This window comes from Nicotiana tabacum, chromosome 18 (assembly GCF_000715075.1).
Source record: "Nicotiana tabacum cultivar K326 chromosome 18, ASM71507v2, whole genome shotgun sequence".
NCBI lineage: Eukaryota > Viridiplantae > Streptophyta > Magnoliopsida > Solanales > Solanaceae > Nicotiana > Nicotiana tabacum.
This window is the reverse complement of record NC_134097.1, coordinates 72,197,458-72,264,389: the sequence shown is the minus strand read 5'-3', so window position 1 is coordinate 72,264,389 and position 66,932 is coordinate 72,197,458. Positions and strand designations below refer to the sequence as shown.

At 39.0% G+C, this 66,932-nt stretch overlaps 1 long non-coding RNA gene across 3 annotated transcripts; it reads right to left on the bottom strand.

Moving 5' to 3' along the window:
* Nucleotides 1–16,615: 16,615 nt before the first annotated feature.
* On the bottom strand, nt 16,616–35,295 carry LOC107824648 (uncharacterized). Of its 3 annotated transcripts, none has more exons than XR_012702121.1 (3): nt 35,037–35,295; nt 28,611–28,842; nt 16,616–16,756 (listed from the first exon to the last, which is right to left on the bottom strand). It is a non-coding gene; the product is annotated as an uncharacterized LOC107824648 (long non-coding RNA). The 3 variants fall into 3 exon arrangements; XR_001656895.2 differs by lacking the exon at nt 16,616–16,756 and adding an exon at nt 26,216–27,142; XR_001656896.1 differs by lacking the exon at nt 16,616–16,756 and adding an exon at nt 27,149–27,849.
* Between the last annotated feature and the right edge of the window lie 31,637 nt (nt 35,296–66,932).

The window sequence follows — 66,932 nt, the reverse complement described above, 5'->3', positions numbered from 1 at the left end:
GTCATGAAAATACGAAGTTGATAAGTGAGGCCATCAACAAACCTCTTAATCCTCTCTCTCTCTGTCGGAACCAACCAAATAGCATGATGAGCTAACTCGGATAACCTCATCTTATACTACGTCACAGTCATCTCTCCCGGACGCAACCACCTGAACTGCCTGCGTAGATCCTCTCTACGAGACTGCGGCACATACTTCTCCAAAAAGAGAATGGAGAACTGCTGCCAGGTAAGGGGTGCTGCACCAACAGGCCTACGCCTATCAAAAGTCTCCCACCAAGTAAAAGCAGCTCCAAAAAACTGATAAGTAGTGAAAGCAACCCCGTTGGTCTATAGAATACCTGTTGTACAAAGCATCCTCTGACACTTATCTAAGAAACCCTGGGCATCCTCGCCCTCTGCACCACTTAAGGTCGGAGGCTGAAGTCTACCAAACCTCTCCAACCTATGTTGCTCGTCCTCTGGCATGGCAGGAACTACATAGTCCTGAGCAGCTGCAACCGGCTGGGCTGGATGTGCCCCCGGTGTCTGAAGTCCCTGCACGACCTGCTCAGGTGTGCGAGCAACGGGAGTCTGATTGCCTCCCCCGGCCTGAGAAGTAGCTACGGCTGTAGTGGCTGAAACTGCCTGAGCTAGGCCAGTGCATACTGATAGAATCTGATCCAGGGCCTCCTGAAGACTCGAAATCACAATGGGCATAGCTGGTGCTTGAGCTGGTGCTGTTGGAGCATCCATAACTGGGACCTGATCCTGAACTGGGGCGACTGGTGGATCTGCAAGTGCTGCCCTAGCTATTGTGCGGGCTACACCCCTGCCCCTACCTCGACCGCATCATCGGCCATGGCTGGTGGTACTAGTGGTCGTCCATCCTGACCGATAGCGCGTGTCCTCACCATCTGTGAGAGAATAGAATGACAGAATTTTAGTACTCGGATCAAAAAATTCGCACGACAAGAATCTCAAGAATAAGAAGTTTTTCCTAAAGGTTCTGCAGCTTCTCGAGGATAAATACAGACGTCTTCATACCGATCCACGAGATTCTACTAAACCTACTCATGACTTGTGAGACCTATATAACCTAGGCTCTGATACCAACTTGTCACGACCCTAAATCTAGACCTGGTTGTGATGACGCTTCTCGTGAAGACAAGGCCAGCCGACACTTTCCATTTCAATTTTTAGCAATTAAACCACAAGAAATAAGTCTAAAGCATAATAGATAGAATCTCAAAGTAGCAGATAATAGCATAATTTGCGGAATATAACCCCACACAACCCGATACCGGGGTGTCACTAGTCATGAGCTCTATCAATCCTAATACAAGTATGAAAAGTCTGTAAGCTATTACAAAGTGTTTGATAAAGAGATAGAAATGATAAAGGGGAAGAAATACGGGACTGCGGACGCCAAGCAACGACCTCATGGTCTCCGAAATCTGCCGGGAGCTCTTAACTCGCACTAGCAGGATCAGCAATGCCTAAATCTGCACACGCGGTGCAGAAAGTGAAGTAAGTACTCCAACTCAGTGAGTAATAATCATAAATAAAGACTGAAAACATGAAATCACGTAAGGCACATTATAGGCTATAATGAAGCAGTAAAACAGGTAAGAACAATGATTCAGTAAAGATATGTAAAATCATATAAGTTCAGTTTAAACTTCAAGAAATGCATATTCAACAATTAAACAGGTAAATGACAGACAAATAAGACAAATAAGCACATAAAGGATTGCCCCTCGAGCACAATGTCAACAATACCAGCCCCTCGGGGTATATCTCACATCACAATGGGTACCCACGCTCACTGGGGGTGTGCAGACTCCTGGAGGGGACCCTTACGACCCAAGCGCAATATCAAGCCATCTCGTGACATCATCACTAGGCTCTCGGCCTCATATCAAAAAGCCACCTCGTGGCGTACATATCTCAGGCCCTCGGCCTCATAATTATAGTCAATGTTTCCTCACAACATAGGCCCTCGACCTTACTCAGTCAAAATCCTCACAAGCCATCGGGCAACAGTAAAACATGATCCTCAGCCCAAAATATCATTTAAAGATCATTTAAGTGTTAAAAATAGAGAAAACATGGCTGAGTTACGAAAATAGTGGAATATAACAGGACTGAGTTTAAGTATAAAGTCAAAAAGTGAGGAAATATCAATAAAAATTCCCTAAGGGTTCAAATAGTTAGTACTAGGCCCAAATATGACATTCAGCCCAAAACATGATGTTCACAAATAAGTTTCAGTCAAATACATGGTAAAATAGTCATTCGGGACGGACTAAGTCACAATCCCCAACGGTGCACGACCCCACGCTCATTATCTAGCGTGTGCGTCACCTCAATATAGCATAACGATATGCAAATCTGGGGTTTCATACCCTCAGAACATCATTTACAATCATTACTCACCTCAATCCGGTCCAAATCTAGCCCATTATGCCTTTTCCCCTCGAATCGGCCTCCGCTCGCATCGAATCTAACCAAAATCAGAATCACGGCATCAAAATATGCTGAGGGAACGAAGCCCAAGCAAAAATAATCAATTTACAACATAAATACCGAAATTACCAAAACTCGACCCCTGGGCCCACGTCTCGAAATTTGATAATTTTTACATCAATAGATTGCATATCTCCCCAAGAGTTCATACATATCAAAAGTTCTGAAATCCGACCTCAAATAGTCCTTCAAATACTCTATCAAAGGTCTAATTTTCCAAGCCCTAGTTTCCCCAAACTTTGATCCTTAAATTCCATTAATTACAAGCCTAATCCGTGAAATAATACCATCGAAACGAGTTTTAGGTCCAAAATCCTTACCTCAGTGAAGTTCCCTTGAAATATTTCTTCAAAATCGTCCAAAAAACTCCAAAACCGACTTAAAAATGGTGGAATAGCTCAAAAATCGCGAAGGAAACAATTTATACTTTCTGGCCTAGGGATTTTGCACCTGCGACCCAATTCCTGCTTCTGCGGTACCGCATTTGCGATCAACGAACCACTTCTACGGTTCTTCACTTAACGAGCTAAAATCGCATCTACGATGAACATTCCGCACCTGCGCCTTCGCAGGTGCGGTCCCACAATCGCATCTGCGGTTCCTGCCCTTTCTAGCCATTTTCCGCTTCTGCAGTACCTTTCATCTCTTCTGTGGCATCGCACCTGTGGTCCCCAATCCGCAGGTGCGAAAATACCAGAAGCAGAAAAATCTGCAGCTCACCACAATTCCAAACTTCTCCGTCAACCATCCGAAATCACCCTGAGGCCCCCGGGACCTCAACCAAAAGTACAAACATATTCTAAAACCTTATTCAAACTTGTACCAATATTCAAAACCCTCAAACAACATCGAATCAACCAAAACATATCAGATTCAAGCCTAAGTTTTTAAAAATCTTCTGAATTCCGCTTTTGATCAAAAACCCAACCAAACCACGTCCGAATGACCTAAAATTTTGCACACACATCCCAAATGACACAACGAAACTACTACAACTCTCAAAATTCCATTTTGACCCCTATATCAAAATCTTCCTACCAACGAAAATCGCCAAAATCTTAACTTCGCCAATTCATGCCTAAATCTACTCCGAACCTCCAAAATACATTCCGATCACGCTCCTAAGTCCCAAATCACCTCCCAAAACTATCTGAACCATCGGAACTCATATCTGATCCCTGTAACACATAAGTCAATATCCGGTTGACTTTTCCAACTTAAACTTTCTCAGAAGAGACTAAGTGTCTCAAACCTTACCAAATCCTTTCCGAACCCGAGCCAACCAACCCGATCACATATAGAATCGGTAGACAAAGCAATAAGAAGCAGAAATGGGGGAAACGGAGCAGTAACTTATGAGATGACTGGCCGGGTCGTCACACTACTGTCACACCTCATTTTTCCGTACCCGCGAGGGTACAAGGGAGTTTTTTCCAATTAAAGGACAATCGAAATGGGATTGGTTTATTTATTTCAGAGTCGCCACTTGGGAGATTTAGGGTGTCCCAAGTCACCAATTTTAATCCCGAATCGAGGAAAAGGATGACTCCATATTACAGTCTGCGTACCAGAAATCCGGATAAGGAATTCTGTTAACCCGGGAGAAGGTGTTAGGCATTCCCGAGTTCCGTGGTTCTAGCACGGTCGCTCAACTGTTATATTCGGCTTGATTATCTGATTTTATACAAATATGAACTTATGTGCAAATTTTAACTTTTTACCGCTTTCATAATTATTATTATTATTTTTTACAAGGAATTGCAACGTTCCGAAAATGTATCTCGAACCGCGTTACAATCAATGTACCCATGGTCTTCGACACACTTTGACTCCGTTGAGATTTGGATTTGGGTCACATTAATGTGCACCCGAGTTTAAGAAAATTAAATTATTAAAGACGCGCCTAAAGCGACTAGCGTATCATCTACTTTGGGTAGGGCCGTGGAATTTTGCTAAACGGTCCATCCCGAAGTCTAAGCAATATAAAGCAAATATTTACTGAGGGCCCCGCAATTTTGTATTTTTATTTGGCGAGGCTCCTCTCATTCTTATTTTTAAAGATAAACCTATAGTGCCTACATTTCTTCTATTAAGTTTGTCTCTAAAAATAAAAGAAAATTTCTCAATTAATTACATGCTGAAAAAAAAATAACTTATTAGTTATTAGTTTACGGCTAATGTGAATGGAAAATTGCGATCGAGTTTGTACAAAGAAAAATTGCTTTCATTCTATATTCTATTATTCAATAATACTGGAACATGAGATTGACACACCATAATATCAAAAACAAATTAACTAGTATTTGATTAATTTAAACTAAAATTATTAGATGAAGAAGTTATACATATGCAAGCCCATTACTCATTAATTAATCGACTACATTTTTATACAAAGAAAGGAAAATTATATTCAAACACAAATCTAAACAGGAGGGATTCAACAGGAACAAAACCTGATTATTATTTCATTTCGCTTCAAGCGGAGAGTGTACAAATGTGTACCTGGAAATGACAGCACAAGAAGAAGAAGATCAATAAAGTAGTATGTAACACAGCAACATACAGCAGCAGAAAGCCCAACACAGTAGCTTCAACACCTCAGTCCAGAAATCCCAGCAACACGGAGAAAACTAGTAAAAATGGAGAAGACAAATAGTGTGGAAATCTCTCTTTATTTTTTCTTTCTAGATTTGAACTCTCTATGGTGTTCTTCCGCTCTCAATATTTCAGAAAATTTGTTTCTATCTTTTTTACTCTCTCCAAAATGAATTCTGTCCTCGTATATTCTGTGTATCCAGAGTTCCGCCCCCTCTTTTCTTCTTCTCTCTATCTAGTTTTTCCTCTTTTTTCCACCTTCTTCCTAAATTTCCTCTATTTATAGCAAAATTTTCGAAATTTTCAGATTTGTTTTTTATTATTTTATTATTTTTTTAATTAAAAGAAATCCCACTTACAAATTGCTTTTATTTTTTTAGAAAAAGAAATCTCACCTTTATTTACTTTTATTTTTAAAATTCCAACTTTAATTACTTTATCTTATTTAAAATCCCACTTTTTATTTTTTTAAAAGAGAATCTCACTTTATTTAACTTTTCTTTAAAAAACAAACCACTATCTTTTCTTTTTCTTTTAAAAATACTACTTTCAATTACTTTAAATTTTTTAAATTTTCAGATACCTTTATATTTATTTTTTAATTCCAACCTTCTTTTACTTTTAAATTTTTTAAAAATTTCCACAAAACTTTTTATTTTTTTAAATTTTCTACATTCTTTTACTTTTTTTTAAAAAAAAAAGAAGAGAATTTCAACTATTTTTACTTTTATATTTTTTTTTATTCAATACTTCCCTTTTTTCTTATTATTTTTAAATCATTCCCGAAATTATTATATATATATTTTTAAAAAATAAAAAATAAAAATAAAATAAAATAAAATATTTTCGGATTTTTTATATTTATAAAAAAACAAAAAATAAAACTATTAATAGTGATAATTCACCTTTTATTTTTTATTTTTTGGTTTTGTTTTGTGTTGGACAAAAATGAAGAAGGGGTGTTGGGTTAATGGAGCGGACCGGGTCGACCCGGTTTGAAGCGAACCGGGTCATGGGGAAAGTTGGGCAATTATTTGGGCCTGTGGTTTGAAATTGAAGAAGTGGCCCAATCCGATTTTTCTTTGTATTTTTGTTCTCTTTTCTTCTTTTATTTTTCTAAAACTAAATTATAAAAGTACTTAAATTATTATTAAGAACTAAATTAAGTTATAAAAGCGCAAATTAACTTCCAATAACAATTAACGCACAATTAAGTAATAATTAAGCATAAAATTGTTCATTTGGACATTAAATGCTAAAAATGCAAAAGATGCCTATTTTTGTATTTTTTATTAATTTAACAAATAAACATGCATAGACAAACATACAAATAGTTACACAAAATATCACAAAATATCACAAAAATTACACACCAAGAAAAATTATTTTATTTTTGAATTTTTTGGGAGTAATTCTCATATAGGGCAAAAATCACGTGCTTACAGCTGCCCCTCTTTGCCCGGAGACACGAAGGGTTTTCGTGCAAAGATAAAGCGAGCAATTTTTGCCCATCCGAGTACTCCGTGTGAAGCATTTTTTTTTTTGAAAAAGATTTGACCGAACCTTTGTTTCAAAGGTTTCCTACATATCCTGGGCTAAACAGGAATCAGGTCAATGTAGTTCGGGAAGTTTTTGGTAGCTGGGACTACCGTGGGACTGCGATGTTACTGTTGTTGCATGCTGTTATCACTGCTTATCGATCTCCTTGTTACACCGTGCTTAAAAGAAAACAAGAAGCTAGGCTAGACTAAAATTTGTTCTTGTTGCCTTACTTTCTTGTCGGCTTGTGTTTCCTTCGGTGCTTTTCTTCCTTGAATTTTGGAATGATACTGGCCCTTTGCTTTTCTGAATACCAGTTTTCATCATTTTGCTCGGTCCGCTGGGGACATGGCTTTCTTCATCAAGCTTTTCGGCGGTTCCTCTGGTGGGTACGGCTTTCTTCATCAAACTTGTTATGCTGGGCATGATTTAATGTTCACCAGCTGCTTCTTTCAAGACGCGTCCTTTCTTCCTTTTGACTCATGCGCCTGAATTTGTGCTGGGACATCTTGTTGCAACCTTCTGTTTCCCGGTGCTAGGGATTTTTATTGTTTCCTGCTGGGGATTCTTGTTGTAACCCTCTATTTTATTATTTTCTGACTTGATCTTGAAATGTATGCCTCTATTATATGGACGGGCTCCCAACTTCAATGCTTGTAATGAAAAAGACTGAATGTATTCCCGCATTATACTGGTGGGCGACCTAGAACATGAATGTATTCCCGCATTTTACTGGTGGGCGACCTAGAACAGAATGTATTCCCGCATTTTACTGGTGGGCGACCTAGAACAGAAAGTATTCCCGCATTTTACTGGTGGGCGACCTAGAACAGAATGAAAGGACAGAAATGTATGCCTTTGTTATATGGGCGGACTCCCAACTTCAATACTAACTTAGGAGGAAATGCATCTCCTATGGGTAAAACTAAACTTAGGAGGAAATGCATCTCCTATGGGTAAAATGAACTTAGGAAGTGCTTCTCCTATCGGTAAAACTAAACTTAGGAAGTTGCGTCTCCCATTAATGAAATCTTTAATTTAGGAAGTGCGTCTCCTCTGAGGTAAAAGTAACTTAGGAAGTGCGTCTCCTAAGGATAAAATAAAGTTAGGAGGAAATGCCTCTCCTATGGGTAAAACTTAGGAAATGCGTCTCCTATTGGCAAAACTAGACCTAGGAAGTGCGTCTCCTATTGGTAAAGGCGTGGAATGTATTCCCTTGTTATACAGGTGGGCGCCTAATATATGAAATGAACAGACAAAAAGTATTCCTCATGTTATTCAGGTGGGCGCCTGTCTTCAACAACAATTTAGAAAATAAAATCCTATTCGAGGGCGGATGAACCCAGAATATCCTATTCGAGGGCGGATGAACCCAGAATATCCTATTCGAGGGCGGATGAACCCAGAATATCCTATTCGAGGGCGGATGAACCCAGAATATCCTATTCGAGGGCGGATGAACCCAGAATATCCTATTCGAGGGCGGATGAACCCAGAATATCCTATTCGAGGGCGGATGAACCCAGAATATCCTATTCGAGGGCGGATGAACCCAGAATATCCTATTCGAGGGCGGATGAACCCAGAATATCCTATTCGAGGGCGGATGAACCCAGAATATCCTATTCGAGGGCGGATGAACCCAGAATATCCTATTCGAGGGCGGATGAACCCAGAATATCCTATTCGAGGGCGGATGAACCCAGAATATCCTATTCGAGGGCGGATGAACCCAGAATATCCTATTCGAGTTGTCTTGTTATCCTATTCAAAAACTTGGAATTGTCTTACCTCCGACTGTCTTTCTTAGAATCGTGTTGTCTTGCTATCTCTTAAAACTTGAATTGATTTCCTCGTTCCTTCGAGAAAATTTTCGACAAATGGTAGAAAATTTTCTGCCCCAGTGTTGGTGCTTTTCCTTGTGGCATGTTTTTTCGCCATTAACAAGATTTTCTTTTCCTGCTTCAAATCAAAGAAAATTTGTTAGTTTTAACACATGGTGAGTGGTCGTGCCACTCCTGATGGGGATGGTTTTTCCCTTTCCCTCTTCCCCGCTCTGTGCTTCATTAAGCTATCAAAACTTGTTGGGGATGAATTTTCCTTTTCTTCCTTCCCCACTCTGTGTTTGCGACCAACTTCTTTTCACTTTATCGCCTTATCTTTGGCCCATTGTATTCGCCTTTTGCTTTGCATCATTTTGGCAACTGGTAGTAAACTCTGAAAATCCTTTTCAAAAACAAACTGTTGGGGAGGTAAAATCTTTAAACCAAGAAATGAAAAAGTGAAGAATTGCAAAAATAGAAAAAGAAGAAGTCTTTCTGAACAAAATGTTGGGGAAAAGGAAAGAAAAGAACTTATCTGAATGATATAACTGATCCCAACGATCATGTCACGCATTCCGGATTAATCAACCCAGTCTATTTATATCAATCAACCCTTCAGACAGCCTCATGTTGCTGGGGATAAATAGGCACTCAACTCTTTGCCAAATTTGGATCCTTCCCGCCAATCTTGTCTTGTCGCCTCATAGTGCCCTTCGAGGGGTTTTCACTAATAAGACTCTCTTATTTCTCTCAACTCCCGTCGCCTTATGGTGCCTGTGAAGGTTTTCACCGATAAGACTCTCTCATTTTATTTTATTTTTCAGCTGGGGATTTCAGCTGGGGATTGGAGTGCTGCCGATATGACTCTCTTTGTTGGGGGATTCTTTCGGCTATCAATTCATTTCCAGCTTATGATCTTCTTCTTTGCTGGGGATCAGAGTGTTATTCCCGACTTCCATTTGCATTGACTTAGCACTTCTCAGTTACTGATCGGGAGGTCTTTTTGGACATCAATAGGGGTTTTTGTGTATGGCTGAAAGGAGAAAGGGTATCCAAAGTTCAAAAATAATTTTTAGGGGTAAGATAGTACAACTCTTGGAATCAAACTTTCTTGCCAAAATTACAAGCGCCAACTTCTGCCCCAGTTTTTCTTGCTTGGGGATTTTTATTTTGTCACACTATGTTATCTTATGCCTATGTTACACTATGACCGAGCCGTGAGGCGCCTACGTATCCTCTTCGAGGAATCAGGTCAAACGTAGTTCCCAATTCCTTTTTTTTTTGTGTGTGACTTTTCTTTTGTTCTTATTATCATTACTTTTTTTTCTTTCTTTCATTTTCATTACTGATTCCAAAAGAGGGGTATGAAAGAATAAATAAGGCTCAAAAGGGGAAGCAAAGGTTAAAGTGTTTGGATAGAAGAAAGAATTGTCTCCATCATTTCATTCTCTGATAAATGCTAAATACAAACAAACAACAATTACAATCATACATAATATCTCTTAACTGCGTCAGAATTGATAGCCATGTCGACGCATTTCCCTTAGATATTTGTTGATCACAAAGCGTCATTGGGCTTGCTCTGTTTAGATTGCAATAATCAACACACACCCGGATTTTCCATCTCCTATTTTTTTTTTACACTGGCACCACATTAGCCAACCAATCAGGATATCGAGCGACCCGAATAACCTTAGCGTTCAGCTTTTTGGTTACTTCTTCCTTAATCTTCACACTTACGTCGGTTTTGGACTTCCTCAATTTTGCTTGACGGGGTGAAATGCTGGGTCAGTGGGCAATTTTTGAACCACTAAATTGGTGCTTCAACCCGGCATGTCGTCGTATGACCATGCAAAATGTTTTGAATTCAGTAAGTGCTTTGATTAGTTCTTCCCTGATGTTTGGTTCCATATGGACGCTTATCTTAGCTTCCCTGATGTCATCCGCATCCCCTAGATTGACAGTTTCCGTGTCAGTTGGGCTCTTTTTCAAATTGGCTCAACTCTCTGTTAATTTCTTCGAAGGCTTCATCCTTATCGTATTCCGACTTATCATCACAATCTTGTACTATAAGTTCGAAATCAAATTGATTTTTTAGACTAGGTTGAAGATCCGTCGTGCATGCCATGTCATTAGAACCAGTATAAAGAGAACTGTTCAGAAGAGAAAAATAAGAAGAAAAATTAAAACAAAATAAGGAATGAGAAAAAAAAACTTTCACTTTATTAAAATACGGGATAGCAAGGTTTCACACTTTGGCGAGCACAAGAAAAATCTGGATTACAACCCTGGAATAATCCAGACAACAAAAAAGAAAATCAGAGCCCACTACCAAGACTCCCTTCGTATAGGAAGAGGAGTAGCCGTTCAATTGTTGATTTTTGCTTTCAACCCCACAAACTGCACATCTGCCTCGTTGGACCCTTTTCCAACACCATAACTGGCTTGTCATCCACCTTTTCCAACTATACCACCGTTTTTCCACTGGTTAACATTTCTTTTGAACCGACACGAATCATCATCACTGTTTGTGAGGGTTTCTTTAGCTCCCCTCCTTCGTGCACTAGCTCAATCATGTGGGTTTCAAGGTGTGCCGGCAACGGGTTCTGATTGATGTTGGGCGCCTCTGGTGTCTGAACCTCAATCTTGTTGGTGTCAATAAGATTTTGTACTACATGTTTCAACTTCCAACACTTCTCGGTATCATGTCCGGGAGCCCCCGAACAATACTCACAGCTTACCGAGTGGTCCATATTTTTGGGAAGGGGATTTGGCAATCTGGGCTCAACAGGACTCAACAAGCCTAACTGCCTTAATTTGTGGAACACGGCAGTATAGGTTTCTCCCAACTCAGTGAATGTTCTTTGTATTCTTTCATTTCTGAAAGCCTGATTTCCCCGGAAACCTGCCCCTTGAGGGTTCCTATAAGCTCTTGGCGGTGGATAGGTGTTTTGCGATGGTGTATGTGTGTTATGGGGAGCCGGCGCACGCCATTGCGGGTGAACCGGAGGCTGAGTGTATGTTTGGGCTTGGTACACGGAGAAGTGTGGTTCTTGAGGTGGATAGTAGTATTGTGGTGGGCTGTATGGGTAGTTTGGCCTGTGGGGTCTGGGTTGGTTGTAGTATGGTTTACCAGACCTGGACCAACTGCTTGCCTCAATCGTGGCAATTTCTTCTTTCTTCTTTCTTCCCAGCGCACCTCTCGTGCCGCTCTGAATAGCCTGGGTTGTTGCCTTGAGTGCTGAGTAATTCAGGATTTTGTCAGACCTCAGACCCTCCTCTATCATGCACCTATCTTTACTACTTCATTGAAGGATTTCCCAACCGTCGTCACCAAGTGACCAATGTAAGTTGGATCCAGTGTCTGCAAGAAGTAGTCCACCATTTCTCCCTCTCTCATGGGAGGATCAACTCTGGCTGCTTGCTCTCTCCAGCGGAACCCGAACTCGCGAAAACTTTCCCCGGGCTTCTTCCCGGTCCTCAACAACGTGAGACGGTCAGGGACTATCTCGAGATTGTATTGGAAATGACCTGCGAAAGCCTGCGCCAGATCATCCCAAGTGTACCATCTGCTGGAATCCTGCCTGGTATACCATTCGAGTGCCGATCCGCTCAGACTTTGGCCAAAATAGGCTATCAGCAGTTCATCTTTACCGCCTGCCCCTCTCATTTTGCTACAGAAACCCCGCAAATGTGCCATGGGGTCACCGTGCCCTTCATATAAATCAAACTTAGGCATCTTGAACCCAGCCGGGAGTTGGACGTCCGGGAAAGGGCATAGATCTTTGTAGGCCACACTGACCTGGTTGCCCAATCCGTGCAGGTTCCTGAAGGACTGCTCCAGGCTTTTGAACTTCCTCAATACCTCCTCTTCTTCTGGGACTTTAACCGGCTTTTCAATCTCTGCCGGTACCTCCAAGTGTGGATTGTAGGCATGTGGTTCGGGGGCATGGAATGTGGGCTCAGGGGGATAGTATTGCGTATCGTGAGCCTGAAACAATGGCTCGTTGGAGGATCTTTGCAACGTGGCTGGCGGAGGTGCCCCGACGACGGGGATGATTGGCGGAGGAGGGTTTTGTTTGGGTGGTGGAGCTTGGGGATTATAGGAAGTATCCCCTTGGTAGTATTGGGCAACGTGGAAGCTCGTTGAAGGGCCGGGTAAAGGGTATTTCGGTGTGTATCCCGGTGGGGAAGTAGGAGTGACGAGTGGTTCGGGCCCCTTTTGCGCCTTAGCCATGGCTAGCTGCATTTCATGCATTTCCGATCTCATTTTTTCTATATTGGCCATCGTCTCCTTCAGTATCTGATGTGCCGCCCCTTCCGACTCAACACTATTTTCTGAGCCAGTCATGCTTTCTGGTATAATCCCTTTTGATATTGTTTGATAATGGTATGGTGCCAGTACGCTTTAACAACTAACTGTTTGGATTTGGACAAACAACAAACTTGTTAGCGTTAAAGTTTTAACAGATATTGCAATTGCATGTTGGGGAACGCAATTTTCTTAGGCAGTTAACCATTTCTAACATGTTTTTTTTTCTACCGCGTGCATCCTCCCGCGTGAAACCCTTCATTCCACCCTTTTTTATTTATTCTTTGTGCCTTTTTTATTTATTCACTTTCTTTTTCTTTTTTTCTTTTTTTTTGTTGTGGTCGAATCTTATGGAGATTGCCTACGTATCATGCCCCCGCATGAATCAGACCTTGCGTAGTTCGGACCAATAATAGATAAACAATAATGAACATTTTTTTTCAATTTTCATATTAAAACAAACTGAGTTTCAAAGGTTTGAAGATGACCTACAAACTCAAAAATCAAACAACCCACATATTCTAATCAAAAGATTTACAAACTCAAAAACAAACGGCCAGCTTCCTTTCCCCGTTTGTCAAATGCAACCAAACAGCTATTTTTGCAAATGTTGCCCCTTCCAAATCTCACATGAATTTTGAGGTTGGGGAGGATTATTTTGACACTTTACAAACTTGTCCATTCTTTTACGAAAATAACCTTTCGACAACTGAAAGATACTCTAAGGCTATTTCGGCGAGAACGGTTTAAGACGCGGCCGAAGCTGGCTCGGCTTATTATGACAAAATTCAAACGGTACTCACCTGACCGCTGACTCTTTGTTTTTTTTTCTTTTCAAAATTACGAAAAAAACTGGTGTTGCAAACACGGCCCTTTAGCGCCTCGGAGACGAAGATTTCTAAGGCTGTGTGGGTCCACTGGACAAAAAATCCTAAACATGACCCAAAAGGTGGCTGTTTATGCAAAGTCAGCCTTTCGGCGTCCCTTTAGGGAACATTCGGCTATTTATGACAAAACAGCATCACCTGACTTATTTATGACTCTTTTTATCAATTTTCAAATTAGAAAACTCAATATTGCAAGCACGACCTTTCAACGTCTCGGGGACGAAGATTTTTAAGGCTGAGTGGGTCAACTGGATCAAAATCCTAAAATGACCCAAAGGTGGCTGTTTATGCAAAGTCAGCCTTCCGGCGTCCCTTTCGGGAACATTCGGCTATTTATGACAAAACAACATCACCTGACTTATTCATGACTCTTTTTATCGTTTTCCAAATTAGCAAACTCAATATTGCAAACACGGCCTTTCAACATCTCGGGGACGAAGATTTTTAAGGCTGAGTGGGTCAACTGGATCAAAATCCTAAAATGACCCAAAGGTGTCTGTTTATGCAAAGTCAGCCTTCCGGCGTCCCTTTCGGGAACATTCGGCTATTTATGACAAAACAACATCACCTGACTTCTTTATGACATATTATTTTTATTATTATTTATTTGTTTTTGGTTATTTTAGCAAAAATGGGGGTTGGAGCCGATGAGGGTTGCCTACGTATCTCACATCCGGTGAGAATCAAAACCGCGTAGTTCGGGCAATAAAGAATAAGTAGATGAACTAACCCTTTTTTTGTGTGAATTTGTGAAAGAACTACTTTACACGAAGAAAGGAACTATTTTTTTGGATTTTTGATTGATTTTCTTTTTAAAAGAAATACTTCTAAGATATATTTTTTGAATTTTCATTTGCTTTTTTATTCTAAAGAAAAAGAAAAAAATATTTTTCGTAATTTTACCTTTAATAAAAGAAATGCTTTAAAAAAATGTTTTTTGAATTTTGAATTTTCTTTTCAATTTTGAAAGAAGAATCAAAATATTTTTGGATTTATTTTCGTTTTTTTTATATTATTATTATCATTTTTTTTAAAACAATTAGAAAGACTTTCTAAAGAAGTCAATAATGGAAAATATTTTTGGATTTTTTTTTTTGTTTTGAAAATTGGGGTTCTAAAAACTTTTCTAGACTTTTGGCAAGACAAATGTTCTTGCAACAGATAAAGATATATATATCTTTTGGAAATAAAAAAAACCATTTTTAAAAACAAGACTCTTTTTCATTTTCATTTTCATGGCAAGACAAACTATATATTTTTCTATTTTTATTTTTGAAAAACAAAAACAGAACAACGACTTTTTTTTCTTTTCTTAGCTTTTAATAAAACAAACTAATTAGACATTTTTTTCATTTATTTTCTTAAAATTTCGGCAGAGTTTTGACAGTATTTGGGCTTTTGTTTTCTTTTCAAAAATAAACAATCAATTCCCTAACCGCTATTTCGTTTTTTTTTTCAATTTCAAAATATTATTCCTGATATTCACAAGTCAGTCAGCACACAAGTCCGAATCAAATAAATGCGCAAGTAGTAGCAAGTAAGATGCATCAGGATGGTCATTTTTATTTTTGGTGCACCTGTCCTAGACAGACCCAACCCCTGCGTTGAGCGTCCAAAGTCAGATGCACATGATGCAAACAAACGTTTCTACTAGGGATCCGGCATGTGGCTTTGTTATGCTAGGTTCAGAACCTTGGTATCCAAACCTCGTTCTAAATTGGGACTTGACGCTATACAGAAAAGAAGTCGTACGAAGTACACCCTTCTTCATGATTCAGAAGACTCAGAGAGAAGATGGGTTTCGGCACAGTTTATATACAGTTCAGATAATATCAAAGCGTTAAAAGCAGCATTTAGCACATTAGGCTCAAAACATGTAAAAATCAGATAAAGCCAAATATAACAATTTATCTAAGCTCGAATTTCTAACCCTGAACCAGTGGTTCTGGGTCTGTGTCCCCATCAGAGTCGCCAGAGCTGTCACACTTCCTTTTTCCGTACCCGCGAGGGTACAAGGAGTTTTTTCCAATTAAAGGACAATCGAAATGAGATTGGTTTATTTATTTCAGAGTCGCCACTTGGGAGATTTAGGGTGTCCCAAGTCACCAATTTTAATCCCGAATCGAGGAAAAGGATGACTCCATATTACAGTCTGCGTACCAGAAATCCGGATAAGGAATTCTGTTAACCCGGGAGAAAGTGTTAGGCATTCCCGAGTTCCGTGGTTCTAGCACGGTCGCTCAACTGTTATATTCGGCTTGATTATCTGATTTTATACAAATATGAACTTATGTGCAAATTTTAACTTTTTACCGCTTTCATAATAATTATTATTATTTTTTACAAGGAATTGCAACGTTGCGAAAATGTATCTCGAACCGCGTTACAATCAATGTACCCGTGGTCTTCGACACACTTTGACTCCGTTGAGATTTGGATTTGGGTTACATCAATGTGCACCCGAGTTTAAGAAAATTAAATTATTAAAGGCGCACCTAAAGCGACTAGCGTATCATCTACTTTGGGTAGGACCGTGGAATTTTGCTAAACGGTCCATCCCGAAGTCTAAGCAATATAAAGTAAATATTTACTGAGGGCCCCGCAATTTTGTATTTTTATTTGGCGAGGCTCCTCTCATTCTTATTTTTAAAGATAAACCTATAGTGACTACATTTCTTCTATTAAGTTTGTCTCTAAAAATAAAATAAAATTTCTCAATTAATTACATGCTGAAAAAAAATAACTTATTAGTTATTAGTTTACGACTAATGTGAATGGAAAATTGCGATCGAGTTTGTACAAAGAAAAATTGCTTTCATTCTATATTCTATTATTCAATAATACTGGAACATGAGATTGACACACCATAATATCAAAAACAAATTAACTAGTATTTGATTAATTTAAACTAAAATTATTAGATGAAGAAGTTATACATATGCAAGCCCATTACTCATTAATTAATCGACTACATTTTTATACAAAGAAAGGAAAATTATATTCAAACACAAATCTAAACAGGAGGGATTCAACAGGAACAAAACCTGATTATTATTTCATTTCGCTTCAAGCGGAGAGTGTACAAATGTGTACCTGGAAATGACAGTACAAGAAGAAGAAGATCAGTAAAGTAGTATGTAACACAGCAACATACAGCAGCAGAAAGCCCAACACAGTAGCTTCAACACCTCAGTCCAGAAATCCCAGCAACACGGAGAAAACTAGTAAAAATGGAGAAGACAAATAGTGTGGAAATTTCTCTTTATTTTTTCTTTCTAGATTTGAACTCTCTATGGTGTTCTTCCGCTCTAAATATTTCAGAAAATTTGTTTCTATCTTTTTTACTCTCTCCAAAATGATTCTGTCCTCGTATATTCTGTGTATCCAGAGTGTATATCGAGTGTATACTGCTCTCTCCGCCCCCTCTTTTCTTCTTCTCTCTATCTAGTTTTTCCTCTTTTTTCCACCTTCTTCCTAAATTTTCTCTTCTATTTATAGCAAAATTTTCGAATTTTTCAAATTTGTTTTTTATTATTTTATTATTTTTTTAATTAAAAGAAATCCCACTTACAAATTGCTTTTATTTTTTTAGAAAAAGAAATCTCACCTTTATTTACTTTTATTTTTAAAATTCCAACTTTAATTACTTTATCTTATTTAAAATCCCACTTTTTATTTTTTTAAAAGAGAATCTCACTTTATTTAACTTTTCTTTAAAAAAACAAACCACTATCTTTTCTTTTTCTTTTAAAAATGCTACTTTCAATTACTTTAAATTTTTTAAATTTTCAGATACATTTATATTTATTTTTTAATTTCAACCTTCTTTTACTTTTAAATTTTTTAAAAATTTCCACAAAACTTTTTATTTTTTAAATTTTCTACATTCTTTTACTTTTTTTTTTTAAAAAAGAAGAGAATTTCACCTATTTTTACTTTTATATTTCTTTTATTCAATATTTCCCTTTTTTCTTATTTTTTTTAAATCATTCCCGAAATTATTATATATATTTTTTTAAAAAAATAAAAATAAAAATAAAATAAAATAAAATATTTTCGGATGTTTTATATATATAAAAAAACAAAAAAAAACTATTAATAGTGATAATTCACCTTTTATTTTTTATTTTTTGGTTTTGTTTTGTGTTGGACAAAAATGAAGAAGGGGTGTTGGGTTAATGGAGCGGACCGGGTCGACCCGGTTTGAAGTGAACCGGGTCATGGGGAAAGTTGGGCAATTATTTGGGCCTGTGGTTTGAAATTGAAGAAGTGGGCCAATCCGATTTTTCTTTGTATTTTTGTTCTCTTTTCTTCTTTTATTTTTCTAAAACTAAATTATAAAAGTACTTAAATTATTATTAAGAACTAAATTAAGTTATAAAAGCGCAAATTAACTTTCAATAACAATTAACGCACAATTAAGTAATAATTAAGCATAAAATTGTTCATTTGGACATTAAATGCTAAAAATGCAAAAGATGCCTATTTTTGTATTTTTTATTAATTTAACAAATAAACATGCATAGACAAACATACAAATAGTTACACAAAATATCACAAAAATATCACAAAAATTGCACAACAAGAAAAATTGTTTTATTTTTGAATTTTTTGGGAGTAATTCTCATATAGGGCAAAAATCACGTGCTTACAACTACCGCCCATTATTCTCCGCTCTAACCACTTAAATTTCTCTTCTATTTTATTTTTTTGCTTATTCTGACTCTTTTAGTTTCTCATGCAGTACTGCAATTTGTTATTGCATTTCAGAGATCTGGCGTTGGTATTTAGCATTCATATTCCAAACATACTGCAAAATTGATTTGTAGTATTCCTGGTTAATGAGTTCATCATAACATTCCTTAAACATACAATGATTTCCATCATTGCCTCCAAACCTTTATAGACACATCCAGTATATGCACCCAACATTACCATCGGACCAACATACCTTCATAATCGCACGTTTGCCTCAATAGTGCCTTGGTGCATCATTGTGTCCATACATTTGTTAATGCAAGAAAAATGAAAAATTTATGGAAAGTTTTGCTATTTGTTTTGGTTAAGCGCAGAAAATAGTCATTTATAGGCAAGAAAAAAACACATAACATGGTATGCAACCGTACTATGCTTCGCGTGCTAATGATTTTTTACGGTACAATACAGCTTTTCTAGAAGACCGCTTTTTCATAACGACAGCTTTATCAGGTCGACAAGACAATACACTTATTGTGGTATGTAACCACGCTATGCTTCGCGTGCTAATGATTCTTTATGGTACAATAATGTTTTTCCAAAAGACAGCTTTTCCAGGATGACAGCTTTTTCAGGTCGACAAGACAATATACGTAACGTGGTATGTAACTGCGCCATGCTTCGTGTGATAATAATTATTTGAGGTATAAGAAAGCTTCTTAAACTGAACCAAGCCATATGTATTTCAATGACCTTTTGAATAAACATTCAACATCCATTAAAAAAATGCCATTATGTGTATTAAATAGGTTTATGTTAGATTGTTGTACTGAAGTATTAATGTTAAATATCAAAAAATTTAAGCAATGGAAACATAATTTTATTTCATACATTCTGCAAGATAAACAAGTACATATACTTATTACAACCACATTACGGAAATAAAACACTATGTGTATCCTTGATAGTTGGGCACATTAGATGAACTTTCATCAGGAGTTGGATTACCACCGCCACCCAAACCAGTTGAAGGACATTTACGACGGTCGAGTCCTGTTTGCGAGCATATGCCACATTTACAGACACATAAACGGTATCACCAACATCTTTTTGGTTCTGTATATGCATTCCGACGGCCAATAATGCTTAGCACCCACTGGCTACAGCTGCCCACTATATGTGTTTAAGTATGCAACAACACTATATTCCTTAGCAACGTACCGAGTTGCCTCAAAACCTGTATATTGAATGCACTTCATGGCATGCGAGCATGGCATGTGGTAGATGAACCATTTCCCATAAGAAAATAACCTGCTGGCTTCATTTACAGTGTGTGTATTATTCCCCCGATTTTGATGGATAGCGGTGCGAATTTCAAAAATATTTCGCTCGTTACAATACTTTAAAAATGAATGTCAATGTGCTTGCCTCCTATATTTCTCAAATCTTTTTATTGGTATTTGCATAAATTCAACACCCTCTCCATCAATTTCGATGCACCTCTATGCCTTTCATCAAACCTCTTCGCCATCTATTTGAATGATATCCGCACCATGGCAGTGACATGCAATTCACGTGCAGACTTCAATAATCCACTCTGACACATTTGTAGTCAGAGTTCCCCATCGTCTGCCACCATCCGCATGCAATGTCCACTTGTCAAGCTCATGTCACATCGACCAATGATAGGCTCTTTCGTCTTCCTGCCTGATCGATTCCATGCGCCTCCTGAATTGGCCCTCTTGGTGATCAGTTGCAGCCATCCACATTAAATCATGTAAGTCCTTATTGGGATGTGCCTTTTGTAAATTGGCCTTCAGGTGCCTCACACAGTAACGATGGTATGCATACGGTTCCTGCCATTCAGGCAAATGCTATACAGAACTTAAAATACCACCATTGCGGTTAGATATTTGACAAATACCACCAATGTATTTACCCACAACCCATATATTTGTTTTCTTTTTCCTCGCACGCAGCATCTAATTACAACCCGTAAACCATCTACGACAAACAGCCTTGTATACATCCGGAGATGACTCTCATACCATCATCTCACGACACTCTTTTACGCTATATATTTTCACCGCCTTGATTAGGCACGCCTTATCAGGAAAAAACATGTCCTTTGACAGCACTGTTGGTTTAGGTTCATCCCACATTGTTGCCCGAATTTCATCAATATCCCTTGTGAGGGCATCCATATCCGGCGTACTTGGCAAATTATCAAGGTAGGGAATATGCCTTGAATGAAACGGCACGTGGGACTCGTACACTTTTGGTCTAACGGGGTATGAAGCATGCTCCCTCGTCAAATCAGGTTCGACATTCTCTTCCTCCTTCTCATCACCCTCGTTAGGGAAGTGTGTGTCATCTCAATACTCATCGGCGTTGTTATCAAATCCCGAGTAAATACGTCGTCTTTAGGCAATTGAGTAAGGGCAGGACCATCAAGTTACTTGTTTTTACTGCACAACCAAAAAAATAATGAGTTACTGAAATTGGTCCAAACAATACATATAACTTTATATATTCACTTACAAATCATAATGTGTTGGTATCCCATGATGCACATTATCTTATTGATGCCGACTCCTGAATGGACCACCATGATCCAACACACCAAAACTAGGCATATTCCAACTTGCCTTTAGTTCATAACTTGTGAAATTCATATTTGGTCGGTACCCCTTGTGGAATATATGAGTGTTAATACAAATACAATACATAAAAGTATACATCGTAACACAAAGGAAAATTGAAGTTTACCACTCGACTTGTGGATTATGTATACTATGGGAGAAATTATTTCCTCGCTCCTCATTCGCCCGTGGAGATAAGTTTAGATCTGGCCAAACACTTTCAGCTAGAACATGTTCGGCTAAAACCGCTCCAAAATAACCACCCGATGATTGGGGATTTCCCTACTTTGCGCAACCTCATTATTGCGAACGTCTTTAGCCTTGACGTATATTTTCAACCGTTTTATCACAATAAATTCCTGGTATTCATCCGGAGTCCTCAAAAAATCTCTCAGAGTATCATCGTCTTTGATGTTAAACTCAACATAACAAGCAACCCCTTGCGGAGTCACAAAATACAGATATCTTTCGGTTATTTTACGATTCACCGAACATTTGCTCACACTCATTTTTTTACATAACAACGATACTAATGTATCGTACTCCATTGTAAGTGATAACTTAACATGAGACTGTGGAGATTAACTATAGCTTACTGAGTTATTCGCCACCACGACCTCACCCCCCAATATAATGAAACCCTAATTCTTCGCTCTTCAGACATTATGACAAAATGCAAAACAACTTAACAAAGAAAAATTTCAGAAGACTTGAAAATGTTTATGAATGGATTTTTACAAAATCCTTCACCTCTTTAAATAAGGCAAAAAACAGTCCGGGGGTTCAATTATTTAAGGTATAGTGTATTTTTAAAAAATGTTATACCATGTTAAATTATTGTTATGTCAGTTAAGCACAAAAGAATTATTTGTGGGCCCACATAATATGTATAGCGTCTTAGTAAAGAACGCTATATATAGCGTATTTTTAAAAGACGATATACTTAACTGGCCAATCGGTTGTTAAGGTATAGCATCTTTTAAAAAGACGCTATATATATTTTGGTCACTTTATTTTTTTTTATATATTTTTGTTCTTTGAGTCTAAAAGAACCACATTTTGGTTCTGGACTCTTGTGACATAGTAGGTAGTGTAAGCACGTGATTTTTGACCTCTATGAGAATTACTCCCAAAAAAATTCAAAAATAAAATAATTTTTCTTGGAGTGCAATTTTGTGATATTTTGAATAATTATTTGTATTTGTCTTTGCATGTTTATTTGCTAAATTAATAAAAAATACAAAAATATGTCGCATTTTTGCATGTAGGATTTAATTATACAATTGTTAGTAATTAAATTTGTTTTACAAAAATTAAAAATTACAAAAATAGGCATCGTTTGCATTTTTAACATTTAATGTCCAAATATACAATTTTATGCTTAATTATTGCTTAATTATGCGTTTATTGTTATTTGGAGTTAATTTGCGTTTTTATAACTTAATTTAGTTCTTAATAATAAGTTAAGTATTTTTATAATTTAGTTTTAGAGAAATAAAAGAAGAAAAGAGAGCAAAAATATAAAGAAAGTCGGAATTGGGCCTCTTCTTCGATTTCAAGCCTCAGGCCCAAAAAATGGCCCAATCTTCCCAAACGACCCAGTCCATTTCGAACTGGGTCGACCCAGTCCATTTCGAACTGGGTCGACCCAGTCCATAACCCAACATCCTATCATTTTTCATTTTTACAAAACAAAAAAAAAAGGCCAAAAACCCTAAAACTATACTAAGTCATCCGCCACCCCCCCTCATTTTCCTTCTTCTTCCTCAAGCTCCAAAACACCCCATCCATGGCTGCCCCCCCACAAACCCCAGCCTGCAACGTCGACCACCCTCCCCCACGAACACCCCCTCACGTCGTCACACTCACACACACATACACAACAAAACACACAAGCACACACGCAGCAGCCCGTCCATGGCTGCTGCTTCTCCTTCTTCCTCGACCTCACCATCGTGAACATCCACCATTGACGCAGCCAACAACTGCTCCAGCTCCTCCATGCTGCTGATGTTTCCTCGTCACAGCTGTTGCCCATAAATCGACCTTCTTCGAACGGACCCAACTGCTGCTGCGTCAAGCTCGCGCTGTTGCTCCGTTGTTTCTCATAGCTGCTGAACGCAGCAGCAAGTAGACGACCACTGTTTCTTTTACTCCATTGATGCTGCGTCGACCAGCTGTTTCTTCTTCGCTACATCCAGTCGTCGATGACGAACAGTCCATCATGTGGGTCTGTACTTCCCCGTCGTCGTGTTGCTGCTCGAGCAGCGTTTCTGCCGCGTCAACTACTGTTGCTGCTTCGGCGCGGCTTCATTTGTTCATGTTCGTCGTCGTTTGGTCGAGCTTTGGTCGAGGTCTGTCGAAACAGTCCGTACATATTTCGTTTCAATCCGGTTAGTAGTTTTTGAGTTTTATTTTGTCCGTATTTTGGTTTTGATATTTCTCGAATCTAAAATCGACAAATGTTTGTTTTGATCATGTCTATCGTTTGAAATAATTTTTTTAGTTTGTTCATGTGTTTTGTTGAATTAATTTTCAGATTTTAAATGGAAATTTAATTAGTGTTTTTTTCATGTTTATTTCATGTTTGTTTTATTGTTTAGGTAAACGTTGTTAGTTTAATGTTAGTTAGATACAAATTGAAGTTTAATTAATTGTTTCTTCAATTTGTTTCGTGTATTTTTTGTATTTTCCAGAAATTGTTAATATTGTTAAGTTCAAGTTTAAATTCATAATTGTTTCTTCTTAGGTTTTGTTTTGTTATTTGCCTAAAAGAATTTAGTTGTGTTAGGGAAATATGTTGGTTTAGTCATTTAATCCGTCATGTTTGTTGTTTTAAAAAAAATATAGATTCATTCATGTTCATACTTTGTTTGGTTGATCTTGAATCCGAAATTTGTATAGTTTGATTTCTTGTTTATCATTTATGATTATTTCTTGAATTTGTCTCATAATCTTGTCTAAGTTTAATATAGGAATTGTTGGTTGTAATGTTGTTAGAGTTAATTTTAAGTTCAATATGATTGAATTTAGAAATCTAAATATACTTGTTTGTTGTTGTTGTTGAATCCGAAAATAGGATTGTTTGTTGCTAAAATATTGTTCAATCAATTTTTAGTTGTTCTTTGTTGTTCAATTTGTGTTCATGTGATTTGTTGTTGAAATATTGAAGAAATCATGTTCATGTGATTTGTTGTTTAAACATTGCTAGAAATTGATCATATTGTCTATATTTTGGTTAAGTTTGATTAATTGATTGTTATAGCTGATGGGGTAGTTTGGTAATTTGTAATACGTTCGGGGGTAAAATAGTAATTTGCAATAAGGTCGGAAGGGTAGTTTAGGAATTGTACATTTTGTAATTTTTTATATGAAGCATGGGGGACAAAATGTAATGGAGTGAGTTATGATATAGTTATTTAATATAAAGGGGGGACAAGACAAAATTTAGTGGGGAGGAATCTTGTATTTGTTTAATGAAGCATGTGGGACAAAATATAATGGGGTAGTGATGATATATTTATTTAATGTAATGTGGATGAGTGGGAAGATAATGAGTTTGGTAGAGAAAATGAGTTGATTTTAATTGATTAAAAGATTTATGGGATGAGATATAAGTAGAAGTCTTGAAATCAGATTTTAAACGGGACAAACAGATAGAGAAAAAAGAGAGGAAAAAATCTGACAGAAAGAGAATAAGAGAGAGAAAAAAAGGCTGAACATTTAAGAGAGAGAAAATTCCGAAAAATTATTTAAACTTTCAAATAAAAAAAAAACTAAAAAATATTCTGCTTTCTTTCATTGTTTGAAATTAACATTAATTGTTGTTGTATCATCAAAGCTTGAAGTTTTTGTTTTGGGATTAATACTCCACCGGTTTGCAAACGCTGTTCCTGGGTTGTTACTGTTGCTGGATTGTTGCTGCTGTGCTGTATTGTTATTACTGCTGCTGATTCTCATCTTTCATTTTCTTTTGCTTCCAAATCAGGTACACAACTGACGCGCTGGTTATTGTAATCCGAAATATGAAGTATGAATACGAAAAATGAAGAGTTGAAATTCTGAATTATATTTAATTATATTCTGAATTTTATTTGTATGTATAAATTATTTAGCTTGCAAAAAATCAGAATCATGTAGATATTTAATACATATAGTGAAACATCGGATGATAGCTTAACAGACGAACTACCTATATATTGCCTAAAAATAAATAAATGGTGTAGTAACTTCGTCTAGTTAATTCGCTATTGTTGGATGATTATCATGTCTCAAAAAACACGTTAGTTTATCAAAATAGACCATTTTGGAACTTGGAAGAATGTTGTTTAATTAAATATTATTGGTCAATTTCAGCCTGTAAATAAATTAAGACGTTTTTATTTTATTTTATTTTGTAGAGACAAATTTAATAGAGAATAATGTAGGCATTTTAGGATTGTCTTTTAAAAATAAATGAGACGAGCCTCGCCGAATAAAAAATACAAAATTGTGGGGCCCTCAATAAATATTTAATTGAGTATTTAGAATTCGGGATGGACTGTTTAGTGAATTTCACAGTCTTACCCATAAATAATAATACGCTAATCGCTTTAGGCGACCGTGCTAGAACCACGGAACTCGGGAATGCCTAACACCTTCTCCCGGGTTAACAGAATTCCTTATCCGGATTTCTGGTGCGCAGACTGTTAAACAGAGTCATTCTTTTCCTCGATTCGGGATTAAAATTGGTGACTTGGGACACCCTAAATCTCCCAAGTGGCGACTCTGAAATAAATAAATAAATAAATCTCGTTTCGATTGTCCTTTAATTGGAAAAAACTCCCTACGTACCCCCTCAGGTATGTGAAAAGGAGGTGTGACAAGTAGCAAAAAAAAAATTATCTGTTAACGTATAGTAGCTACTAAAAAATCTACTTTTGCTGAAGAGAAGAAAATTAAATTAAATGTGCGTAAAGGCCAAAGGGAGGCATGTGTAAAGAAAATTACTCATTGGTTAATAACTCGTGAACCTCAAAAGACAAAATTTTTTATTTTGTGCCTCACACAACTGATATTAATGATGTGAGACCTCTTTTTTATCTCACAACTGTGTAGGTTGTAGAATTTTGTGGACCCTAATGTGTCACTTTTTATCTCACAAATACGTGAGATAAAAAAGGCCTCACTCCTCCGAAGACCAAAAAGGAAAACATATAACAGTGTAGATGCATAGTAAGAGACATAAGAGTACTTTCCGTTACAAATTACAAACTGCACAGTTGTAAATAAACAGAACAATAACAGCTTTAAAGCAATAAACAGAACAATAACAGCTTTAAAGCAACCCCTGCAAATTATTACTATCAAATAAATATCAATAAAAGTTATGTCAGTTTTCCTTTTCTTCAACAAATACAAGCTTATCCACTGTTTAACTCACTATCACCCTACTACCAATTTCTAACTCTACACTGTATATAATCAAAAAATAAAAAAGAGCTTAATTTCCTCTTCTAATCATTTAAATCAAGGGAGGAAGATCTTTCAGCTTATGAATCGAAATTTCCTCCGTAGTCAAATTAAAACTCTTTCTAAGTGTTCATGTGATCATGACGGGACGGGTTTTTATTGGTACCCTATTTTCTTAACAAATTTCTTACTAGGTCTTAGAAATTTAGATGCGATATATGTGTTTGTAGGAGTGTAGAATATGATTTAGGGAAAAATCATGGGATGACTAACATTCCTTAATTCTTTCCATTTTGAGCCTGGTGAAAAAAGAAGCATTAGGGAGAGCTTTACCCTCTTATTTGACAAGGAGAATCTAAATTAATCGGGTCAATGAATTTTATATACAAAATGATTATAGTATGAAAACATTAATTCAGGAAAAATTGAAACTAGGATATATTGCGAAAAAAGAAAAGCAAAGGTAATTAGAAGGACGTTGAGTTGGATGTTGGAAATTTATGTAGACATGAAACCAGAGGTCCTTTAATTTGTCTTGATAGAAATTTTGTTTGCTGGGATTGACCGTCGAGTATTGATAGACTCCTCCATGCAGATTACAGAAGATACACTTTTATCCTATTATTGCAGTAGGACTGTAGGAAGACAGCAACAACAGTTGTCGTTTACTAAAACCCCCATAGTAAATTTCCTGGATGCAAATTCATATTAGTGAATTCAGGACGTTGAATGAAAACTAAAGAAATACTATTATGCTTAATGTTGTTTAATAGGGACGAGTGAGCATGTTAAATAATGTTTAACATATTACATAACGTACAGGTGTGATTAATCTATTTATTTTTGGTTCGAGGTATGATTTACCATAAATAAATATGTAAATATACCGAATCGAAGCACTAGTCCTATTATACTATCTGGTGTCTAGAGCGTAGGGTCTAGAGTAGAACCAAATTAGGGATCAAAGTTGAATTTCGATCTCGTGAATTTTGTCGCTGGTGAACGTGATAGATTTGGGATGCATGGAATTTATGAATGGATTTGTAGCACAGACTCATACGACGCGACCCAATATTTCCAAATCCCACTATTTGTCCATTCATATGAGCAGGTACATGACACATCACTATAGTAAAATAAAAATGGGGTGAAAGAGAATCTAGTTAACCGACAAATTTGATTAACAGCACGTTCCAAATGAATAAATAATTTAAGTATTGTAACATTTTCGATATTTTGAGGTTCCTATCACAAGAGTTCATCTAAACTTGTAATCGAAATCTGTCTCGGAATATTTAGGGCAAGCGGGAGGAAAGAGTCAACCAAGGTCGATCAAGAACTAGAGAGATTCGTGGTCAAGACGTCAACAACGACCGAGGACAAGTACCACATAGAAAACTGTAACAGGTAGCTTTTAGAATATGATATTAAAGAGAATATACCATTGAATATTCTTTGCAATTGTACTATTAGAATTTGTTGGGGATTATGTATCATATAAATAGGAAAAAAGATAATGAATAAGGGCATGTGACATTCATTTGATAAGAACAGATCTCTGATAAAGATTCTCTCTAATAAAGATACAAACACTATATTTTTATCAAGATTCTTATTCATATTATTCCACACATTTCCATCAGATCCGAGAATATATCGAATGCTCTTAGATTTATCTATCACTCATCATGCTCAGGAGCAACAATCATCTAGTTCATCATTTATTGGGTGAACTACTTTCTCATATTTATTTAAATATCATTTATTATTATTTATTGCTAGTTATCTCTCCATTATTGCTCACACCTTGTGAAATATTTAATAAATATTTTTGCCAACTTCACACTAGATCTATCTAACATTAGTCATTTTTTCGAAACCCTCATCTAGAAATTTTATCATTAACTAGGTTTAATCCATCATTATATAAGTATAATCATTTTAACCGAAAGTTAACACCTTTTGGTCAAACAATTTGGCGCCGTCTATGAGAATTTTCTAGTTAAATTTTTAGTTTTCTCTAGACTTATAACTAACACAGACCACTAACATAAAAAAAAAAAAGCAAAAATAAGATCTCATTTCTTTGTATGCATAGATCTAACATGACAGGTAACAGAGAAGAAATAACGAGAATAATGGGTGACATCCCAACCAACCTCATGAATACAATCAATGAGAGATCTGAAGCAGTGCACGAGGACACAACGCCCAATGCCTCCCCCAGGCAAGCTGGGTCACCCCCTCCTCACTGTAGTATCACAAAATCTCTAGGTAAAGGAGCCTCCGCATCCGTGGTGGATAAGACGCCACTAGCAGTAAAAAAGCTCCTTGAGACTTGGCTAACTGACACGCTAACTAGCATCCTCCATAAGCCCGCTCGGGACACGACTACAGAAAATTCAAGACTTGTGTTATACCACCAGCAGACGAGCAACATGACCAGTTTCCTCCTCCAATGACATGTATTACTCACAATGAATAGTATGATTTAAGTATTGTAACATTTGATTAACACGTTCCAAATGAATAGTATGATTTAAGTATGGTAACATTATGGATATTTTGAGTTTCCCATCACAAGAGTTAATCTAAACTCAAAATTAATTAAAGAGTTTTCAATCATAATAACTGAACCTCAAAATTAATTGGGTGCTCAAAAAGTTGGAAAATGTTACAATACTTAAATCAATACATTCTAAGAAAGAGTATTAAAATATAAACTAAATTTATGATTATCGTACCCTCTTTTGTTCTTTAACTAATTTGTCGTTTTAGGTTTTGGCACGCTCAATTAAGAATATAAACAAGTTCAGCATATAATTATGTGGCAACTAATAGCATGTCTATCACCTCTATAATTGTTTGACCAAAAAGTACTGAACCTTATGATTAAATCAATTAATGATGAGAAGAGGGGTAAAATCTAGATAATAAAATCTAGATCATATAATAAATGATGTAGGCAAGATGAAAGACGTTAGCTAATATGTTGAGCCGAATAGGTGCTCATGAATGCTACAATATCAATGTGCAATGGATATAGATAATTATGGCTAAGGTAATATAAGGAAGTTATTACTCAATTATTGTGATCTTTTGGGAAGCCTCTTCCCCTGAAAATATGGTAGAAAAGAAGGAGATATCAGATGGTTGAGGATTTTTCGGATCTTGTTAGTATAGAACAATAATGTACGCTTTGAGTTGTACAATCAATGAATCAGGCCACTCTTGTACATTCTTTCACAAAGTGTTCTTTTGTCTCTTTTCCTGGATCCCCCTTTTCTTTACTAACTCTTCCTATTTATAGGGACAATCTTCCAAGAAACCCTAAAAAGTACAACATAAAGAATATTCGAAAAGTATATTCTTACTGTCTTCTACTAAGTTTACACTACCGTTGACATCTTGTCTCGACTGACAGCTCTTGGTTGTCGTCCTTTCGTCATGATAACCTCGTTCCTCATCCTATTCGGTAACTATCATAGTTGCCACATTTGGACCCATACAGTTAGTCCCTCAGCTTGTTGAGGTCGTGGCCATATACGTCCTCGATAACCGGACATCGCCTATACCCGCGGAGAAATTTGGCTATTGAATTACACTGGTTTGATCAGGAAAGAATGAGTGGTGGGTTCCACGGTATCCTGGATGGTGTAGCTTATCGGGAAACGACGTCACTCCCACGTGCGCCATCATTATGCGTCTTCCCAAGGTAGAAACTGATTGCTTGTCGCTTTGGTTTTAGTGCCATTGGCAGCCCTCCGCTTCGATTCTAGTGCCACCCAACCCTATAAATAAGTGAAGGTTTTATTTTTTCAAGAACTTTAGCAATTTCCTTTCTTGTGTATGTATTGTCTTCTTTGGTCATCTCTTCTTGGGTCTTCAGCTCTGTTTTTGTAATTCTTCTTCTCATCTTTTCCGTTCATCATTCTTTGTTTTGCGTTTTACCGTCATACCTTCTGCCATCAAGATGCCCAGAACGCATCGGTCACACGAAGAAATTTCTAATGCTACCCCATTATCCATGGTACCTCCTTCTGGTGGTGAGGATATGGCGGTGGAGGAGGGGATAACTTTCCCACCGTGGAGGAGATACGCCCGGGAAACCCAATGTCCCAGAATGATTTTCACAAAGAACCTGTCTCTTCCCCCGTTCTGGTGGTTTCTGAGACTAAGCAGGCTTATATAGATGACCTTCGATCTGCGTACAACATTCCTCCCCATATTGAGATGGTTCCGGCTAGGAAGGACCTCGTGGAGGTCCATAGACCGGAATATTGTGCTTTTTACGTATATCCCTTTGTAATCAGCCAAACCCTCCCTCTTGTTCCATTGGTGAAGGAATTTTGTCGGTTTTACGAGGTCTGCACAGCGTAGCTATCTTCGTATATGTATAAGATTTTTCCAGAATTGACGAAGTATGCAGAGTTGGCAGGGTGTGAAGTTGGCCTTCATCACCTTTTACATTTGTTTTCCCCGAGTTTTCACAGGGGCACTATGATACACTTGAGGCATCGTGGGACCAGGGGGATGGTGGTCGAAACGGACGACTGGGCAAGCCGTAAATTTTGGCACAATTACTTCTTCATTAGAACCGAGCACCTAGTGTCGGACCCAGCTGGATTCCCAGAGCGGTGGGATTGTAACCGTAAGTGTTGGTACTCGTTTACTTTTGTTCTTTCCAATTTTGTACTTATTTGTAACTTTCCCATGTAGCTATGAGGCGTACACCCCGTCCCATTGTCGGTATCGAAGACTAGGTAGCTCGCGTACTTGATTATGTGGCGGGGACTCGAGATTGGCCTACTTTCCTTAAACACTTTGGGCCGAAAATTCCATCCGGTATGTGTTCCTTTTGCTTTAACCTTTGGTTGTTTGTTGTCGTTTATTGATATGACCTCTTTGTGATAATATGTCGTAAGGCTTCCAAGAAGAAGGCTCCAGTCCAGGCATTTCGCCAGGCCATCGCGTCAGCAGTGATGTAGTTTTCCCTGGCCGAGTCTGTCCGAGGAGGTCGTGCTCAATATGTACCGACTAGAGACTCTTCTCGTGACGTCGTTGTACGGGAATAGATCTCCTCCCAACCCATCTATCACCTTATGGATGAGCCATCTAACGGGGATGAATCACAGTCGAGGAAGAGGATGAGGTTAGAGCTTGGGAAGGACGTCGCCTCCGATACTAGAAAGAACAGAACTGATGCTTCGGGGGCGGCATCTTTGCTAGGTCAGGCACATGTGTAGTTCTTATGGCGGACGCTATTTTGGCAAGGAGTTCCCCCATGACCGAAGGAATATATCAAGGGTGGCACGTTGGTTGCTGTCGGAGAAGGCGGGATTGAGCATGTCGAGGACGACGGTTCAGGTTCGAATATCAAACCAGAAGATGTGCAAGCTTATTTGGAGCGGCATACTCACGTATAGGTGAGGACGGAAGGTCCTTAAGTGGACTATGATTTATTGGCAAATTGCAAACAGGCAGCACGCGTTTGCCCCTTTATGTGATGCTTCCCAGAGCGCGGTGCTTAAGGCAATAACCGATGTAGACCTGTCGCAGAGCATTTCTGGTATGGCTCTACGGGTAAACGCTTATCTCTTCTCTTTGTTTATGGGTTTGTTTTCTATACTTTACCCTTTCCTTGTTTTGTATTTGCTTTGCATACTAGACCCTTATCATAGAGGCTGAGCACGATTGGAGGGATAGACGGAGTACGGCCGTTTTTGGGAGAGTGGCCTCCAAATATAAGGAATACCGTACCAAACCTCATGCATTGGCCGACCTCTCCACTCGGGACATCGATTTTCAGTTGTTCCGTGATGGACTCAAGCAGAAGGAGAAATAGTTGGCGCAGAAAATCGAAGAGTTGAAGGAGCGGGATGAAGACCTGATGAAGGCCATTGCCCGATGTAGTAAACTTAAGGCGACTCTTAAGGCCAAAGAAGATAAACTCGAGATGAGTAAGGGGGTGATGCTTGAGAATGCCGACCTTGAGGTGCAGAATGCCGTCTTAACGGCTAAGCTTGACAAGAGGGAGGCGGAGGTTGTCGACCTTAGGGGTGAGCTGAGCGTTAAGGCTTATGGATTGACCCATGCTGAAAGGGATAGGGTGGCTGCCATCTCAGAGGTAGTGGCTTTACAAGACGCCCTTCGTGTTTGTATATCAGTGCGGGACAAGGAGGCGGAGGCATCTGCGTTTGAGACAACGAGGTTTGAGGGATGTATCCGATATCTGGAGGCGGAGTTGTCTGTGTTAAATAATTAATTTGTCGCTTTGAAAGCAGAGGATGTGTGATGGCAGTTACAACCCTTTACCTCTCATGCTTCAGCCGACCATGTCGTGCCACGAGATTAATATGAGATGTGGGTTTATGCCGAAGCTCAACTTGATGTGTATAAGTCTCTTTGTGCCGATGAGAAAGTGTCTGAGGTAGAACTTTGAGAGGTGCGTATTAAAGCACGTGCCACTCGTGAGGCATGTGGTTACGACCCCGGCACGCCTGACAGAAACGATTTTGACTATGATGATGCGTGTCACACCTCTTTTTTTACTATACCCCCCAGAAGGGTATATAAGGGAGTTTTTTTTCAATTTAAAGTGACAATCGAAATGAAATTATTTTATTTTAAAAAAATCAGAGTCGCCACTTGGGATAAGTTATGGTGTCCCAAGTCACCGGTTTAGAATCCCGAATCGAGGAAAAGATTGACTTTGTATTACAGTCCGCGAATCAGAAATCTAGGTAAGGAATCATGTTAACCCGGGAGAAGGTGTTAGGCATTCCCGAATTCCGTGGTTCTAGCATGGTCGCCCAACTGTTATAAATGACCCATTATCTAATTTTAATACATGTTTAAACCTATGTGCATTTTAACTTATTAACCGCTTTTAATTAATTTTAGGAAGATTCAACGCTATCTAAAACATGTCTTTGAACCACACCACATGAAATGCACCCGCGGTCCGCGACACATTTTATTTAACGTTGTTGAGATTTGGATTTGGGTCACATGAAATGCACACCCGAGTTTAGGAAGGTAATATTATTAAAATAACGCGCCTAAAGCAACTACACGTTTTTAACTTTACGAGGGCCATGAAAATTCGCTAAATGGCACGCCTCAATTTCTGAGGATAAACAAGACTAATTAAACGAGGGCCATGCATTTGTCATTTTTGTTTGGTACAACGCACCTCAATTCTAATTTAAAGAAAAAGAATTCAAGTTATATTTGGAGGGCCATGAACTATTTATGTTATCTAGTATGGCTCACCCCCCACTAATTAAAGAAGCTCAATTACCCTACTAAGCTAGAAATATTTGGATAACTTACCATGGCAATTTATAATAAATAACAGCTTCATTTCAATCAAACGATCAAATAGCAAATCGCTAATGGCAGCGAACTTGGTAGCAAATTATGCTTCAACTTCTGTGTCATATAGACCAAATTCCAATACATAACTAAATCCCAAAGTCTCACGTTCTCAAGGGAAAATGGAGAACTCATTCCTGAGGTTAGTCTCATGACTACTTGTAACCATTTTTAGGATCATTTTTGGCTTTAACACTCTTTTGATTAACAGTACATGTCAAACAATTGATGCTTTTCTAAATAGCTTAACTTCCTGGGAACATGATGATCAAGGAAAACAATTCCTATCAATGCTCAAAACATTCAGAAAGCAAAAGCGGAAATTAACGTCCCTTTCACAAAGAACCTTACTACATGCAACTTGCTTAGTTTTGTCATTTACACATCAGCTGATTCAAATCCAATTGTCAAATGCACCTTTTAAGCAAAAAAAAAAAAAAAAAACCAACATCAAGGAATAAGTCTGAATGGATATGAATAAAATAATCTATGCTATCATTGAGGCATTGAATAGAAGAATCGATATTATAACTCATCCCTCTGTTTTAAAAGCCCTTACAAAAACAAAATGGCTACATGTGCAGCATCTTCATTTTAATTTCTTCCTATTATTCTTTAGCATCACTTTAACGATTGCAAATGGAAATGAATCTGGAGATGTCGTACAACTTATATTAGCTCTATAAATGCTACTGATTTGCCTAGTGGGAGATACAAATGCACTTGAATAACCACTAGTCGGATCACACAATTTACATTAGCTAGAAACAGAAACAACCGAAGATGTAAGGAATTAATTTCTTGTTGTATGACACACTATTTCAGCAAATCCAAACCCAGACATCATAAGTTCAATAGTTGAAACAATTGGCTTTTCAAACACCCATGTGACAGTAAATACCAAAGCGAAAATCAGTAAACAAATTTAACAGCTAAACATGATGGCTCCGTGAATTCAAAACAAATCTGTAACACGAATAAATCCAGATTTTTATCTATGAATTCAACAAAGGGGTCATAGATGAGTATAGCGAACCTTAAACGAAAAATCGACAAAAAGAAATGACCAAATAAGGTCTACACTTTAAAGCTGGAGCTCAACTACTAAACGCAGAATCAACAGCGAAATCAACAACAATCAACAAATGAACAGCAATCCAGTTTCTAGATTTTTTTTGAAGAACAGAACCTCGGACAGAATCTCTTACCGGTGATCAGATCTGGCGGAACCAAACGGAGTTCATGAAGGCTGCCGGAATTCTAAGGGGTTCTGGTTTAAGATGGAAGTGGTTCCATTTAGGTTCTTGTGTATGCGCTTTAGGTGATGACGGGATGAGGAGGAGGGTCGTTTCTTGTTGAAGATAGAGAGGGGTCAGAGAGAGCAGTGAGATTGAAGGAGAATAAGAAGAAGGGTCCTCCTTTGAGATCCGCCGTTTCTCTATATTTTCTGAAGGTAAGGGATCCTTTGATTCGATGTTCTCTCTGTCTTTTAATGGGGAAGGGATTGGGCCGGTTCGGCTTTGGGCTGAGTGGTTTGGGTAGTTTTTAGGTTGGGATTTTGGGCTTAATTGGGTATAACATCAACCCAATTGAAAGACCCCTCTTTTTATTCAATTTTTTCTTTTTTTTTCTTTAATTTAAAAATTCCAAAGTTAAAATCCTAGATTATCTAAAAATGTGAAATTAAACTAGTTAGCTAATTATAAAAATAATAAACAATACTTAATTCTAAATTAAAAGAGAAAAGTGAATAAGCTAAAAATTAAAAGACAAAAAATGTAAACTTGAGCTATTTTTGTGATTTTCGAATTTCTATAAAACAAATAATTACTGATTAATTTTAAAATTTTAAGAACAAATTCTAAATGCAATGCATGATATTTTGGTATTTTTTTCATGATTTAAATAAAACTTAAACATGCATAAAATGCAATTATTTTTTGTAATTTTTATTTTCTTGTAATAAAATAAAATAAAAGAGTCAAAATTAATTAAAATAGCTATATTAGACCTAAATTAAATATTTACGTGCTAAAATATGAAAAATCTTGGGGAGGGTCAAAAATCACATGTCTACAATGCGGACAAGCTCGCCTCCAATTCTTGGTACACTGAAGAGTATGCCACGGGGGATGATATGGCGTAGGACTTGGTTGTATTTATTTTTGTTTTGCTCTTTTGTGGGGGCGTCCTTAAGCCCTTTATAAAGAACTTTTGTAATATATCACTTGTAATGGAGTAGTTACTTTTTTTGGTGTACCACTGAACTGTTTTCTCGTTGTGTGTTTTTTTGTTGCGAGGGGTCCTGGGCTGCCCAGCCTTGTGAGATATTTTATCGTAATTCGGGCGACGCCGGATGTCAAGTAATCTATATGACGTTGACTATTAAATGATTTGAGCAAGGTCGAGCTCTTTATTTGGCTACGGGCTTTGCCGTAAATGTGTTATTTCGAGTTAATGTCGAAATATTAACCTGTTGCGTTTCGAGCAAGGTCGAACTCTTGCCTTTGGCGATGGCCTTTGCCGTAAGGGTGTGATTTTGAGTAAATGTCGAAATGTTAACCCGTTGCATTTCGAGCAAGGCCGAATTCTTTTCTTTGGCGATGGCCTTAGCCGTAGGGGTGTTATTTCGAGCTAATGCGAAATGTTAACCCGTTGCGGTTCGAGCGATGTAAAACTCTCTTCTTTGGCGACGGCTTTAGCCGTAGGGGTGTTATTTCGAGCTAATGTCGAAATGTTAACTCGTCGCGGTTCAAGCGAGGTCGAACTCTTTTCTTTGGCGATAGCCTTATCCATAAGGGTGTTATTTCGAGCTGGTCAAAATGTTAACCCCTTGTGGTTCGAACGAGGTCGAACTCTTCTTTTTGGCGATGGCCCTTGGCTGTAGGGGTATTATTTCGAGCTGGTTAAAATGCTAACCCATTGTGGTTCGAACGAGGTCGAGCTCTTCTTTTTGGCGATGTCCCTTGGCCGTAGGGGTGTTATTTCGAGCTGGTCAAAATGTTAACCCGTTGTGGTTCGAACGAGGTCGAACTTTTCTTTTTGGCGATGACCCTTTGCCATAGGGGTGTTATTTTGAGCTGGTCGAAATGTTAACCCGTTGTGGTTTGAACGAGGTCGAACTCTTCTTTTTGGGGATGGCCCTTGGCCATAAGGGTGTTATTTTGAGCTGGTCGAAATGTTAACCCATTGTGGTTCGAACGAGGTCGAACTCTTCTTTTTAGCGATGGCCCTTGGCCATAAAGGGTGTTATTTTGAGCTGGCCGAAATGTTAACCCATTGTGGTTCGAACGAGGTCGAACTCTTCTTTTTGGCGATGGCCTTTGGCCATAAGGGTGTTATTTCGAGCTGGTCGAAATGCTAACCCGTTGTGGTTCGAACGAGGTCGAACTCTTTTTTTTAAACAAAGATCAAGGAAAGTGAAATGTTGAGTAAAATGTTGCTTTATTTCATTTATTGGAGTATTGTACATGTCAGTTTCATAAACATTGGAGAAGTTTCCTTGTATCTAGTCCCTTCATCATTCGGCCTGGAGACATCATCGGCAGGCGGGGCAATGAATTATACTTTAAACTCCGAGACATCCCCCTCGTCGCCTCATTAAAAACCTCTCCGGGAAAACCTAATTGGGACAAAATTCGGGTGAGGGAAAAAGAGTACGACTCGTGCAACGTCCTTTTTCAAAAGTGGAAGTATTTGAGGTTGACGACATTCCAGTTATTCTATAGCAGTTTTCCCTCCATTGTTTCTAGTGGGAATGCCCCTTTGCTTGCCGCCGCTGTAATTTTATATGGCCCGTCCCAGTTGGTTCCCAATTTTCCTTCTTTTGGGTCTTTAGTCGCTTGTATTTTGGCCTTGAGGACGTAGTCTCCCACTTTGAGCGGACGTATTTTGGCTTTCTTGTTTTAGTACCTTTCCGCTTGTTGTTTTTGGGCTACCATCCTTACATAATCCATATCTCTCCGTTCCTCTACATCGTCGAGGTCCTGTATTCTGTTTTCGTCGTTATTTGGTCCACTTTCATTGGAGTATCTTAGGCTAGGTTCTCCGACTTCAACGGGTATAACGGCGTTAGTTCTATAGACTAATGAATATGGCGTTTCGCCTGTGCTAGTCTTTGGCGTGGTGTGGTAGGCCCATAATACCTCCGGTAGCGATTCCGGCCACAACCCTTTGGCATCCTCGAGCTTCTTCTTTAGTATATTCAGTATTGTTTTGTTGGAGGATTCTGCCTGCTCCTTGCTAGCTGGATGATATGGCATGGAGAGTATTTGCTTGATGTGCCATTTGTCAAAGAACTTGGTCGTTTTTTTTTCAACAAACTGAGGTATAGTGTCGCAACTGATTTCTTTGGGGATGCCGAAACGGCATATGATATTTTTCTATATGAAGGTGATGACTTCCTGTTCGCGTATTTAGGCGAATGCACCTGCTTCCACCCATTTGGAAAAGTAGTCAGTTAAAACTAAAAGGAAGTGTATCTTACCTCGACCCGTATGGAGGGGTCTGACGATGTCCATTCCCCATTTGATGAACGACCATGGCGAAGTAACGGAGTGCAGGAGTTCGCCCACTTGGTGTATCATCGGTGCGTACTTTTGGCATTGCTCACATTTTTTGACGTAATCCGCTGCTTCTTTTTTCATAGTGGGCCAGTAGTATCCTGCCCAAATGAGGCATCTGACGAGGGCCCGGTTGCTTGTATGAGCACCGCAGTGACCTTTGTGTATTTCTTCGAGCACACACCTTGTTTGATTTGGTCCTAGGCATTTAGCCAAAGGGTCGCCGAGTATCCTTTGTAAAGATAGTTGTTTATGAGTCTGTACCTGGCTGCATGTATTCGAAGCTTTTTAGCTTCCTTTTTGTCTTGCGGGAGTGTTACTTCCTACAAATATGTCATGATATTGTTGTGCCAAACCCAAGTTAAATTTATATAATGTACCTCTACTTGGTCTATTGACGAGTGGAGGAGGGTGACCATGTTCTCCTTGGTGATATTTTTGGTTGCTGTTGCTAGTATGGCGAGGCCATCTACTGCGATGTTTTGCAACTGCGGTATCTGATCAGTCGACACTCATCGAATTCTGGCAGTAGCTTATCGATTTCTGCACGGTATTTCTGTAGCATTTGTTCCTTGATTTGGAAAGTCCCAGTAACTTGATTGATAACGAGTTGTGAGTCGCACCTGAGGACGACTCGTCGTGCACCATATTTGAGGGCCAGTTTCAATCCTGTGATTACGGCCTCATACTCGTCCTCATTGTTAGTCATATCGGGGCACCGTATGGACTGACGAATTACTTCGCCTTTAGGGACTTCAAGTATGAGTCCCAGTCCAGATCCTGACGCATTAGATGAGTCGTCGGTGTAGAGGACCCAGAGGTCGGGTTGCCTAGGGGAGGTGTAAAGCGCTTCCTACTCGACCTCGGACAATATTCCGGCACTAAATTCGGTGACGAAGTCAGCAAGTACCTGCGATTTTATCGTTGTTCGCAACTTATTAGTGATATCATGTTCGCTTAATTCTATGGCCCATTTGGCCAATCTTCCCGATAGCTCGGGCTTATGTAAGATGTTTCTAAGGGGAAAAGTCATCACCACCGATATGGGGTGACATTGAAAATATGGTCTAAGCTTTCGTGAAGCTATGACCAATGCTAGAGCCAGTTTCTCGAGGTGAGGATGCCTCATTTCAGCGTCAATCAAGGTTTTGCTAATATAATAAATCGTGGATTGTGTACCTTTGTTTTTGCGGACCAAAACTGCACTCACTGCAACCTATAAGATGGCCAGGTAGATCAGAAGGCATTCACCGGGGTCCGCTTTAGCGAGTAATGGCGGTGAGGATAAGTACGCTTTTAGTTTTCACAGGGCCTCGATGCAATCAGAATTTTACTGGAGCTCATTGTCTTTCCTCAGCACGTTAAAAAATTTATGGCATTTGTCGAATGACAGTGAGATAAACCTTGACAGGGCGGCTATCCAGCCCGTCAATTTTTGCACCTGTTTTTTGCTGGTCATTATTTCGTGTATTCCTTCGATGGCTTTGATTTGGTCTGTATTGACCTCGATGCCTCTCTGTGATACAAAAAAACCGAGGAATTCACCTAAGGTTACTTCGAAGGCGTGGTAAATCTTAGTTAAAGATAATAAAATCAAGATCATTTAATAAATGATGTAGGCAAGATGAAAGACATTAGCTAATATGTTGAGCCGATTAGGTGCTCATGAATGCTACAATATCAATGTGCAATGGATATAGATAAATATGGATAATGTAATATAAGGAAGTTATTACTCAATTATTGTGATCTTTTGGGAAGCCTCTTCCCCTGACAATAGGGTAGAAAAGAAGGAGATATCAGATGGTTGATGATTTCTCGGATCTTGTCAGTATAGAACAATAATGTACACTTTGAGTTATGCAATCAATGAATCAGGCCACTCTTATAAGTTCTTTCACAAAGTGTTCTTTTGTCTCTTTTCCCGGATCCCCCTTTTCTTTACTAACTCTTCCTATTTATAAAAGTCAATCTTCCAAGAAACCCTAAAAAGTACTACATAAAGAATATTCGAAAAGTATATTCTTACTGTTTTCTACTAAGTTTACACTACCGTTGACATCTTGTCTCGACTGATCGCTTTTGGTTGTCGTCTTTAATAACTGCAACCATCAGACATTGCATCATGATAACCTCGTTCCTCATCCTATTCGGTAACTATCATAGTTGCCAAATTTGGACCCATATAGTTAGTCCCTCCACTTGTTGAGGTCGTGGCCATATACGTCCTCGATAAGCGGACATCGCCTATACTCGCGGAGAAATTTGGCTATTGAATTACACCGGTTTGACCAAGAAAGAATGAGTGGTGCGTTCCACAGTATCCTGGATGGTGTAGCATATTGGGAAATTACATCACTCCCACGTGCGCCATCATTATGCATCTTCCCAAGGTAGAGACTGATTGCTTGTCGCTTTGGTTTTGGTGCCATTGGCAGCCCTCCGCTTCGATTCTAGCACCACCCAACCCTATAAATAGGTAAAGGTTTTGTTTTTTCAAGAACTTTTAGCAATTTCCTTTCTTGTATATGTATTGTCTTCTTTGGTCATCTCTTCTTGGGTCTTCAATTCTGTTTTTGTAATTCTTCTTCTCATCTTTTCCGTTCATCATTCTTTGTTTTGCGTTTTACCGTCATACCTTCTGCCATCAAGATGCCTAGAACGCGTCGGTCACAAGAAGAAATTTCTGATTCCACCCTATTATCCATGGTATCTCCTTCTGGTGGTGAGGATATGGCGGTGGAGGAGGGGATAACTTTCCCACCGTGGAGGAGATACTCCCGGGAAATCCTATGTCCCAGAATGATTTTCACAAAGAACCTGCCTCTTCCCCCGTCCCGGTGGTTTCTAAGGCTAAGCAGGCTCATATAGATGACCTTCGGTCTACGTACAACATTTCTCCCCATGTTGAGATGGTTCCGTCTAGGAGGGACCTTATGGAGGTCCATAGACCGGAATATTATGCTTTTTACGTATATCCCTTTGTAATCGGCCAAAACCCCCTCTTGTTCCGTTGGCGAAGGAATTATGTTGGTTTTACGAGGTCTGCACAGCGCAGCTATCTCCGTATATGTATAAGATTTTTCCAATATTGACGAAGTATGCAGAGTTGGCGGGGTGTGAAGTTGGCCTTCATCACCTTTTACCTTTGTTTTCCCCGAGTTTTCACAGGGGCAATATGATACACTTGAGGCATCGTGGGACCAGGGGGCTGGTGGTCGGAATGGACGACTGGGCAAGCCGCAAATTTTGGCACAAATACTTCTTCATTATAACCGAGCACTTGGTGTCAGACCCAGCTGGATTCCCAGAGCGGTGGAATTGTAACCGTAGGTGTTAGTACTCGTTGTTTACTTTTGTTCTTTCCAATTTTGTACTTATTTGTAACTTTCCCATGTAGCTATGAGGCGTACACCCCATCCCATTGCCGGTATCGAAGACTAGGTAGCTCGCGTACTTGATTATGTGGCGGGGACTCGAGATTGGCCTACTTTCCTTAAACGCTTTGGGCCGAAAATTCCATCCGGTATGTGTTCCTTTTTCTTTAACCTTTGGATGTTTGTTGTCGTTTATTGATACGACCTCTTCGTGATGATATGTTGTAAGGCTTCCAAGAAGAAGGCTCTACTCCCAGCATTTCTCCAGGCCATCGCGTCAGCAAGGATGCAGTTTTCCCTGGCCGAGTCTGTTCGAGGAGGCCGTGCTCAATCTGTACCAGCTAGAGACTCTTTCCATGACATCGTTGTACGGGAAGAGATCTCCTCTAAACCCATCTATCACCTCATGGATGATCCATCTAACGGGGATGAATCACAGTCGAGGAAGACGAGGAGGTTAGAGTTTGGGAAGGTCGTCGCCTCCGATACTGGAAAGAACAGAACTGATGTTGCGGGGGCGGCATCTTTGCCTAGGTCAGGCACTTGTGTAGTTCTTATGGCGGACGCTATTTTGGCAAGGAGTTCCCCCATGACCGAAGGAATATATCAAGGGGGGATCTGTATGATCTGTCGAGGGTGGCATATCGTCTGTCGTCGGAGGAGGCGGGATTGAGCATGTCGAGGACGACAGTTTAGGTTCAGATATCGAACCAGAATATGTGCGAGCTTATTTGGAGCGGCATACTCACGTAGAGGTGAGGATGGAAGGTCCTTAAGTGGACTATGATTTATTGGCAAATTGCGAATAGGAAGCATCGGCGTTTGCCCCTTTATGTGCTGCTTCCCAGAGCGCGGTGCTTAAGGCAATGATCGATGTAGATCTGTCGCGGAGCATTTTTGGTATGACTCTGCGGGTAAGCGCTTATCTCTTCTCTTTGTTTATGGGTTTGTTTTTCTATACTTAACCCCTTCTTTGTTTTGTATTTGCTTTGCATACTAGACCCTTATCAAGGAGGCTGAGCACGATCGGAAGGATAGGCAGAGTACGGCAATTTTTGGGAGAGTGGCCTCCAAATATAAGGAATACCATACCAAACATCATGCATTGGTCGACCTTTTCAGTCAGGACATCTATTTTCAGTTGTTCCGTGATGGACTCAAGCAGAAGGAGAAATAGTTGGCACAGAAAATCGAAGAGTTGAAGGAGTGGGACGAAGACTTAGTGAAGGCCATTGCCCGATGCAGTGAACTTAAGGCGGCTTTTAAGGCCAAAGAAGATAAACTCGATATGAGTAAGGGGGTGATGGCTGAGAACGCCGACCTTCAAATGTAGAATGTCGTCTTAATGGCTGAGCTTGACAAGAGGGAGGCGGAGGTTATCGACCTTAGGGGTGAGCTGAGCTTTAAGGCTTATGGATTGACCCATACTGAAAGGGATAGGGCGGCTGCCATCTCATAGGTAGTGGCTTTGCAAGATGCCCTTCGTGTTTGTATATCAGAGCGGGACAAGGAGGCAGAGGTGGAGGCGTTTGAGACAACGAGCTTTGAGGGATGTATCCGAGATCTGGAAGCGGAGTTGTCTGTGTTAAATAAAAAAGTTGTCGCTTTAAAAGCGGAGGTTATGTGACGGCAGTTGCAACCCTTTACGTCTCATGCTTCAGCCGACCATGTCGTGCCACGGGATTAATATGAGTTGTGGGTTTATGCCGAAGCTCAACTTGACGTGTATAAGTCTCTTTGTGCCGATGAGAAAGTGTCTGAGGTAGAACCTTGAGAGGTGCATATTAAAGCACGTGCCGCTCGTGAGGCGTGTGGTTACAACCCCGACACGCCTGGCAAAGACAATGTTGACTATGACGATGCGGACAAGCTCGCCTCCAATTCTTGGTTCATTGAGGAGTATGCCACGAGGGATGATATGGAGTAGGACTTGGTTGTATTTATTTTTGGTTTGCTATTTTGTGGGGGTGTCCTTGAGCCCTTTGTAAAAAACTTTTGTAATATATCAGTTGTAATGGAGCAATTACTTTTTGTGGCATACCTCTGAACTGTTTTCTCGTTGTGTGTTTTTTTGTTGCAAGGGGGCCCTGGACTGCCCAGCCTTGTGAGATATTTTATCGTAATCCGGGCGACGTCGGATGTCAAGTAATCTATGTGACATCGACTATTAAATGATTTGAGCAAGGTCCAGCTCTTTATTTGGCTACAGCCTTTACCGCAAAGGTGTTATTTCGAGTTAATGTCAAAACATTAACCAATTGCGTTTCGAGCAAGGTCAAACTCTTGCCTTTGGCGATGGCCTTTGCCGTAAGGGTGTGATTTCGAGTAAATGTTAAAATGTTAACCCGTTGCATTTCTAGCAAGGTCGAATTCTTTTCTTTGGCGATGACCTTATCCTTAGGGGTGTTATTTTGAGCTAATGCAAAATGTTAACCCGTCGCGGTTCGAGCGAGGTCAAACTCTCTTCTTTGGTGATGGCCTTAGCCGTAGGGGTGTTATTTCGAGCTAATATCGAAATGTTAACCCGTCGCAGTTCGAGCGAGGTTGAACTCTTTTCTTTTGCGATAGCCTTATCCATAGGGGTATTATTTCGAGATGGTCAAAATGTTAACCCGTTGTGGTTCGAACGAGGTTGAACTCTTTTTTTTGGCGATGGCCCTTGGCTGTAGGGGTGTTATTTTGAGCTGGTTGAAATGTTAACCCGTTGTGGTTCGAACGAGGTCGAGCTCTTCTTTTTGGCGATGGCCCTCGGTCATAGGTGTGTTATTTCGAGCTGGTCGAAATGTTAACCCTTTGTGGTTCGAACGAGGTCGAAATCTTCTTTTTGCGATAGCCCTTGGCCATAGGGGTGTTATTTCGAGCTGGTCAACATGTTAACCCGTTGTGGTTCGAACGAGGTCGAACTTTTCTTTTTGGCGTGGCCCTTGGTCGTCAGGGTGTTATTTTGAGCTGGTCGAGATGTTAACCAGTCGTGGTTCGAACGAGGTCAAACTCTTTTTTTTGGCGATGGCCCTTTGCCATAAGGGTGTTATTTCGAGCTGGTCGAAATGCTAACCCGTTGTGGTTCAAACGAAGTCGAACTCTTTTTTTTAAACGGAGATCGAGGAGAGTGAAATGTTGAGTAAAATGTTGCTTTATTTCATTTATTGGAGTATTGTACATGTCAGTTTCATACACATTGGAGAAGTTTCCTTGTATCTAGTCCCTTCATCATTCGGCCTGGAGACATCATCGACAGGCGGGGCAATGAATTATACTTTAAACTCCGAGACATCCCCCTCGTCGCCTCAATAAAAACCTCTCCGGGAAAACCTAATTGGGACAAAATTCGGGTGAGGGAAAAAGAGTACGACTCGTGCAGCGTCCTTTTTTAGAAGTGGAAGTATTTAAGGTTGACAACATTCTAGTTATTCTATAGCAGTTTTCCCTCCATTGTTTCTAGTTGTAATGCCCCTTTGCTTGCCGCCGCTGTAATTTTATATGGTCCGTCCCAATTGGTTCCCAATTTTCCTTCTTTTGGGTCTTTAGTCGCTTGTATTTTGGCCTTGAGGATGTAGTCTCCCACTTTGAGCGGACGTATTTTTGCTTTCTTGTTTTAGTACCTTTCCGCTTGTTGTTTTTGGGCTACCATCCTTACATGATCCATATCTCTCCGTTCCTCTACTTCGTCGAGGTCCTATATTCTGTTTTCGTCATTATTTGGTCCACTTTCATTGGAGTATCTTAGGCTAGGTTCTCCGACTTCAACGGGTATAACGACGTTAGTCCCGTAGACTAATGAATATGGCGTTTCGCCTGTGCTGGTCTTTGGCATGGTGTGGTAGGCCCATAATACCTCCGGTAGCAATTCCGGCCACAGCCCTTTGGCATGCTCGAGCTTTTTCTTTAGTATATTTAGTATTGTTTTGTTGGAGGATTCTGCCTGACCGTTGCTAGTTGGATGATATGGCGTGGAGAGTATTTGCTTGATGCGCTATTTGTCAAATAACTTGGTCGTTTTTTTTTTCAACAAACTGAGGTATAGTGTCGCAGCTGATTTCTTTGGGGATGCCGAAACGACATATGATATTTTTCCATATGAAGGTGATGACTTCCTGTTCGCGTATTTAGGCGAATTCACCTGCTTCCACCCATTTGGAAAAGTAGTCAGTTAAAACTAAAAGGAAGTGTATCTTACCTCGACCCATATGGAGGGGTCTGACGATGTCCATTCCCCATTTGATGAACGACCATGGCGAAGTAACGGAGTGCAGGAGTTCGCCCACTTGGTGTATCATCGGTGCGTACTTTTGGTATTGCTCATATTTTTTGACGTAATCCGTTGCTTACTTTTTCATAGTGGGCCAGTAGTATCCTGTCCAAATGAGGCATCTGACGAGGGCCCGGTTGCTTGTATGGGCACCGCAGTGACCTTCGTGTATTTCTTCGAGCACACACCTTGTTTGATTTGGTCCTAGGCATTTAGCCAAAGGGCCGCCGAATGTCCTTTTGTAAAGATAGTTGTTTATTGTAAGCACGTGATTTTTGCCCTATATGAGAAATACTCTCAAAAAATGCAAAATAAAATGATTTTCCTTGGTGTGCAATTTTGAGTACTTTTGTGATATTTTTGGATTATTATTTGTATTTGTCTGTGTTTGTTTATTTGCAAAATTAACAAAAAATACAAAAATATGTCGCATTTGCATGTAGGATTTAATTCTATAATTGTTAGTAATTACATTAGTTTTACAAAAATTAAAAATTACAAAAATAGGCATCTTTTGCATTTTTAGCATTTAATGTCCAAATGAACAATTTTATGCTTAATTATTACTAAATTATGCGTTAATTGTTATTGGTAGTTAATTTGCGCTTTTATAACTTAATTTAGTTCTTATTAATAATTTAAGTATTTTTATAATTTAGTTTTAGAAAATAAAAGAAGAAAAGATAACAAAAATACAAATAAAAATCGGATTGGGCCACTTCTTCAATTTTCAACCCCAGGCCCAAACAATTGTCCACGACCCAGTCCACTTCACACGGGTCGACCCGGTCCACCCCATTGACCCATTGACCCAACACCCCTCTTCATTCAAAACACAAAAAAGGAAAAAATAAAAGAAAAAAAAACCTAAAAAACCCTAAAAGATGGTCCGCCCCCACACCCATTTTTGGCTCCTTCTTCTCCAAAATCTCAAAGACCCCGTCCATGGCTGCCCTCGTTACTTCCCTTCCACCCCACGACCAGCTTCTTCTCCTTCACACCATTGCTGCTCTTTCTGCTTCACCATCCATCGCGACTTCATCTTCGTCGTTCGACGTCAAGCTCGAGTTCGAGCTCGACGTCCATGGCTGCCCTCACCCTCGTCGTCAACCACCATCCATGCCATAACAGTCGACGACCAGTGATGGCCCAGACAGTCCGCCATGGACGCTGTCACTACCCCGACGTCGTCACTGCTCAAACGACCCTCCACAGTTGCTCCGGCAAACACCATTGTTTCAGCAGCTGCTGCTTCGTCTTCCCGTTCCAAACGTGTTGCGGGCTGCTGCTGTGGAGTTCTTCGCCGTTGGTTGCTGCCACGCTGCTGCTTGCACTTCATCTTCTTCAAAGCTCGAGCTCGCCATGGCCGAGCTATTCCTTAGCTGTCTCTTCTGCTTTCAGCTGCAAGCGAACCCAACGCACCCCCCAGCTGCTTTCGTTTCAGCACTTCTGCCGCATCAGTTGTGGCTGTGGCTTCGGCGTCAACTTCTTAGGTTCGGGTTCGTCGTCGTTTGGTTGAGCTTTGGTCGAGGGTCGCCGAAACAGTTCGTACGTATGATTGTTCGATTCGGTTAGTAGATTTTTGAGTTTTATTTTGTCCGTATTTTGTTTTGATATTTTCGAATCTAAAATCGGCAAATGTTTGTTTTGTTTATCGTTTGAATTAATTTTTAGTTCATGTTCATGTGTTGTTTGTTAAATTAATTTTTCAGATTCAAAATGAAAGATTAATTAATTGTTTTTCATGTTTATTTCATGTTCGTATCGTTGTTTAAGTGAATCTTTGTTGTTGTTTAAGTGAATATTTGTTAGTTTAATGCTTGTTAGATTCAAAGTGAAATTTAATTAATTATTTCTTCAATTTGTTTCATGTTGTTATGAATTTTCCAGAAAATGTTAATGTTGTTTGAATCGTTAGAAATCCGTCATGTTTGTTGCTTAAAAAACAGATTTAATTCATGTTCATCTTTGTTTGAAGTTCATGTTTAAATCCAGTGATTTAATGTGAGTTTATGTTTGTTTGTGATTTGTTGATTTAATTGAATCATGCATATTGTTGTTGGTATTGTTGTATCTTTGTTCATCCATTGATGATCTAAATTAACCAGGATTGGTTCCCGATATGGTTGATTTATTTCCATTAATTTGGAGTTTGTGTTGTTCATCATGTTCATATGATTTGTTGTTGAAGATTGTTGAGAAATTGGTCATCTTGACTATATTTTGGTTGAGTTATGATTAATTGATTGTTTAGAGCAGAGGGGTAATTTGGTAAATTGCATTGCATTCGGGGGTAGATTTGTAATTGCAATAAGGTCGGAGGGGTAGTTTGGTAATTGAACATTATTTTGATTCTTTATGTTAAGCATGGGAGACAAATATAATGGGGTGGGGTTTTTGATGTACTTGTTTAATGTAATGGGGGACAAGACAAAACATAATGGGAAGGAATCTTGTACTTTTTTTAATATAGGCATGGGGGACAAATTATAATGGGGAGGAATCTTGTACTTTTTTAATATAGGCATGGGGGACAAATTGTAATGGGTTGGGAATGTGTTAGTTATTTAATGTAGGCATGGGGGACAAAGTTTAAAATAAAGAAAACATTAATTAGTGGGACAAAACATGTCATTGGGGGAATAATTTTGGGGTTGGGAATTCAAGACAAGGTCTTGCTATATATATATGGTCATTTGACACATTAAAGAGGGACTAGAACTTGAAGATTGAGAGAAAAAGGGTGGAGAGTTGACAGATTTTTTTTACACTTGAGAGTTGACATACTTTTATACTTGAGAGAGTTTGTGATCGTAAAAGAGAAAGACAATTTGAACTTTCACTCGAACAATTCTGTTTGCTTTTCTTCGAGTGTTATTCAAAAGTCAGAAACTACTGCATCTCGTATCTTTTCTCTCTTCTGCTTTGACTGCGATTGTACTTTTGCACTGCTGAGTTTTCAATCTATTACTGGGTCATTCTACTGGTTGTTACTGGTTTTGCGGTGTTGCTGAACCTGCTGTTGCCGCGTTATTACTGTTGCTGACTCCTACTTCTTTTGTTCTTGTACTGCTGTTTCCAGGTACACATTTGTACACTCTTGGCTTGAAGCGAAAAATGAAATATTAATCAGGCTCTTGTTCCTGTTGAATTCTTTTGTTTGGATCTGTGTTTGAATATTAATTTTCCTCTCTTTGTATAAAAATGTAGTCGATTAATTAATGAGTAATGAGGCTGCATATGTATGATTTCTTCATCTAATAATGCTAGTTTAAATTATTTGAAGAATAGTTAATCTGCTTTGATATTATTGTGTATCCCTCTCATGTTCTAGCATTAGTAAATAATAGAATATAAAAATGAAAGCAGTTTTTCTTTGTACAAACTCGATCGCAATTTTTACATTGCATTAGCCATAAACTAGTAACTAATAAGTTACGTTTTCAGCATGTAAATAATTAAGAGATTTTCTTTTATTTTAGAGACGAACTTAATAGAAAATATAGTCACTATAGGTTTATCCTTTAAAATAAAAATGAGACGAGCCTCGCCAAATAAATCACAAACCGCCGGGGCCCTCAATAAAATACATAACCATTGACTAGACTTTGGATTTGGCCGTTTAATGAACCTTCACGGCCTCTTCCTAAAATAAACAATACGTTAGACTCTTTAGGACGCGCCTTAATAAATCTTACTTTCTTAAACTTGGGTGCACATTTATGTGACCCAAATCCAATTCTCAACGGAGTCGAAATGTGTTTCTAATCACGGGTACATTGATTGTGACGTGGTTCGAGATGCGTGTCCATGACGTTGCAAATTCATTTTAAAAAATAAGAATGAGATGAGCCTCGCCAAATAAAATACAAATTGCGGGGCCCTCAGTAAATATTTGCTTTAAAAATTGTTTAGACTTCGGGATGGACCGTTTTAGTAAAATTCCACGGTCCTACCCAAAATAAATACGCTAGTCGCTTTAGGCGCGCCTTTAATAATTTAATTTCCTTAAACTCAGGTGCAAATTGATGTGACCCAAATCCAAATCTCAACGGAGTCAAAGTGTGTCGACGACCACGGGTACATTGATTGTAACGTGGTTCGAGATACATTTTTATAACGTTGCAATTCTTGATAAAAATAACAGTAAATGATAAAAGCGGTTAAAAGATAAAATTGGCACATAAGTTCACATTTGTATAAAATCAGATAATCAAGCCAAATATAACAGTTGAGCGACCGTGCTAGAACCACGGAACTCGGGAATGCCTAACACCTTCTCCCGGGTTAACAGAATTCCTTATCCGGATTTCTGGTACGCAGACTGTAGTATGGAGTTATTCTTTTCCTCGATTCGGGATTAAAATTGGTGACTTGGGACACCCTAAATCTCCCAAGTGGCGACTCTGAAATAAATAAACCAATCCCGTTTCGATTGTCCTTTAATTGGAAAAACTCCCTTGTACCCTCTCGGGTACGGAAAAAGGAGGTGTGACAGCTCTAGCGACTCCGCTGGGGACATGTAACCCAGAACCACTGGTTCAGGGTTCAAGAATTCGAGCTTAAAATAATTGTTATAGTTGGCTTTATTTATTATCTGATTTTTACATGATATATGCCTAATGTGCTAAATGATGCTTTTACCGCTTTAATATTATCTGAATTGTGTACATACAACTGCTACGAAACCCTTCTTCTTTCTGAGTCTTCTGAACTTATGGTGTACACGTGCGCGTGACCCACCTTTCTGTTAGAAGTCATACCAAATAAGACGAAGTTGGGACAAGTAACTAGGCCGGGCAGACTTTCGTGCTCCCGGTACGTTGCCCCCATTTCGGCTCAAGCTGTCCACTTGGGTAAGCCAGGGCTAGAACAATATGCCTCAGGTTTTTCACTTAGAAAAACTCAGCTACATGCCGGATCCCTAGTAGGAACGTTTGTTTGCATCACGTGCATTTGACTTTGGAGGCCCAACACAGGGGTTGGGTCTGTCTAGGACAGGTGTACCAAAAATGAAAATGACCATCCTGATGCATCTTACTTGCTACTACTTGCGCATTTATTTGATTCGGACTTGTGTGCTGACTGACTTGTGAATATCAGGAATAATATTTTGAAATTGAAAAAAAGAAATAGCGGTTAGGGAATTGATTGTTTATTTTTGAAAAGAAAACAAATGCCCCAATACTGTCAAAACTCTGCCGAAATTTTGAGAAAATGAAAAAAAATGTCTTATTAGTTTGTTTTATTAAAAGCTAAGAAAAGAAAAAAAAGAGTCGTTGTTCTGTTTTGTTTTTCAAAAATAAAAATAGAAAAAATATATAGTTTGTCTTGCCATGAAAATGAAAATGAAAAAGAGTCTTATTTTTAAAATGGTTTTTTATTTATTTGCTTATGAAAACGTAAAAAATAAAAAATAAAAAAAAATAAAAAAAAAGTCTTTCATTATCTGTCGCAAATATATATATATATATATAAATCCGAAAAGTTTTTTTTTTATTTTCAAAAGATATATATATCTTTATTTGTTGCAAGGAGTATTTGTCTTGCCAAGAAAATTCAAATTAAAATTCCAAAAAAGATATGTCTTGCAAAAAAATAATATAAATATCTTTATTTTCCATTGTTGATAAAACAAAAATAATAAAAATGTTTTCTTTTAAAAAAAAAATCCGAAAATATTTTTATTCTTCTTTCAAAATTGAAAGAAAATTCAAAATTCAAAAAAAATACTTTTAGAAGCATTTCTTTTATTAAAAGTAAAATTTCAAAAATATTTTCTTTTTTTTTCTTTAGAATAAGAAGAAAAAAAAGCAAATGAAAATTCAGAAAAAAAATATCTTCCTTTTACTTTTGAAATTCTCAAAGTTCAAATCAAAAGAAAATGAACTTTTACAAGTCTTTCTTTCAAAAGAAATCAATCAAAAAAATATATATTTCTTTTCTTCTTTTGAAGCAGTTCTTTCACAAATTCCAATTAAAAAAATAAAAAATAAAAAATATGTGTTAGTTCATTTACTTATTCACGATGCCCGAACTACGCGGGTTTGATTCTCACCGGATGTGAGATACGTAGGCAACCCTCATCGGGTCCAACCCCCATTTTGCTAAAATAGCCAAAAACAGATAATAAATAATAATCAAAAAATATATATGTCAAATTTTAGTTCTGTCATAAAGAAATTGGGTGACGCTGTTTTGTCAAAACATAGCCGAATGTTCCCGAAAGGGACGCCGGAAGGCTGACTTTGCATAAACAGCCACCTTTGGGTCATTTTTAAGACTTGGTCCAGTTGACCCACACAGCCTTAAAAATCTTCGTCCTCGAGACGTTGAAAGGCCGTGTTTGCAATATTGACTTTTCTAATTTGAAAAACGATAAAAAGAGTCATAAATAAGTCGGGTGATGTTGTTGTCATAAATAGCCGAATGTTCCCGAAAGGGACGCCGGAAGGCTGACTTTGCATAAATGGCCACCTTTTGGGGTCATGTTTAGGATTTTTGGTCTAGTTGACCCACACAGCCTTTTAAACCTTCGTCCCCGAGACGCTGAATGGCCGTGTTTTGCAACACCAAGTTTTTATTATAATTTGAAAAAAAGTCGACGGTCAGGTGAATACCGTTCAAATTTTGTCATAATAAGCCGAGCCAGCTTCGGCCGCGTCTTAAACCGTTCTTGCCGAAATAGCCTTAGAGTATCTTTCAGTTGTCGAAAGGTTATTTTCGTAAAAGAATGAACAAGTTTGTAAAATGTCCAAATAATCCTCCCCGGCCTCAAAATTCATGTGAAGTTTGGAAGGGGCCACATTTGCAAAAATAACCGTTGGGTTGCATTTGTCAAACGGAGAAAGGAAGCTGGCCATTTGTTTTTGAGTTTGTAAAGCTTTTGATTAGAATATGTGGGTTGTTTGATTTTCGAGTTTGTAGGTCATCTTCAAACCTTTGAAACCCAGTTTGTTCTAATATGAAAAATGTTTAGTATTGTTTATCTTTTAGTGGTCCGAACTACGCAAGGTCTGATTCACGCGGGGACGTGATACGTAGGCAATCCACATAAGATTCGACCACCAGTAATAAAGAAAAAGAAAATACAAAATAAATACAGGGGTTCCCAAAGTACTTCAAAGGGGCAAATAAGCAAGCCGGGGTGACGCATGTTGTTTAAAGCAAAGCATGTTAGAAACGGTTAACTGCCTAGGGGCATTGCATCCTCAATATGTTGCTGTCAAATCTGTTAAACTCTAAACGCTAACAAGTTTGTTGTTTTCCGAATCTCAAACAATTAGTTGTTAAAGAATTCTGGCAACACACCCTTACCAAACTATATCTAAAGGACCGATAACAACAAGCATGACTACTTCAGAGAATAGTACCGAGGAAGAAAGGCCGGTGAGCCAGTTGTTAAAGGAAGCAATGGAAAAGATAGAAAGGATGGGATTAGAGATGAATGCAATGCAGCTAGCTCTAGCCAAAGCACAAAAGAGCCCTGAGCCGTTGGGGCACATGTCGGAATACCCTCACTCCGGCCCTTCAACAAGCCTCCCGAATCACCGTTATCATCAGGAGAGAAGCCCCCATGATTCCCAAGCTCCACCGCCCCATCAACCTCTCCCAATACCAAATGTTCCCACTTTTATGGGACCCATATCAGCTACCCTGCAAAGATCAAACAGCGAGCCATTGCTTCAGGCTCCCGATACGCAATACTATCCCCCTGAGCCTACATTCCATGCCCCCGAACCACATGCCTACAATCTACATTTGGAGGCACCGGCAGAAATTGAAAAGCCGATTAAAGCCCCAGAACAAGATGAGGTATTGAGGAAATTCAAAAGCCTGGAGCAGTCCTTCAGGAACCTGCACGGATTGGGCAACCAGGTCAGCATGGCCTACAAAGATCTATGCCCTTTTCCGGATGTCCAACTCCCGGCTGGGTTCAAGATGCCTAAGTTTGATCTATATGAAGGGCACGGTGATCCCATGGCGCATTTGCGGGGATTCTGTAGCAAAATGAGAGGGGCATGCGGCAAGGATGAGCTGCTGATAGCTTATTTCGGCCAAAGTCTGAGCGGATCAGCATTATAATGGTATACCAGGCAGGATTCCAGCAGATGGTACACTTGGGATGATCTGGCGCAGTCTTTCGCAGGTCATTTCCAATACAATCTCGAGATAGTCCCTGACCGTCTCACGTTGTTGAGGACCGGGAAGAAGCCCGGGGAAAGTTTTCGTGAGTTCGGGTTCCGCTAGAGAGAGCAAGCAGCCAGAGTCGATCCTCCCATGAGAGAGGGAGAGATGGTGGACTACTTCTTACAAACCTTGGAGCCAACTTACTTTGGTCATCTAGTGACGACAGTTGGTAAATCTTTCAACGAAGTAGTAAAAATGGGCGGTATGATCGAAGAGGGACTCAGGTCCAACAAAATCCTGAGCTATTCGGCAATTAAAGCAACCACTCAGGCCATCCAGAGCGGCACTGAGGGTGTACTGGGGAAGGAGAAGAAAGAAGATGTCACGACTGTTGAGTCGGGAGCATGGTTCGGATCTAGAGGCCCATCACCATACTATAGCCAACCACGACCCTACTACCAAAATTACCCCCGCACTCCATATAGCCCTCCACAACATTATTACCCACTGCCAGATCCCCATTTTTCCGTTCATCATGCACAAACCTATACCCACTCTCCAGCACACGCACAATGGCGTGCGCCGGCTCCCCAAAATACATACCCACCTCCACCAAGCATATATCCACTTCTGAGGGCCTATAGAAATCCTCCAGGGTCAGGTTTCCGGGGGAATCAAGCTTTTAAGAATGAGAGGAAGCAGAAATATACTCCGCTGGGAGAATCCTATACTACCGTGTTCCACAAATTGAGGCAGTTAGGCCTATTGAATCCTATTGAGCCCAAATTACCAAATCCCCTTCCTGAAAATATTGACCCTTTAGCAAGTTGTGAATATTGTTCGGGGGCTCCCGGACACGATACTGAGAGATGTTGGATGTTGAAGAATGTCGTGCAAGACCTCATCAACACAAATAGGATCGAGGTTCAGGTTCCAGAGCCGCCAAACATTAATGACGATCCGTGCCGGTGAAAATAGTTCCAAAAAAAAAAATCAACAATTGGACGGCTACTCCTCTTCCTATCCGAAGGGAGTCTTGGTAGTGAGCTCTGATTTTTCTTTCTTGTTTTGGATTATTGCAGAGTTGTAATCCAATTTTGTTTTAGTGTGAAACTCTGTTATCCCGTATTTTTATAAAGTGAAAGCTTCTCTTCTTATTTTGTTTTGAGTCTATTTTTCTTCCTTTTCTCTTTCTAAACAATGCTCTTTATACTGATTCCAATGACATGGCATGCATAACGGATCTTCAACTTAGTCTAAAAATCAATCTGATTTCGAACTGATTATACAAAAGGTCAATCACGATGACGAATTGGGATACGATGATAATAAAGCCTTCAAAGAGACAAACAGTGAGTTAAGCTAGTTGGAAAAGAAATCCAAGCCCAACTTAAATGACGCATAAGACATCAATTTAGGGGATGCAGACGATATCAGGAAATTTAAAGAGGGACAACAAGTGTTGAAACGGATCCTCCCACATCAGGCCAAAACAAAATGGCAAATTTGTCCCGAATTGGCAGTGGCCGTCTATTGTGACCAAGATGTTATCCAGTTGCACTTCATGTCAGACAGATGTCGAGGGAAGATGCATCGACATGGCTATTAATTGTTGTTTGTTTGTTTATACTTGGCATTTATCGGAGAATGAAATGACGGAGGCAATTTTTTCTTCTATCCAAACATTTTAACCTTTGCTTCCCCTTTTGAGCCTTATTTATTCTTTCATACCCCTCTTTTGGAATCAATAATGAAAATAAGAAAAAAAAAAGAGAAGAAAATATAATGATAATAAAAACAAAAGAAAAGTCACAAAACAAAAGAAAAAAAAAGAAAAAAAAAGAAAAAGGGAGTTGTGAACTACGTTTGACCTGATTCCTCAAAGAAGGATACGTAGGCGCCTCACGGCTCGGTCATAGTGTAACCAAAAAATAAGAATCCCCAAGCGAGAAACTGGGGCAGAAGTTGTGTTTGTAATGTTGGGAAAGAAGTTCGATTCCAAGAGTTGTAATGGTTTTTACCCATCAGAATTATTTTGAACCCTTTTTGATGCCCTCTTTTTCTTTTGGCCGTAAGCAAAAAACCCATGTTGATGTCCAAAAAAGACCTCCTGATCAGAATCCGAGGAAAGACAAGTCAGGCAAATAAAAGCAGAGAAAGTCGGCAACGAATTGATAACCTAAAGAATCCCCAGCAAATAGTCATATCAGGCGCCATAAGGCAACGAGAATTGAGAGAAATGAGAGAGCCTCATCAGTGAAAACCCCTCGAAGGGCACTATGAGGCGACAAGGATATAAAGGGGGCTAGCAAGATAAGATTGGCAAAAAATGGGCCGCATCCGGCGAAAGTTGGGCTTCTGCACATCCCCAGCAAAGAGTCATGTCGGTAACACTCCAATCTCCAGCTTAGAAAATAAAATGAGAAGAGTCTTATCGGTGAAAACCTTCACAGGCACCATAAGGCGACGAGAATTGAGAGAAATGAGAGAGCCTCATCAGTGAAAACCCCTCGAAGGGCACTATGAGGCGACAAGGATATAAAGGGGGCTAGCAAGATAAGATCCGCATCCGGCGAAAGTTGGGCTTCTGCACATCCCCAGCAAAGTAAGGTCGTCAAAAAAATTGATCGATATAAATAGACTGAGTTGGTTAATCCAGAAATGCATGACATGATCATTGGGATTGATTCTACCATTCAGATAAGTTCTTTTCTTTTTTTTCTTTCCCCAACATTTGTTCAGAAAGACTTTTTCTTTCATCTTTTTAAAGTCATCACTTTTTATTTTGGGTTTATAGTGTTTTTCTCCAGTAGTTTGTTTTTATAAGGATTTTGTTTTTCAGAGCTTACTACTAATTGCCAAAATGCTGCGAAGCAAAAGGCGAATAGGACATGCCAAAGATAATACAATGAAACGGAAAAGACATTTGTTGCAAGACCGAATGATGAGTTGGCCTAAATGTCAAGGGGGTATAATGAAAAAGGGGTCGAGATGCAAGAGCATCCTTGGCCGATCATCGACCAAATTCCAAAAAGGTCGGACAATGCGGAGCAAGGAAAGAAGAGGGGGAAAACCACCCCCAGCGGGAATGTGATCACTAGTAGGGACGTGATCCCCAGCAGTAATATCATCCCCCAATAAATAGTACCATCCCCAGCAAGTTCTGATAGTGTACTGGAACACCGAAAAAAAAAAATCCAAACAAACAAACATCCCCAGCAGGAGTGGCACGACCACCCACCATGTTTTTAACTAACAAAATCTTTCTTTGATTTGAAGCAGGGAAAAGAAATGTTACAGATGGCGGAAGGACATGCCATAAAGAAGATCATCAAACCGGGGCAGAAAATTTTCTTATCGCAAAATTTTTCTCAAAAATCAGGTACCCACTTGGGGAAGGATGGAAGGCAGCGCAGGTCTGGATAAAGTGATATCCCGAGCAATTTTCGGAGGAATGAAACACTAATTTTGAGGAAAGAAGTCTGAAGGGAGATGATTCAAGTAAGAGGAAAAATGACTGAGGAGGCAGGAAAGAATAATGCCAACAGAATGTTATACTTTAAGGAATGTTGAAGTTGGGAGCCCGCCCATATAACAGAGGAATACATTTTAGTACTACTTTCAAGTGTTGAAGTTGGGAGCCCGCCCATAATAACAGAGGAATACATTTCAGTCTTTACTTTCAAGCGTTGAAGTTGGGAACCCACCCATAATAACAGAGGAATACATTCAGTCTTTACTTTCAAGAGTTGAAGTTGGGAGCCCGCCCAGATAACAGAGGCATACATTCAGTCTTTTCATTTCAAGTGTTGAAATTGGGAGCCCGCCCATAATAACAGAGGCATACATTTCAGTCTTTACCTTTCCAGTATTAAAGTTGGGAGCCCGCCCATAATAACAGAGGAATACATTCGGTCTTTATATTTCCAAAGTTGAAGTTGGGAGCCCGCCCATAATAACAGTGGAATACATTCAGTCTTTATTTTCGAGAGTTGAAGTTGGGAGCCCACCCATAATAACAGAGGAATACATTCAGTCTTTACTTTCGAGCGTTGAAATTGGGAGCCCGCCCATAATAACAGAGGCATACATTCAGTCTTTATATTTCCAAAGTTGAAGTTGGGAGCCCGCCCATAATAACAGAGGAATACATTCAGTCTTTATTTTCGAGCATTGAAGTTGGGAGCCCGCCCATAATAACAGAGGAATACATTCAGTCTTTACTTTCAAGCGTTGAAGTTGGGAGCCCGCCCAAATAACAGAGGCATAAATTCAGTCTTTACTTTTCAAGTGTTGAAGTTGGGAGCCCGCCCAGATAACAGAGGCATACATTCAGTCTTTTACTTTCAAGTGTTGAAGTTGGGAGCCCGCCCATAATAACAGAGGAATACATTCAGTCTTTACTTTCAAGTGTTGAAATTGGGAGCCCGCCCATAATAACAGAGGAATACATTCAGTCTTTACTTTTCAAGTGTTGAAGTTGGGAGCCCGCCCAGATAACAGAGGCATACATTTCAGTCTTTAATTTTCAAGTATTGAAGTTGGGAGCCCGCCCAGATAATAGATGCATACATTCCAGTCTTTATTTTCAAGCATTGAAGTTGGGAGCCCGCCCATAATAACAGAGGCATACATTCAGTCTTTATATTTCAAGTGTTGAAGTTGGGAGCCCGCCCATACAACAGAGGCATACGTTTCAAGATCAAGTCATAGGACAATAAAATAGAGGGTTACAGCAGGAATCCACTACAGGAAACAATAAAAATCCCCAACACCGGGAAGCAGAAGGTTGCAACAAGAGATCCCAGCACAAATTCAGACGCATGAGTCAAAAGGAAGAAAAGAGGCGTCTTGAAAGAAGCAGATGGTGAACATTAAATCATGCCCAACATAACAAGTCTGATGAAGAAAATCGTACCCACCAGAGGAACCGCCAAAAAGCTTAATGAAGAAAGCCATGTCCCCAGCGGACCGAGCAAAATGATGAAAACTGGTATTCAGAAAAGCAAAGGGCCAGTATCATTTCAAATTTCAAGGAAGAAAAGCATCGGAGGAAACACAAGCCGAAAAGAAAGCAAGGCAACAAGAACAAGTTACAGTCTAGCCTAGCTTCTTGTTTTCTTTTAAACATGGTGTAATAAAGAGATCGGTAAGCAGTGATAACAGCATGCAACAGCAGTAACATTGCAGTCCCACGGTAGTCCCAGCTACCAAAGCTTCCCGAACTACATTAACCTGATTCCCCTTTAGCCAGGGATATGTAGGAAACCTTTGAAGCAAAGGTTCGGTTAAATCTTTTTCAAAAAAAAAAATGCTTCACACGGAGTACTCGGATAGGCAAAAATCGCTCGCTTTATCTTTGCACGAAAACCCTTCGTGTCTTCGGGCAAAGAGGGGCAGCTGTAAGCACGTGATTTTTGCCCTATATGAGTAATACTCCCAAAAAATGCAAAATAAAATGATTTTCCTTGGTGTGCAATTTTGAGTACTTTTGTGATATTTTTGGATTATTATTTGTATTTGTCTGTGTTTGTTTATTTGCTAAATTAATAAAAAATACAAAAATATATCGCATTTGCATGTAGAATTTAATTCTATAATTGTTAGTAATTAAATTAGTTTTACAAAAATTAAAAATTACAAAAATAGGCATCTTTTGCATTTTTAGCATTTAATGTCCAAATAAACAATTTTATGCTTAATTATTACTAAATTGTGCGTTAATTGTTATTGGTAGTTAATTTGCGCTTTTATAACTTAATTTAGTTCTTATTAATAATTTAAGTATTTTTATAATTTAGTTTTAGAAAATAAAAGAAGAAAAGATAACAAAAATACAAATAAAAATCGGATTGGGCCACTTCTTCAATTTTCAACCCCAGGCCTAAACAATTATCCACGACCCAGTCCACTTCACACGGGTCGACCCGGTCCACCCCATTGACCCATTGACCCAACACCCCTCTTCATTCAAAACACAAAAAAGGAAAAAACAAAAGAAAAAAAACCTAAAAAACCCTAAAAGATGGTCCGCCCCCCACACCCATTTTTGGCTCCTTCTTCTCCAAAATCTCAAAGACCCCATTCATGGCTGCCCTCGTTACTTCCCTTCCACCCCACGACCAGCTTCTTCTCCTTCACACCATTGCTGCTCTTTCTGCTTCACCATCCATCGCGACTTCATCTTCGTCGTTCGACGTCAAGCTCGAGTTCGAGCTCGACGTCCATGGCTGCCCTCACCCTCGTTGTCAACCACCATCCATGCCATAACAGTCGACGACCAGTGATGGCCCAGACAGTCCGCCATGGACGCTGTCACTACCCCGACGTCGTCACTGCTCAAACGACCCTCCACAGTTGCTCCGGCAAACACCATTGTTTCAACAGCTGCTGCTTCGTCTTCCCGTTCCAAACGTGTTGCGGGCTGCTGCTGTGGAGTTCTTCGCCGTTGGTTGCTGCCACGCTGCTGCTTGCACTTCATCTTCTTCAAAGCTCGAGCTCGCCATGGCCGAGCTATTCCTTAGCTGTCTCTTCTGCTTTCAGCTGCAGGCGAACCCGACGCACCCCCCCAGTTGCTTCTGTTTCAGCACTTCTGCCGCATCAACTGTGGCTGTGGCTTCGGCGTCAACTTCTTAGGTTCGGGTTCGTCGTCGTTTGGTTGAGCTTTGGTCGAGGGTCGCCGAAACAGTTCGTACGTATGATTGTTCGATTCGGTTAGTAGATTTTTGAGTTTTATTTTGTCCGTATTTTGTTTTGATATTTTCGAATCTAAAATCGGCAAATGTTTGTTTTGTTTATCGTTTGAATTAATTTTTAGTTCATGTTCATGTGTTGTTTGTTAAATTAATTTTTCAGATTCAAAATGAAAGATTAATTAATTGTTTTTCATGTTTATTTCATGTTCGTATCGTTGTTTAAGTGAATCTTTGTTGTTGTTTAAGTGAATATTTGTTAGTTTAATGCTTGTTAGATTCAAAGTGAAATTTAATTAATTATTTCTTCAATTTGTTTCATGTTGTTATGAATTTTCCAGAAAATGTTAATGTTGTTTGAATCGTTAGAATCCGTCATATTTGTTGCTTAAAAAACAGATTTAATTCATGTTCATCTTTGTTTGAAGTTCATGTTTAAATCCAGTGATTTAATGTGAGTTTATGTTTGTTTGTGATTTGTTGATTTAATTGAATCATGCATATTGTTGTTGGTATTATTGTATCTTTGCTCATCCATTGATGATCAAAATTAACCAGGATTGGTTCCCGATATGGTTGATTTATTTCCATTAATTTGGAGTTTGTGTTGTTCATCATGTTCATATGATTTGTTGTTGAAGATTATTGAGAAATTGGTCATCTTGACTATATTTTGGTTGAGTTATGATTAATTGATTGTTTAGAGCAGAGGGGTAATTTGGTAAATTGCATTGCATTCGGGGGGTAGATTTGTAATTGCAATAAGGTCGGAGGGGGTAATTTGGTAATTGAAAATTATTTTGATTCTTTATGTTAAGCATGGGAGACAAATATATTGGGGTAGGGTTTTTGATGTACTTGTTTAATGTAATGGGGGACAAGACAAAACATAATGGGGAGGAATCTTGTACTTTTTTTTAATATAGGCATGGGGGACAAATTATAATGTCGAGGAATCTTGTACTTTTTTAATTTAGGCATGTGGGACAAATTGTAATGGGTTGGGAATGTGTTAGTTATTTAATGTAGGCATGGGGGACAAAGTTTAAAATAAAGAAAACATTAATTAGTGAGACAAAACATGCCATTGGGGGAATAATTTTGGGGGTGGGAATTCAAGACAAGGTCTTGTTATATATATATGGTCATTTGACACATTAAAGGGGGACTAGAACTTGAAGATTGAGAGAAAAAGGGTGGAGAGTTGACAGATTTTTTTTACACTTGAGAGTTGACATACTTTTATACTTGAGAGAGTTTGTGATAGTAAAAGAGAAAGACAATTTGAACTTTCACTCGAACAATTTTGTTTGCTTTTCTTTGAGTGTTATTCAAAAGTCAGAAACTACTGCATCTCGTATCTTTTCTCTCTTCTGCTTTGACTGCGATTGTACTTTTGCACTGCTGAGTTTTCAATCTGTTACTGGGTCATTCTACTGGTTGTTACTGGTTTTGCGGTGTTGCTGAACCTGCTGTTGCCGCGTTATTACTGTTGCTGACTCCTACTTCTTTTGTTCTTGTACTGCTGTTTCCAGGTGCACATTTGTACACTCTTGGCTTGAAGCGAAAAATGAAATATTAATCAGGCTCCTGTTCCTGTTGAATTCTTTTGTTTGGATCTGTGTTTGAATATTAATTTTTCTCTCTTTGTATAAAAATGTAGTCGATTAATTAATGATTAATGAGGCTGCATATGTATGATTTCTTCATCTAATAATGCTAGTTTAAATTATTTGAAGAATAGTTAATCTGCTTTGATATTATTGTGTATCCCTCTCATGTTCTAGCATTACTAAATAATAGAATATAAAAATGAAAGCAGTTTTTTCTTTGTACAAACTCGATCGCAATTTTCCAATCGCATTAGCCATAAACTAGTAACTAATAAGTTACGTTTTCAGCATGTAAATAATTAAGAGATTTTCTTTTATTTTAGAGACGAACTTAATAGAAAATATAGTCACTATAGGTTTATCCTTTAAAATAAAAATGAGACGAGCCTCGCCAAATAAATCACAAACCGCCGGGGCCCTCAATAAAATACATAACCATTGACTAGACTTTGGATTTGGCCGTTTAATGAACCTTCACGGCCTCTTCCTAAAATAAACAATACGTTAGACTCTTTAGGACGCGCCTTAATAAATCTTACTTTCTTAAACTCGGGTGCACATTTATGTGACCCAAATCCAATTCTCAACAGAGTCGAAATGTGTTTCTAATCACGGGTACATTGATTGTGACGTGGTTCGAGATGCGTGTCCATGACGTTGCAAATTCATTTTAAAAAATAAGAATGAGATGAGCCTCGCCAAATAAAATACAAATTGCGGGGCCCTCAGTAAATATTTGCTTTAAAAATTGTTTAGACTTCGGGATGGACCGTTTTAGTAAAATTCCACGGTCCTACCCAAAATAAATACGCTAGTCGCTTTAGGCGCGCCTTTAATAATTTAATTTCCTTAAACTCGGGTGCACATTGATGTGACCCAAATCCAAATCTCAACGGAGTCAAAGTGTGTCGACGACCACGGGTACATTGATTGTAACGTGGTTCGAGATACATTTTTATAACGTTGCAATTCTTGATAAAAATAACAGTAAATGATAAATGCGGTTAAAAGATAAAATTGGCACATAAGTTCACATTTGTATAAAATCAGATAATCAAGCCGAATATAACAGTTGAGCGACCGTGCTAGAACCACGGAACTCGGGAATGCCTAACACCTTCTCCCGGGTTAACAGAATTCCTTATCCGGATTTCTGGTACGCAGACTGTAGTATGTGTCACACCTCCTTTTTCCGCACCCGAAAGGGTGCAAGGGAGTTTTTCCAATTAAAGGACAATCGAAATGGGATTGGTTTATTAATTTCAGAGTCGCCACTTGGGAGATTTAGGGTGTCCCAAGTCACCAATTTTAATCCCGAATCGAGGAAAAGAATGACTCCGTATTACAGTCTGCGCACCAGAAATCCGGATAAGGAATTCTGTTAACCCGGGAGAAGGTGTTAGGCATTCCCGAGTTCCGTGGTTCTAGCACGGTCGCTCAACTGTCATATTCGGCTTATTTATCTGATTTTAAATACCATTATGAACCAATGTGCCAATTTTAACTTTTTACCGCTTTATTGTTATTATTTCAAAAGGATGTGAACATCGCTTAAAACATGTCTTTGGACTGCGTCACATGAAATGCACCCACAATCTGGAACATATTTTATTTGATGTTTTGGGATTTGGATCTGGGTCGCATGAAATGCACACCCCAAGTTTTAAGAAAGTAGATTATTAAACACGCACCTAAGGAGACTATCGTGTTATTATTTTGGGAAGGGCCGTGAAATTTGCTAAACGGCCCGTCCCAGAATCTAAGTATTTAATATATACATTTAGAGGGCCCCGCAGCTTTTACATTTTTGTTTGTCGAGGCTCGTCTCATTTTTATTTTAAAGGATAAACCTATAATGATTATATTTCCTATTAAGTTCGTCTCTAAAATAAAAGAAAATCTCTTAATTATTTACATGCTTGCAGATTATTTACAGCAGGACACGAAATGCTTTTACAGAATAAGGAAACATGACCATGCATACGGACAGCTGATCGAACATTATGGGCCCAAATCCAGCTCATGCGGAATGGGCCAGACCTGGGCCACTGTTTATCCGAGGCGGGTCTGTTTGGTCTGTTTTGACCTGGGCTCGACCTTCATAAGGTTGAGGGGCGTGGACTTGTGCTAATTGTTATAAGGTTGTGGCTTGATAATTATAACGAGGTAGTTTATCAAAAGAGAATGAAAATTAACTAAGGCGGATAGTTTTATTCTTTGACATGCATTAAAAGAGAATGCTAATTACAAAACACAGCTAATTTCCAAGACATAGTCCAGTATACTACCAATCCTTTTGTCTGTTAACCTAACCAACATGTGATATTAAATCCTACTACATTTTTGTATTCACTATATGAAAGGACCAACTCCAATACCCAAACAAGATTGTAAACCATTACACACTACATAATCATCTATATAGCAACTACATGTGGACATAAATGTCTTCAAATCTTCCCTTTTGTATTCATGCTCGACTTTCAAATTACATGGACAGTATTACTTGTGTACCTGGTATAGAGGAACAAACGAAGAAGGAAAAGGATCAGCTGAATAGTACACAGCAAACAACAGCACAGCAGATTCACAGCAACAACACAGCAACAACGACCAGCCAACAATGATGAAGCTCAGCAAGGAGTCGAGCAACAAATAAACAATCCCAGAAAAAACAGAGTAGGAAATAACAGCCCAGAATGTTGAATGTAATAGCAACAGAAATCCAATGACCACAAGAAAGCTTGGCAAACGGCAGAAAAGCAAAACCACAAAGACAACCTGATCAAACTGGACTCTTACACAGTTTCTTCTAGACAATACTCATTCACAATGTTCTGAAATTTATTCCTGTTTTTCCTTTTTCAGTTTTCTTACTCACAGAATCTCTCAAGACTCAAAAAAATGAACCCCTTTTCTAATGGAAGGTCTCCTCTTTTATAGCCTAACCTTAACACTTTACAGTCTGTTTTACAACTCAAAATTGCCCCCCCCTGTTGTTTTTCCACTCACTTGTTTTAAATAACCAAGCTCCCATGAAATCCCTGACAGCCCCTCTCTCTTTTTTGGTTGTTAAAGTGTACTGATCACTTGTTTATTTAACCAAAGTATGGGCAGTAGGAATATAATCTGACAGCACATGCTGTCCAATTATTTTAATTCCTTAAAGCTAACCATACACATGCTGCCCACGGTCTAAACCAAATGGCATCGTGTTTTAAAATCAAAGTCTGAATCTGCCATTATAACCTTTCCCCTAGATGTTTTTAATTCGATTTGAACAAAATCAATAGGCAATACAATTCAGTTCCTAATGGGACTCAAATACGATCACAACAGAAATAAGCAATACGAATCAAGTTGTTACCATTAACGATTGAAACTAATTGACGACATATATCGACTCGACTATATTAATCGTAACACATAACAATCAATCGTTCATATAAACAACACGTATAGAGTCCCGAATGACCTCAGACAAATTTGTTCAAACACTGGGAACTTATATGAATTAAACTCGTTTGACGATTAATCTAATTGATGAACACGTATATCACAGGGTATATTCAGAACACAAACAGAAGACAATTGACCAAATAAAAAGGCCTTTAACAGAGATGGAAGAAATCCGAATGAAAAATAACAAAATGACAAACAAACACAACGAAATATGCTGACAACTTAATTAGAACTAAAACAAAAGAAAGGAAAACTTACCAAAAGAGTTTGAAATCAAAATGACCCAAATCTGACTCAACTTCGAACTCTTGAGGCCGAACAAACTTTAATCAGGGTGTTCTCACGTGAGAACACCTTGATTAAGGTCTATTAGACCTCAAACCCTTGTCAAGACCGGCCGGATTCCCCAGGTGCATGTGTTTCGAGTTCTGGATTTTCAGATCTGGATTTTTAGGAGTTGTGGGTAGATTCGGACCAAACCAAGCTTGGTTTGGTCACGAGGAAGGTCAGGGGAGTGTCTGGTATGAAGATGGGGTGGTTTGGCATAGATCGAGTTTTGTCTCGAATCTTCAAATCCAGATTCGAGACGATAGGAGGTGATTCGAGGTTCGTGGTTAGTGGATTCGTGTTCAGGGTGGTTGGATGCTTTAGAGGTGTGAAGGGGGTGGTCACCGGCGTTCGTGCCGCCGGGTTTTGGTGGAGGGGAAGCTAGGGCGGCTTGCTAGGGTTTGGGGTTTCAGCTTGGGGAAGGAGACGAGTGAGGGGTGGGGTTCGGATAGGGGGCGTGGGGTGAAGGGTTGAGTTTATATATGGGGAGTCTGATTGGATCTGAGCCGTTAGATCAGATGATCTCAACGGCTTGGATCTGAGGATGAGACATGAGACGGGGTCGTTTGGTAGTTAAACGGGGTCGTTTGGTTTAAGTGAGGGGTTGGGTCAGGCTGGTTATTTGGGTCGGGTTTGAACATGGGTCGCTGAAAGAGGTCCTGAACCGTTGGATCGGCTGGGACGGACGGCTC